At 42.8% G+C, this 60,948-nt stretch overlaps 3 protein-coding genes across 11 annotated transcripts; 2 read left to right on the top strand and 1 right to left on the bottom strand.

Moving 5' to 3' along the window:
• The first annotated feature begins 11,760 nt into the window (after nucleotides 1-11,760).
• Nucleotides 11,761-17,742, top strand: HINT2 (histidine triad nucleotide binding protein 2). Of its 3 annotated transcripts, none has more exons than XM_020977058.2 (5): nucleotides 12,045-12,175; nucleotides 16,811-16,951; nucleotides 17,109-17,213; nucleotides 17,341-17,413; nucleotides 17,590-17,742. In XM_020977058.2, the coding sequence occupies exons 1-5, from the start codon at nucleotides 12,086-12,088 to the stop codon at nucleotides 17,679-17,681; spliced, it is 501 nt and encodes a 166-aa protein (XP_020832717.1). In that variant the 5' UTR covers nucleotides 12,045-12,085; the 3' UTR covers nucleotides 17,682-17,742. The 3 variants fall into 3 exon arrangements, with proteins under 3 accessions (XP_020832719.1, XP_020832717.1, XP_020832718.1); XM_020977059.2 differs by having other exon boundaries at nucleotides 12,049-12,157; XM_020977060.2 differs by lacking the exon at nucleotides 17,109-17,213 and having other exon boundaries at nucleotides 11,761-12,175.
• Nucleotides 17,743-17,838: 96 nt separating this feature from the next.
• On the top strand, nucleotides 17,839-21,418 carry SPAG8 (sperm associated antigen 8). 5 transcript variants are annotated; one of them, XM_078152723.1, is made up of 6 exons: nucleotides 17,839-20,161; nucleotides 20,268-20,439; nucleotides 20,598-20,643; nucleotides 20,826-20,862; nucleotides 21,045-21,104; nucleotides 21,237-21,418. In XM_078152723.1, the coding sequence occupies exons 1-6, from the start codon at nucleotides 19,751-19,753 to the stop codon at nucleotides 21,357-21,359; spliced, it is 849 nt and encodes a 282-aa protein (XP_078008849.1). In that variant the 5' UTR covers nucleotides 17,839-19,750; the 3' UTR covers nucleotides 21,360-21,418. The 5 variants fall into 5 exon arrangements, with proteins under 5 accessions (XP_078008849.1, XP_020832716.1, XP_078008847.1 ...); XM_020977057.2 differs by having other exon boundaries at nucleotides 20,751-20,862; XM_078152721.1 differs by having other exon boundaries at nucleotides 20,751-20,862; nucleotides 21,045-21,126.
• A 103-nt stretch (nucleotides 21,419-21,521) lies between these two features.
• On the bottom strand, nucleotides 21,522-40,363 carry NPR2 (natriuretic peptide receptor 2). Of its 3 annotated transcripts, none has more exons than XM_020977054.2 (23): nucleotides 40,132-40,363; nucleotides 38,792-39,509; nucleotides 37,616-37,821; nucleotides 31,464-31,577; nucleotides 31,002-31,137; nucleotides 30,189-30,283; nucleotides 29,827-29,959; nucleotides 29,505-29,589; nucleotides 28,824-28,944; nucleotides 28,390-28,464; nucleotides 28,113-28,190; nucleotides 27,817-27,921; nucleotides 27,638-27,709; nucleotides 25,479-25,638; nucleotides 25,116-25,271; nucleotides 24,675-24,843; nucleotides 24,348-24,494; nucleotides 23,921-24,044; nucleotides 23,616-23,684; nucleotides 22,490-22,664; nucleotides 22,317-22,415; nucleotides 22,001-22,092; nucleotides 21,522-21,814 (listed from the first exon to the last, which is right to left on the bottom strand). In XM_020977054.2, the coding sequence occupies exons 2-23, from the start codon at nucleotides 39,456-39,458 to the stop codon at nucleotides 21,749-21,751; spliced, it is 3,144 nt and encodes a 1,047-aa protein (XP_020832713.1). In that variant the 5' UTR covers nucleotides 39,459-39,509; nucleotides 40,132-40,363; the 3' UTR covers nucleotides 21,522-21,748. The 3 variants fall into 3 exon arrangements, with proteins under 3 accessions (XP_020832713.1, XP_020832714.1, XP_020832715.1); XM_020977055.2 differs by having other exon boundaries at nucleotides 40,222-40,363; XM_020977056.2 differs by lacking the exon at nucleotides 28,390-28,464.
• Between the last annotated feature and the right edge of the window lie 20,585 nt (nucleotides 40,364-60,948).

Here is a 60,948-nt window from a genome sequence, read left to right as displayed (position 1 = left end):
GTTAATAATAGCACCTACTGACCTACATGTACCAAAATATTTATAGCAGCTCTTTTTGTGGTGGCAAAGAATTGGAATTTGAGAGGCTGCCCATCAACTGGGGAATGACTGAACAAGCTGTGGCATATGAATATAATGGAATACTATTGTGCTATAAGAAATGATGAACAGGTGGATTTCAGAAAAACCTGGAAAGACTTGCATGGACTGATGCTGAGTGAAGTGAGCAGAACCAGGAGAACGCTGTACATAGTAACAACAACATTGTGTGATGATCAGCTATCACTGACTTAGCCCTTCTCAGCAATACAGATTCATAATGGAAAATGCTATCCACATCCAGGGAAAGAACTGATGGAGTCTGAATGCACATAGAAGGATACTATTTTCACTTTCTTTTTTCATAGTTTTTTCCTTTTGTTCTGTTTCTTCTTTCACAACATGACTAATATGGAAATGTTTTACATGATGACATATACATATATATATATATTTATATATATATATATATTGTGTATATATGTATATATATGTGTATATATATGTATATATATATGTATATATATGTGTGTGTATATATATATGTATATATATGTGTGTGTATATATATATATATGTGTGTGTGTATATGTATATATATATATATATATATATATATCCTACATCAATTTGCTTGCCACCTTAGGGAAGAGGGAATGGAGGAAGGAAGGGAGAAAATTTGGAACTCAAAATTTTATTTAAAAAAAAGAATGTTAAAAGTTGCCTTTACATATAATTGGGAAAAAAATAAAATACCACTTAAAAGAAAAACTATATAAGAAGTACTGCTATACATCAAAATATAATAATAGCACCTACCTCCCTGGGTTGTTGTGAGAATCAAATGAGATCATTTTAAAACCCTTAGCACAGTACTTGGCACAAAGTAAGCATTATATAAATGTCAGCTATTTTATGGTTGTGGGGGGCAAGTTGCTTAGCTGGGCTTCCAGGGTCTGCCCTTCTCCAAAGCTTGGCTCTCAAATGTTAGGGCTAGCTCTCTTGGGTCCATAGTCAGCTCTCTTTTCTGCTGTCAGGATACCCACTCCTCAAAGTGCTTCTTCCCTTGAGTCTTTATCTGTGTCTTTCTGGAGTGTCTGTCTCTGCCTCTGACCTGCCTTGAACTCTCAAACCATTGATCTCTCAAACTGTTATGTCTCTCTGAACTGAGTGTCTTCCTCTAGTCAAACTGCTGTTAAATATAGCAGCCAAAAGAGTATAGGGAATGAATGGGATGTCCCAGTGAAGACTTCTCAGTATAGTTAAAGTTTGGGGTAAGACTATCCTAAATCTGGTAATAAGTTCAGGAGGTAGGATAGGGTTAAGTATAGATTTCTGTAAGGTTTTTTTTAGTGCCATATATCAATAGTTAAAATTTGTCTAGTTGTTAAGCCTTAGCCTACCTTTCAATCTTATTCAGATGCACCTTTGCCCCTTGCCCTAAAAGAATCTGGCTCCAGAAAGCCCTTAAAAGGTTCCTTATCTACTCCCCTTATCTCCCTTTGAAAGGACCTTATTCAGATGTCTTCCAGTTTCCTCCATTATCTATTCCCATTGTCTATTCCACAGTACAAAGTCTAGTTTGACTACACATTTTTTGCTTCTTTGACATTATCTCAACAAACTAAGAAATATAGAGACAGTTGGTGGGAGGGGGGATTTGCCATTAGGGCTATTTAATCTGGTTCTCTGCTTCTGTGTCTTTGTCTGTCCTCATCCGAGCATACTGGTGGAGGGACACCAAATCGTGAGATTTGAAATAATAATAATAAATTAACTTTCCATTTCTCCTTGGATACCTCTGTGTCATTTTGTTTTCTTTTAATTTCAGTGGCATCCCACACAGTTTGGTGCATTGGCTGCAAAATAAGCCTCCTGGAGTCGACTCTCTCTCTAAGAGCTGAAAGCAGGTGCCCACCGACCATTTTTCTTGGTGGCTCTCAGACTTGGGGATTGGTCTCCCTCCTGGGCGGCAGATGTCCCGAAGAGAGGAACTCGGAGGAACAGAAACTACCATGGGAGAAAAGAAAAAGGAAAAAAAAAGGGAAAAAAAGGCTCCGGTATTGGTGCATGTGTAAAACTCCGGCTGGTGGAGAGAGCAGTCATGTAACGTATACGCATATAACCAGAGGATTTGCCAGAGCTTGTGGGTCTTGGGGATGAGACAGATTATCCCTGGAGAGACGCCGACAGTGGAGTGCTCAGGTGACTGGTGAAAGGGAGCAATCCCTCCAACAGGGCCTAAGGTGAGGTCCTGAAAAATGTGTAGGTCATTGACCTGGGAGAGTCTGGCAACAGACTTGCAAGTAAATTTTAGGGAGAGGACCTAAGGTGAGGTCCTGAGAGAGTGGGTAAGGAGCAGTCCTAACCTGGCACCATGGAGCAAGAAAAAAAAGGGGAGGTATACCAGGAAATAGTCCCTTAGGTCATAAGCTTCAAATTGGAATGAACCACCAAATATAAAGGGAAAGATAAAGAAAATGGTTAAATATGATTTGAGGATTTGAGGATTTTACAGCAATTTGTTATATGTCTAATTTCTGTGTTTGTGTGTCTGTATATATAATCTGACATCTTTTGCAGTCAGGCAGTGAGAAAAGCATTCCAGAATCTGGATTCCATTTTCTTTCCCCCTCCTTCCTCCCTGATGACAGCAACCTTAGAGGAGTGGGTGGATGAGAGAGAGAAAGAAAGAAAAGTACTTCATAGTGTGAATAGAGGTTTTGAAAGTAACAAGGTTTGGAAACTCTTGAAGAGCTGTTGGAAAATATTCTCTTCCTAAGTTGGAATGCAGGAGAGAGAGATAAGGAGGAAACGAGAGTGAATCTTTCCCCCTCAGATCAAAGAGAGGCAGATTGAGCAGCAACCACAACACAAAGGTAACTTATGGGCAGCTGGGGGCTGCCTTGAGGGGCCCCAGCTTGTTGGGGTGGCTGGGCGGTGGCTGCCGAGGAAATGAAATGAGATGTTCAGAATTTATTATACTGTTTGGCACTAAGTTAAACATAATTGAAAATGTAAGGATGTGAAATTTGTTACTTCAGTTTATTTCATATGATTGGGAGGTGCCTTTTCAAGTTTTAAAACACTTAGTATTGTTTCATATTGGTAACCTTTTGTGCTGTTATGTTAAGTAGCTTTTCATAATTTGAATGTTATTAAAGTAAATTGAAAGAAACTAGAGAACAGTGGGGGGGAAATTGTGTACTGAGTGAACTGTTTAGAATGCATAGTAAAGTTGTAAAAGTGGTCGGGAAAGGAGAGGGGGAGGGAGAGCCCTATTCAGTTATCTCCCTTCAAAAATGCAAAAATAAAGCTGTGTAGTATGGGGATAGCTTTAGAGAAAGTGTGAGTAGAAAGCTGGAAAAATAAAATTCTTTTTTTTAGTCTAACTTAAAAACCAATAGATAAAGTTATGGAGAGATGGAAGGAATTAGGTCCACTCACCTCTCAGGCTAGATCCGTGGGTGGGTTCTATTAAGTTTAATGTGGATACTGGCTATGATAAAGATATTGATTATTGTGAGTTATGATTATTACTGTTCAATTAATTATCAAACTCCAGAGGTGTCTACCTGGAGGGAAAGCTGATCATACTTTGTCAGCATTGATTCAAATTCCTTAAGCTTGCTTTTTCTTCCTGGGCCAAAAAGAAGTAGTTAGAATACTGGCCCAGCACATTTTAAATTGACCTGATTACAATAGGCAATTCTGAACTGTTTGTAAAACTTTTGCAAGAAAATGTGGACATGAATTGGGAACTGAAATACTGAAGAAACATATATGAATTTGTGGATAATATTCCTTTATAAAGAGTCAAGGGTATTGAACTTAGAAATGTATATCTGTATAATTTTAAGAGTACATATTGTTATTTGGCATTAAGAAATTTATTAACTATATGGCCCCAAGAAAGTTTTATCTACTTCAGTTTACTGTTCAGTAAGGAGATGGTGGCGAAATTCATTCCCAGGGATATTACGAAGATCACATGATTGTAAAGGTGCTTGGCACAATGTTTAGCATAAAACAAATGCTATCTGAATGTATACTGTTTTAGGTTAAATATAATTGCTTTATATTCGTTAACTTTATGTGGATTTTCTTTGATATGAAGTGTATGTCAATGGTGATGAGATGAATGATTCTCTGTGTAAGGCAATCTGGGTCTCTGATTAGCATAAAGTCATCAGAGGGGTAATTAATTGGTTTTGGTTTTAAAGTTTAAAGAGATGATAGTTGGTTTACGGTATTGTTGTATTTCTAAAAATTTTTCTTTATTTCATAATTTGGTAAGCAACTGTATCATCTATGTTGTCAGAAAAGCAATTTTTTATATAAGCTAAATGTTGTTAGGTTCTTTCTTAAGGCTAACAACTGGGTTTGTTGGGGGATGGGCAGTATAAGTCAGGCTCTTAAGGAACGGACTAGTGGTCGTGGGGAAGTTTAGGCTTTGAAGTACCTTGATTGGGAATGGCATTGAGGTCTAATCAGGAATCTGAATGTAGTCTGGGGCTATCAGACCAGTAAAAGACAATGGATGGGCTAGCATAGATTTTAAAAAAGAGAGAGAGAGAGAGAGAGAGAGAGAGAGAAAAGCCAATCTGTAGGGGTGGGAGTGGCCCCAGGAGACTGCTGGACCTGGTAAAGGGGTCTAGAAAGAAAGAAAGATTTTTTTTTTATTGGGTCTGTTTTCAATTGTATTAGTCATGTTGCTGGAAGGGCAATTTCTTTTATAATATGGCGTGTTAAATTAATTGTGTCTTCAAAGAAAAGAGGAAAAGGAATGAATCTGGCTGTTGGGGCATCCTATATGATTCTGTTTTGTAACATTTCCTTTTAAGTATTGTAATTTAAGAAAGCATAAAATTTCCAAATGTCTTTATTTAAAGGGAATTTTCAGTTAAAATTGTTTTGTTATAATTTATGAAATTTGTGAGATTGTTAACTAAGTTATTTGGGGTTATTGTTTTATTAAAACCTAGGATTGTTAATTGATTACTTGTGTGTAAAAAGGAGGGGCACATGGTAATTCCCCTTATTTTGTAAACTTGCCAGGATCCCTGGAAACCATGGGGGGGGGGGGCAAGGTCATCTGCCCTGAGAAAAGAACTTGTTTGGAGTTCCTGAATAATGAATTTGGCTTGCTGAGAAGTTGCAAGTTTATGTATAATAGATAGAAATTATTTCTAATGATTGGCTTTCACACCAGGGCAAGTTTAAATTTGAGAAGGAAAGATGTAAAGTGAGATCTCTTATGTGAGTCCTGGTAAAATTTTATTGCTTATTGCAACTCTATGAGAGCAAAATTAACTGTATCTGGCTTTAAGCTGTGATTAGTGAGACTTGCTGTTTGAGGTAAAAGGCTCTTGGGACTAAAACTAATTTTGTTTTGAGTTTAAATTTGGATATAGTTGTCGGCATTAAAATCAGTATCTGAGAGAGATGCCAGGGAATGTGATTCTGTACTGGAACAGGTGGAGGTCTACTTAGAGGAAATGTGACTCATTTGGGAAAAGGCCGAGGGGACAATCTTAGCCTTAGTCTAGGATGGGATCCTCCTGGCTCAGTTTCCCCATTGTGTTCCTTTAGAAAGGAATGTTTCCCACCTGACTATTCCTGAGTCTGGCTATGAGGAAAAACAGATACTGCATGATGGGAGAACTGTGACTCTATCTGAATTTAAACAAAATTAAGGATGTTTTATCCTGTCATATTTGACACGTCAACTGTCCCTGCTCTTTTTCCTTCTATAGTAAGTTTCTGTGATCAGAGCAAGTCAAAATGAAAGAGGTTTTATACAGTTTAGAGTGCCTGTGTTGCAAAAAAAAAAAGTGCAGCCTCCATATGTTTGTTTGGCATATAGCATGGGAAAGGAATTTTCTTAATTGAATGGGTTGTAAATACAATAAAACAGGAGAATGTCAAAGTGTCAATTGAAATTATAGACCAAGATATCTATGTTTCTTTTACCATTAACACGACATAGCATAGTCTATGTCCATAAAATACCAAGATAAGAAAAGTCCCATTGTTCAGGAGAGTGTCTGGTCCCAGACATCCTGGACTTAGTGATAACAAACAGAAAGAATACTGGTCAGTTCCATCTGGTCCTGGAAAAGGGTGTTTTGAGTTCACTTAGAGAGAAAAAGATTAATTCAGGTTTTGGGCCCTTGTTGGGATTCAATTGATCTTAAATGATTAGCATAGTCAGTATAAGCTATGAGGGGTTTTTTTTGTGTTGTCTTACTGGGAAATCTAATGATATTTTTATCTAGAACTAGAACATGTGCAGAAATTTATGCAAACTGCTTAAGACTCACTTTAAGATGTTCCGTTTGTTTAAAAGGATTCTGAGAGTGGTAGTATTTTTCGCTGTAATCAGTCTCTTACTGTTACCAATGTGAGACTTTATTACAACAACTTTTGACCAAAGAATTTTGTGATATTTAGGGATTCTGTGATAACTAGGAATTCAGTTTCTTGATGATACTCTGGAATTTGTGTTATTTAAGAACTTTTGCACCAATTTAGTAAGGTTTTATGAACAAGAGTGGAAATGCATGCAAGCTATTTAGGGCTCATTTTAGAGATGTTCCTTAGGCAATGTGAGATTATGGAACATCTTAGGTTACTATAGAACTGGGCCTAGTGTTCCTGTGTGTGTTCCCATATGAGTTAGGGTCCTTTACAATTAGGTCAGGGGTTTGTGAGAATGTTATTTTGTTATTTGGATAATATCACACTTGTTTAAAGTTTTGTTACAATTAATAATGTTAAAAGGAGAATGGCTTGTGGTTTATTTTCTAAATGCCATCAGAGAAACATGGCATGACTAAAAGTTTAAGATCTTATATGTACTGTGTTAAAATGGATTATTTAATATATCTATGTATGTACTGGATCCTGTTATTAATCCCTTAGTGAAATCTCATCCTCTTTGTGAGGAAATTAATAATGAATTAATGTAAAGTATGAAACACTGGGTTCTGATGTGAATTTCTTGAACATGACAATTGGTCATGATTTCAATTTTGAGTTTGTAAAAAGGATCAGGGTTATAAGGACTAAAAATAGCAATTTAAAATGGTGCTAAGATCACTTTTGTAGGAGAATGGACAGAAAGTTCCTACAAGAAGATAAGAAGAAGATGCTGAGATGCTGTGCTGGAGATGGCTGGAACAAATACCAAGGACCAGAGGACTTTCATTGGTGATGTTCCCTGCCAGATAGCTGCATAAGAAAAGACTTTTTGAATCTTAAAGGGACAATTGCATTATTATTGTTTTCTTTTAAGTCTCTGTATCTGTATTATGAAGGGGCTGCCCCTTTGATTTGTCAATGCCTATATTTACTTAAAGGGGTGATAGAAAGAGAGAAGAAAAAGAGCTGAGAAGAATTTAAATTCAGATTTAATGTGAAAAGTGCTGAGTGTTAAAGCTATCATAAGAATGATAATTTCTATATGTGATTACATGAAAATGCAATGATGTTATCTTAAGTTTATTGTTAGTATTACAAAAGTTATTACTGTTTCTAAATTGTATTGTATTTCTAAAACACTTAGATTGTAAAATTTGAGGAAATTATTATCCTACTCCCAGTGTGTCTCCCCTGCATGCAGGACTCCCTGTCCCATTTTGGTTAAGATAGAAGGGAAAGAAATCAAGCTGATGGTTCTCAAGAGCCAGGGTTGAGTGCCAATTTGAGACCACCCTGATGGTTACTAAGATTTAGGGGGATGTGAGAAGTCTTCAGATAGTATAAAACAAGAGGAGGGATTGAATGGGATGTCCCAGCGAAGACTTCTCAGTGTAATTAAGGTTTGGGGTAAGACTATCCTAAATCTGGTAATAAGTTCAGGAGGTAGGATAGGATTAAGTATAGATTTCTGTAAGGTTTTTTTTAGCACCATATATCAGTAGTTAAAATTTGTCTAGTTGTTAAGCCTTAGCCTACCTTTCAATCTTATTCAGATGCACCTTTGCCCTTTGCCCTAAAAGAATCTGGCTCCAGAAAGCCCTTAAAAGGTTCTTTATCTACTCCCCTTATCTCCCTTTGAAAGGACCTTATTCAGATGCCTTCCAGTTCCCTCCATTATCTATTCCCATTGTCTATTCCACAGTACAAAGTCTAGCTTGACTGCACATTTTTTGCTTCTTTGACGTTATCTCAACAAACTAAGAAATATAGAGACAGTTGGTGGGAGGAGGGATTTGCCCATTAGGGCTATTTAATCTGGTTCTCTGCTTCTGTGTCTTTGTCTCTCCTCATCAGAGCATACTGGTGGAGGGACACTCAAATCTAGAGTTCTGAAATAAGAATAATAAATTAACTTTCCGTTTCTCTTTGGATACCTCTGTGTTTTTTTTTTTAATTTGAGTGGCATCCCACATGGGGAAGAAAGAGAAATTTCCTGTTCCTCTCTACAGCAGGGAATCTCTTCCACAAAGTAGTCCCTGGCTTGTACTCCATCAAACTCCTAAATTCTAGGGATTAGCTGATTAAATTCCTGCAAATGCATATCCAACGTTCTCTTATCCAAAGAAGTTGTTCTGTTTAATTTACCCAAAGGGCCTATTTGCTTATTTGCCTATTTCCTCTGGCATGCTCACAATTTTGGGGCTTTATCATTGGCCCCTTTTCTGTGACCAGGCCTTGAAAGGCTTTTGAAACCAATTTCTCTATTGTTGTTCAGTCATATCCTACTCTTCCTGACCCCATTTGGGATTTTCTTAGCAAAGATACTGGAGTGGTTTGCCATTTCCTTCTCCAGCTTATTTTACAGATGAGGAAACTGAGGCAAACAGGGTGAGGTGACTTGCCCAGGGTCACACAGCCAGTCACATTTGAACTCAGGAAAATGAGTCTTCCTGACTCCAGACCTGGAGCCACCTAGCTGCCCCTAGATTACATAGATACAAAAACACTTTGCTCTAAAACAAAACAAATCCCTGCAATCAAAGAGGAGGAGAGCAGTCATGAACACAGATAATTATGTTCCAAGGGAGATAACTGTAAAGGTTATCCTCAAAATATTATAAGAAATTTGAGGGGGCAGCTAAGTGGCCCAGCAGACAGAGCTCTGGCCTTGAGTTCAAATACAGCCTCAGATACTTGACACTTACTGGCTGTGTGACCCTGGGCAAGTCACTTAACCCCAATTGCCTCAGCAAAAAGGAAAAAAAAGGAAAAAAGAAATTTGAGGAGGAAAAGATCATTTTCACCAGAGGGGAGTTGTTCTCAGGGAAGATTTGATGTGACATCTGAGGTGGATTTTGAAAGAAGGAAAGGATTTTCAAAAAAATGGAGATTAGGAAAGTCATTCCAGGAATGGGGGAGGGGCGTGGATTATGTGAGCAATTATATGGACACAGGAAAAGGCAGAGGAAAAAAAAAACAGAGGGTAAAGAGTAATCCAGTTTGGCTGAAACATAATATGTAAAAGAAAGTAGCCCAAAAAAAGCCTAGAGTAGTTACACAATGCAGGCATTTGTTTTGCTTGACCATGCATATTTGTTACAGGAGGTTTTTCTTCCCTGTTTTATGAGGGGAGGCAAGACAAAGAGAAAATAAATGTTAGTTAATTTTAAAAAATAAAAGTTACATAAAAAAAGAAAGGTGAATCAGACTCAGATTGCATGCAAGGATCATAGATTCATACACTGCCCGGTGATCAATGGAAAGCCACTGGAGGTTTTTGAGTAGACAACATGATCAAAGATTGATACATTCAGAAGATGATTCAGATAACACTGTGAGGAATAGACGGCATAGACTAGAAGCCCAAAATGCAGTTGGGAGACTATTACAATAATCTGGGTAGAAAAAAAGATATGGGAGGGGCAGCTAGGTGAAACAGTGGATAGACCAGCACCCCAGAGTCAGGAGGTCCTGAGTTCAAATGTGATCTCAAACCAGACACTTGACAATTACTAGCTGTGTGACCCTGGGCAAGTCACTTAACCCTAACTGCCTCGCCAAAAAAAAAAAAAAAGATATGGTTGTTTGCAGTAGAAGAGGAAATGAGGTGATTGATGTGTGAGAGATACTGTGGATGTAGCCCCTACAGAGCATGACAATTGCTCGGAAGCATGGGGTAAGGAAGGAGAGAAGAGTCACAGATCACCTTGAAGTTCTGATCCTTGGAGACTTTGCTATCTGTACAAACACAGTCTCAATTTTTGGCTCATGCTGATCCTTGTACTTGACACGTCCTCCCTCTTTGTCTTCATCTGTGGAATTCCTACCATCATTTAAGGCCTATACAAATGCCACTTGTACTATGAAGCCTTCCTTGATCCTCTTGACCGATGATGACCTTCCCCCTCAACCTCATAAAGTATTTTATTTTTGAATGTTTCTAATATACTTATCGTATATTATTCAATTCAATTCATTCAACAAGCATTTATTAAGCCCTTACTATGAATTAGGTTATTAGATTATTATGCTAGGATACAAAGGCAAAAACAGAAACAATTTCTTGGAGTTGTAAAATGATCCATTTTGGAGAGCAATTTGGAACTATGCCCAAAGGGCTATAAAAATTTGCATGCCCAGCTAGGTGATGCAGTGGATAGAGCACCAGCCCTGGAGTCAGGAGGACCTGAGTTCAAATCTGGCCTCAGACACATGACACTTACTAGCTATGTGACCCTGGGCAAGTCACTTAAGCCCAATTGCCACACACACACACACACAAATATGCATACACTTGGACCCAGCAATAGCACTTCTAGGGCTGTATCCCAAAGAGATCATACAAGTGGGAAAAGGACCCACAGGTACAAAAATATTTACAGCAGCTCTTTTTGTTGTGGCAAAGAATTAGAAATTGAGAGGATGCCCATCAGTTAGGGAACGGCTGAACAAGTTGTGGTATATGAATGTAATGGAACACTATTGTGCTATATGAACAGGCTGACTTCAGAAAAACCTGGAAAGACTTATATGGACTGATGCTGAGTGAAGTGAGCAGAACCAGAAGGTTGTACACAGTAACAGCCACCTTGTGCGATGACCAATTTTGATAGACTTAGCTTCTCTCAGCAAAACAATGATCTAAGACATCTCCAAAGGCCTCATGATGGAAAATGCTATCCACATCCAAAGGAATAACTGTGGAGTTTGAATGCAGATCAAAGCATACTATTTGCTATTTTTTTCTTCTGTTGTGTTTTGTTTCCTCTTTCTGGTGGTTCCTCCTATTGGTTCTAATTCTTCCTTACAACATGACTAATGTGAAAATACGTTTAATAGGAATATATATGTAGAGCCTATATCAGATTGCGAGACGTTTTAGGGAGGGAGGTGGGGAGGGAGGGGGGAAAAATTAAAACTCAAAAGCTTATGGAAGTGATTGTCGATAAATTAAAATAAATTAATTTTTAAAAAAAACAATTTCAGTCTCCTTCAGTGTACCTGTCTAAAAAATGGGACATTCACAACCGCCTGGTCTACTCCAAGCGGACATGAAAACAAGCAGAAGGTCCGGGAAGGCACAGCCGGAGCCCCATTCCAAAGATACCGGGTAGAGGGGGTTAACTTAATGAGGATAGGGGAGGAAAGAAACTAGCCAATAAGCAGCGAGTTCTCCTTTCTCTCCGCCTCTCGCTCTCTGTATCTCTTTGTCTTTCTCTCTGTCCGGTCTCTTCGGTCCTCTCGTCCTTCAGGAGAACCAATGGAGTAAAAGATCTCCTCCCAATAGCGGAGCCTTAGGGGGCTGAAAGACCCGCCCCTTCTTAACCTTTCTTACCCTGCCCCTAATAGGCCACTTAAAGGTGTGAAAGGTAACAGACCCTAAGGGGTTTAAAGTTCCGCCCCACCCTGCGAAGGAGCCAATGGAAGGCAAAGTGACTGTACAGCTCCTGGGGGCGGAGTCAACAGAGTGAAACTACAGGCACTGAGGTTCCTAGGGACAGAGCCAATGAGAAGACAGGACCCGCAGACAGGCTAGTAGAGCAGCCAATGGAAGGAAAGGTTTATTTCGCTTCCGGGGCCGGGGCCGGGGGCGCTCCAAATCGACAGTGGCTCCGCCGCTGTCATGGCGGCTGCGCTCGCCTTGGCAGCCCTTCGAGTGACGCGACGTGCGACGGGGGCTGCCGCGCGGCTGCAGGTGAGGAGGGGCTGTGAGGTACGTCACCTGCCTTTGGGCCGGACTCCCCCGGCGCCCCTTCTCTCCCCGGCTTGAGCTGCGCTAGCCTCGGGCTTCTCCGCGCTCCCTCCGCGCCTCTGCCCCACCAGGCCCGGCTCGGGACCTAGGCGCTTTCCGGCTACGCGGCTGGCTCTCGCCGACCTTGGCGGCCTCTTTGTGCCAGCTTAGCTTGTTCGGTGTTGCCCACGCGCGGAGGGCCGTCTCCCATCTCGGTGCTTTTGCGTGGGTCGCCCTCCGTGGCTGGAATAAACTCGCCACCTTATGTAATCCCTGGCCTCTTTGAAAAGGACAGGTGCCACCTGAGAGAACGTGTAAAGCGCTTTGTAGATCTTAAAGCGCCGTATACGAGCCAGCTATTACTGCTGTACTCTTCATGAAGGCCTTTCCTGATTCCCTCCCCTACTTGGTGTTTTCTGCCTCTTAAAATTACTTCGTACTATGTCATCTGTGTTCACGTTGTATCTCCTCTTCCTCGCTACACCCCATAAAAATATAAGAGGGGAGTGGAGAGGGGGCATTATTATCTTTGTGGGATCACAGAACTAAAGCTAGAAGGAATGATTAATAAATGTTCTTTGTACAGCTCAAGGTCACGTGGTAATTAGCAGAAACAAATTTCAAGGCTAGAGCCAGTCCTCTCTTCACAGGTCACAGACTTCATCTTCTAGACAGAAAATAGGAACTTATAAAGAATTTTGTGAATGCAAATGTTCGTCAGTAAACCTTTTCTTTTTTTATTCATAGTCACCAAATTGATATTTTCCTTTAAAAAAAAGGCAACTTAATCCACTAAGCATTCATTAGAGGCCATTATGAGCAGGCGCTGGTGATGAAAAGATTAGTTAGACTGGGCCCCATTAGGATACTTTATTACATTTACATAGCAATTTACACCTACAAAGCTGCTTTACATTTAATTAATTCCTCAATACAATTTTTTGAGAATGATAGAGCAAGAATTATCATTCCCATTTTCCAGGTGTGAAAGCATTCAGAATAGTTAGATTCACCCATGAATACCCAAACTAGTACATTTCCCATGATACTACCCTGCCTATAATAAACCATAACAAATGACAAGTTTCTGAGGGCTGATTTTTCCCGTGTATGCAATTCAAGAAGTATTTATTTGCTGAACATCTACAGTCTTGTTATCTGCAAAAAACTTTAAAGTCAACATTTTTCTAATGTGTGAATTATCCCAAATTTGTAGCCTCTTGCTAGTTTCCTGTTTATACCCAGTAAGGACTCCTGAGGGGTGGGTGCTGAAGGGGATACAAATTAATTTTATTGTTTTTTCTAAGTACAACATTTTAAAAAACTAAGCTGTTAAACTTAATATAAACCACACAAAAGAAAAATGAAGTTTGGATTATCTCAGAAAAGATATCCAATTCTCAGATTTTTGATTCAGAGCTTTCATAGACCTATGGAGAGAGATGAGAGAGGATTGCTCTGCACAGTTCCTTAACTCCTACTTTTTATAGGAGAGGAAGGGAGGGTCACTATATTTCAGAGAGACTGTCCCTGACGATTGCTAGTATACATCCTTCAGAAGTGCTTACATAAGGAATGAATCAGTTCCCTGCTGTCCACAGACAACTTATTTCAATACAATAATTCTTTCTTTTTTGGTTGTGAGCCCAGTGAAAACAGAAACTGAAAAATGGCCACAGGAAAGGATTGCTCCATTCCACCGCTGGGAAATATTTGTTGCCTAGGGCACATGGAAGAACTGAAATGATTTAGATGAACTTTCTCCTCTGTGATGAAAGTGATTAAATATACTACTGAACACAAAGTTTAATAAGTATTTACTAAATACCTACCATAAACTAAGCACAGGGCTCTGGGAAATTCAAAGATAAATAAGACATTCCTCCTCTCAAGGAGCTTATACTCTAATAGGAAGATAGGACAAAATAACTGCAGTATAAAGTGGAATAGAACAATTACATAAACACAAGCTCCTGTCAGCATTCAGCCAAGGGAAGAAAGAAATACTTTTGGCTTAGGGGAAGAGGCTTAACATTGGAGCTGAACCTTGAAGGATGGTTGGGATTTCAGTAAGCAGAAATGGAAAGTTCATTCTTGGCATAGAGAATTGTGTAAGCATAGATGCAGAGGTGGTATGCACAGGATATATTTGTTGAGTAGTCTGATTTGAAGCATAGAATATGGTATGGGAGTCTCAGTGGCAGATAAGGCTGGAAAGTTAGCTTGTTCCCACATTATGTGTGTATAGCAGCCTAAGAACTTTGGGCTGTGTTCAGTAGTTGAGGAAGCCATTAAGACTTTTGAGCAACTTGGCAGTGGATTTGAGGAGGTCATGACTTGAAATTGAAAGACTGATTAGGGGACTCATACAAGTGTAGGTAATGAGGCCTTAACATAGTTTCAGTGGGAATAAAAAGAAGGGGATAGTTTTAAAAGATGCTACTGAAGATAAATCCAGAGTATTTAGTAGCCATGTGACAACTGATTTAGTATGTTAGCGAAGGAAAGGGAAAATTCTGAGAGGGTGAGGTTTTGAGCCTTGGATGAAGTTGAAGAAGATGACAGGAAACAGGTTTGGGAGCAAAGATAATCATTTGGATTGGAATACATTGAATCTAAAATACTGGTAGGACAGAGGGGTAGAGAAGTCTATTAGGCAGGCAGAAATGCTGGTCTGAAGCTAAGGGAGAAGCCAGCGGACAAAACAGTTATCTCTCATTCAGAATGGTGATAGAACAAACAGAATGATGTTTTAATGTTTTATAACAAAGTGCCATATCAGTGCTCAAGAACTATAAAATCAGGCTTATTAAAAATATCAGTGGGGTCATTTTAGGTATGACAGACAGCTTGGAATTCAAGATCTATCACAATCTAGACATATCTTCCCTTAACCAGCCTTATCAACCTTATTGCCTTCCTACATGCACCACCTCCCCTCAGTGCTAGCCAGGCTAATCTATTTATTGTTCGCCAAATACACATGGATTCTTTTTTTCTGGGAGAGGCCATCGGGGTCACATGGCTAGTAAGTATCAAGTGTCAGAGGCCAGATTTGAACTCAATACCTCCTGATTCCAAGCCAGTGTTCTATCCACTGCACCACCTATTTGCCCCTACACAAATTTTTGAAAGAATGAAAACCCTTAACATTTTATATTAGAATGATTCTGAACTGCTTAGACTTTCCCCTGACATTGGCTAAGACAGGCCTATACAACCTGCTTGCTTCATGCCAAAAGATTTTGGGTAGCCCGAGAAAACTATAGAGGAAAACATCCTTTGGCATTCTGTAGGCCGAAGGTTGTACAGGCCTGGTCTAAGATTTGAGTTGAGATGATTTGTCCGTTAGTCTGTTGTTAGAAATAAATGAGTGGTGAGCTGGCTGGCTAGACAAAGCAGTCTGATTCACTAACTCTCACATGTATATAATGCTTTACAAAGTGCTTTTGAATTCATTTTCTATGAGGTAAGTAGTTTGAGTATCATCCCTATCTGGGGACTCAACTTTCTCCTCCCCTCGACAGTCTCCTACCAACCTTTCTGCCAATAAAACTTCCCCTTTCTTTTCCAGAAACCCCATCCTTCCCAGTGGAACTCAGCATCTCCTCTCCACTCTAACCTATAGGCCCACTCCCCACTTCCTGAGGGTGGGATAGAAACCTCAGGTATCCGAAAGAAAGACTCCTTGGCCTTGCCATCTGCCCTGAAACCAAGCTGTCCTACATATGTCGTCTTTCCCCATTAGAATGTGAATTCCTTAAGACCAGGGGTGGTCTTCTTTTTCTATTTGTAACCTCAGTCCTTGGCCCTTAAATGCTTATTTATTTCATTTATCCCCATTTATAGATGAGAAAACAAGGTCAAAGAATCTAGGTGACTTGTTCACCTAGCTAGTTAGGCACAGATATCATGCCGATGTCAATGGATATTAAATCACTTTTCAGAAAAAGCCCTTCTGATATGTATTAAATATTTGGATATTTAGCCCCTTTTGTCTTAACCTTTCCAGGTGTGTTTATCTGCAGTATCTTAGTGAATGCAATCAAACCCTATGGATAGCCTGGTCAGTCAGTCAGAACCTGCAAAGGATGGAGTTAAGCCTAGATAGGAGATATGATTGGTCCTCTGGGGAGTACAGTAACTTTTAGATGGAGCCTTTAACAAATTACTACTCAAGTTCATAATTCTCAAGGGCTAAAGGTATTTCAACCATCTATCAAGATGCCTGGTGCCTAGGGATTTGCCTAAAGTGGGTTAGAGGGGCTTTGCCTAAGCTTCCTGGCTCGAATTTGACCAAATTTATAGCAATGATGGAAATAATGTAACTGGTGCCTTCTCCCCCCCCCAATCCCTCTCTACTTAAGTCCACTTTCACCGCCCAACTCCCTAGTAAGCCTTTCATTCACTACCCTGGCCCATGTGATTCTCCAGAATTCTACAATATTTTATAATTTGCACCATTAATTGTACTGAATCATAACTACACAGTTTTTCCTCTTCTTAACAGTACTGCCGACATAGGACTACACGCAGGGGAGTTGGGGTTAGAAATGGAGTCAGTACGTGTTTGTGAATGATTAATTGACCCAGGGTCAATCTGTGACCCTCTCTCAGGTCCGAGAAGCTTCAGGGGTCCCTGGTGGGGAAGAGGTATTCAAAGCCCAGCAAGCAGCCCCTGGAGGAGCGGCCCCTACCATCTTCTCCCGGATCATTGACAAAAGCATTCCTGCTGACATCCTTTATGAGGACCAACAGGTAGGATGCCACTTAGCCCTGTAGCCACCTTCACAGAATCTCCATCACCTCGTTACTCCACATACACACACCACACACACACACACACACACACACACACACAATACTTCATTTTGCAATTACAGTCTATTTCATATATCCTTCCTCTACTCCCCAGTGTCTTGTCTTCCGAGATGTGGCCCCTCAGGCCCCAGTACATCTTCTAGTCATTCCCAAGAAGCCTATTCCTCGGATCAGCCAGGCTGAAGAGCAGGACAAACAGGTGTTGGAGAGTGTGGGGTCAGGAGGAAAAACTAGGAGGGTTTGGGCCAAGGGCTGCTTGATTATTAACTACAGACCAGGGAGTGCTGGCCCTAACTCTTTCTTCCATTTTGATTATCCTGTCCCAGCTCCTGGGCCACCTACTACTTGTGGCTGCACAGACAGCAAAAGCCGAGGGTCTAGGAGATGGATACCGATTAGGTGAGTGATCCAATTCCTGACCTCCAAACCTTTAAGATGTCTAATCACTAGCCTACACCTACCCTACTCCTGTCACTTCTCCTAACCCTTACATTGCTCCCCCTGACACAGACTCTCTAACCTGTGGCCCCCCCAGTACCTATGTACCTAATGTCCCTAACCCTACCCAATTTTAGTGATCAACGATGGGAAGCTGGGAGCCCAAACTGTGTATCACCTGCATCTGCACATACTCGGGGGCCGGCAACTTCAGTGGCCACCAGGCTGACCCTGAACAGGATGAGGGGTTGTGGGAATCTGTGATTGTTAATAAACCTGTTGAACTTTGACTTCTGATTCCACGTCTACTTCAGCCATTTGAACAAAGTTCCTCTAACCCACACTTTGGAGATGGGGAAAGTAGAGCACAGGAAGGCAGATCATTTTTATCCCAATTTCTATCAGTGACTATCTCACCAAATGCCTGAGGGATACCTGGGATCTGTGGTGGAGTATGTTTGGGTTGAAGGGAAGAATCGTAGAGTTACAGCTAGAAGGAACATTAGAGGTAATCTAGGTTCAACCCTTCATTTTATAAATGAGGAAACTGAGGCCCAGAGTTCAGAATCACACATGTAGTGGTAATAATAGGCTCACATTTATGTCATGCTTTAAAGCTTACAAAGCATCTTAACATTATTTCATTTGATCCTCACAATAACCCTGTAAAGTGGGTGCTGTAATATCTCCATTTTACAGATAAGGAAACTGAGACTGAGAAAGATTAACCAAGGGTTACACAGAAAGTAAGTCTGAAATGGATTTTGAACTCAGGTCCTCTGATACCCATTCTACTCTGTTGCCTCTGACCTAGTTGGGGAAATATTCTTTGTTTACATTCCTTGACTAAAGGAACAGAATCACTGAGAGAAGCCAGCATACCAGACTTTTTTATATTAAGATGATAATTCACTTCTCTGTAGTACTTCATGGTTTATAAAAGATTTTCTTCACAAACAAGTGCCCGGTGAGATTGTCAAAAGGCATATCTCACTTGTTAGAAATAATAGAAAAGAGGAAGGTTTACTCTTCTTTCTGGGGAGAAAGGGCGTGAAGGGCTAAGGTGGGGCTGGAACACAGAGTTACGTGACAAATGGCATTTTTCAATCCACTGAAAAGCTATTCTGTAAGACTTGGCACTGAGTATGTACTTTTGGATTTCTCTCCATCTGTATCCTATTTCCCAGTAGATATTAGCTATTAAAAAAAAAAACTGGAGAACACAAAGGATATCTTAAGAAGCAACAGAGAAAGAGATTCACAACCATAATAGCACTTTACATCTCAGTTGCCTAGGGAAGACTATATTCCCTTGTGGAGCTATCTAATGTCAGTGTCAGCAGTGAAGTGAGGGGGCTGAGCTGTCCCTGGAGTGGCCCAGGCACCTGGCATACGGGTGCTTAACAAATGTTTAGTCTTGGAATTAGTCCCAGACAAAGATCAAATACTGAGCCAGTCAGAAGATATTGTCCTGACAGCATAAGGGTAGCAAAAAAAAAAAAAAGAGTCTACCTAGGCCATAGATTTGAAACCAAAGCATGAAGAAGAAGAAAAAAAAACACCTCCAAGAGTTAGTGGAGTTTTACAGTTTTGTGGAGGGCAGTTGCTGGGACACAGCTAAGATGGGAGCCTGCTGGGTGACCTCAGCATTTCCAGGACTTTAGTATGCTATGCCTAAAACCAGAAGAGCAAGATGCTAGTGAGGGCCCACGGTACTGGAGACTGAACTGGTCAACATTTTATATCCATCCCCCTTCCCACCACCCTAATCCAGGCCATTGTCACCACCCTCCTGGACCAGAGCAGCAGTTTCAGACCTGTACTCTCTGTCCTCTAATTCTATGCTCCTACCAGAATAATCATTCTTATGTATAGCTCTGAGCATCACTGATCTTCAGGGACTCCCAGAAGTTCCTATTTTGACGTTAAACAATATCAGGATCCCACATGTAGTGTTTGCTGCCCGGTTCTGCAAACTGTCTGGCACACCCTAGCCCGGTACCGAAGGCAAGTTCAGCCCGCCGAACCGGGCAGCATTGATGGCACACGCGATGAGAGATGAGGGGCTGGGGGCTGGGCTCTGGGAAGGAGGCCCCTGCTGCAATAGGGTAGAGAAGACGTGCCCCGGCCCCAACGGGTCTTGCTTCCCTCCGCATCCCGGCTGCAGCATGCTGTCCAGCCGGAGCCGCGCCCGTGAGCGCCCCCGAGGCCCAGGGTCTGGGACAGACCCGGGTGTTCCGAGCCTCGGCCGGCCGAGTCTCGCGAGGTCACCGGCCGTCTCCATGGCGACCCGCTAACATGCCGGAGAAGACGGAGGGCTGTGAGGTTGCCGAGGCGGTTGAAGGCAAGGGCCCCTCGCTAACGACCTCGGCGGCCCAGGGCACCGCCCCCGCGGAGGCCCCGGCGTTCACGGCAGAAGAGCCAACGGTCTCGTCCCAGCGGAGCTCCAGGACGGCCCGGCAGGGCCCGGAGGGCAGCGCCGACTCCAGCTTCGCACTGGAGCCGGCGCGGGTTTGCTGCGGCTTCCTGGCGCAGCCCCGCCTGCCCCCCATGCACTGCTGCTTCTGGGAGCCTAACGCCCAGCGCTCCTGGGAGGCGCTACAAGTCCCCGAACCCGGCGCCCCGGGGCTGCCCTGGTCCCCGGAGTCCCGGGCGCCCCGGGAGCTGCTGCCGCGGGGCCAGTGCTTCATCCATAACTGGGTAGAAGAGGTAGTGCGGCCCCCTTTCTTTTCCCTGGGGGAGGGGCCTGGGGCTCTGCCCACCCACGGGGATCCTCGGGGGGCTTTGGAATCACTCTGAACTTTGGGTCCCACAGAGAGCCACCAACGAGCTGGACCGGGTCCTAAATCACGAGGAAAGCGAAGGTTTCCGCTACCGATACGGACACTTGGGACTGCTGACCCTAGAGTTATCCTCACCCCCGGCCTCCAGGACCACCCAAAAGGATTCCTACCAGCACCCAGGGAATCCTCGGAGAGCCCTCCGAGGTACATACGACAGCTAATAAGAGAAAACCTTAGGAAGGGGTAGGAGAGGGCTATAATGAAGTATGCAACTGAAAGGCTAAGTTCTACCTCCCCATCCCTCACGCTTTGGTCTGGTACCCACTGACCCGTGCCTCCCCTCCTGTCCGTCCTTCCCCTAGGGAAGAGAGAAGCCATGCTGGAGCTACTTCTGCACCATCAGATCCGGTGAGGGGTAGATGGGGAGGACAGGGGGAGACTGGGGAGGAATTGGGTGGGGAGAGACAAGGTGGGGATAAGGGGGGGAAATGTCCCTGAACTCAGGGATTATGCAGGAAGGAAGTGGACCAGCAGTTGAGTCCACCAGAGTATTCCAATTACAAGTCTGTAACACACCATGATTATCAAAGGAAGCTGGATCGACCTGGGCCACCACCTCCCACCAAGGTGAGAATTTCACCTTCTAATAAAGAAGACGGTCCTCAATAGATCAGTGGGAGGAGACTTTTGGGCTATTTTCTGAACCCTTTGGGAAGCAAGGGAAGGAAAGGTCACAAGAGAACATTAGAGGAGGTTAAATACTCCGCCCCCCCAACCCCATGGACTCTCAACTCCTCTTCCCCACACAGCCTCACAACCTGCAGGAGCAGCCAGAGACCTACTGGCTACAAAGGGCATCAAAGCTTCCGGTGTGTTACCTTCCTGGGGGAGGTAGGGGCAGGCAGGTCATGTTGCTGAAGTTTGGAGAGAGGTGGTGAACAGAAACATGGTTGGGCAGGCTGGTGGGAAGAGGTCTTATCCTAACTTGGAGAATTTTTCAGGGTGTCAGCAATATTCAGACATATGATACCCCATTTCGAAAAAACTGTAGTTTCTCAACACCTGTTCCTCTGTCCATGGACCAGCCCTTACCCTACAGCCCTGAGAACTACCCTCAACTTTGAAGGGAGAAAAGCAGATTGGATAATGGGATGGGGGAAATAAATCATACAAATGGGTATTATTCCTTGTCCTGAGACTGCCTAATTGGATAAAGGAGGGAGAGGTGCCATGACCTTGCTCACCCCTTTTCTTAGGGGTTTCATTTATGATTGTGAATTCATGGCTGGTTTTATAATTTTGTATTTGACCAAAATATTCTGGTTTAGATACAGATATTTACAAGGGTGGGAGAAGGAGAATATGTACAAGCCCTAGCGTCAGATGCCCCAGGGCAAATAGTAAGTGCACACACAGTGCTCTGTGATAGTGTCCCATATGGCTAGTGAATAATAAGGATCATGGCCACAGATCCTTGGGGGCTGGCAGAAGAGGGGGAGGAAGGCATTTCGGGTCACAGCAGTCCAGATGGTCCTTTTCGCTCTCCCAAGAGCCAGTATGTCCGCATCTTTCCCTTTCCCTGTGATGGTAGAAAATCAAAGCACCACCCCCCCAACTCCACCCACATCAGTGCTTTGTTCTATTAGCTCGAGTCCTCTTCTTCCCCTCTCCCCACTTTACAGGTACCCATTTATCTCCTTTCTCCTCACACCATTACCAACTCCTTCATCCCCTTTCCTCCCAATACCACCCAGCCCCCAATTACCTTCATCTCCACATCTCCTCTAAGCTCCAACTGAAAGCAGCCAAATTCGTCCAGGGCATCCTTGGTTGTAGATGAGACATGGATCTTCAAGGCTAAGAAGCCAAGAAAGGTCAGAGAAGGGCTGACCAAGGTTGGGGATGGGAAATAAGGGGAAGAAATGAAACTGTGGGTCCCTCCCTCATCTTCTCCCACCCATTTGAGACAAAACAGTAGGGGAGGTAAGTGGAAGAAGTCTTACATTGAAGAGCCCAGTAGGGTGATAAGAGTATTTCATAACTGTCTCAAGGGCAAAGAAGATCTGGGGGATAAATCTCACCTTGACCATTGGACTCCATACGTGAGGCAGTGTTCACTGTGTCACCAAACAGGCAATATCGGGGCATTTTTAAGCCAACAACTCCAGCACAGACTGGCCCTATAGGGAAGAGCAAATTGGAGAGATCCTATAGCCATTTAGGGGTAGGGGTCAGGAGCCAGAGCTAATCTTACCAGTATGTACACCGATTCGCAGTCGTAGCTGATCATGAGGCCGATGCCGAATTCGGAAGGAAGCAACAGCATCCAATAGCGCCAGGGCCATACGGGCAATCTCGGGGGCATGGCGCTGACCATTACGCCCAGGGAGACCAGACACCACCATGTAGGCATCACCAATAGTCTCCACCTATAAAGGAAAAAGACAGGGTCAGACGGTCAGTGCCATAGGCATTTCCATTTGTGTGTTTGGCCTAAGATGGCAGGTGGAGGGAGGCAAAGGGGGGGGGCAAGAGGGAAAGAGAGAGAGGAAAGGATAGGAGGAAGAGGGACAGGGGAATGGGGTGACAAAGAGACTAAGGACCAGACATAGTTTTACTCCTCTGGTCTTTAATGTTTGAGACCCAGACTGAGGAACTGAAAAGTTCTCACACAGTAGAAATTAATTGCCTTTCCTTCGACTATAAGTTTGAAGCTACCATCTAACAACAACATAACCATGTCCTATCTGCAGCTAGGAACTGCAAATGGAATGGGGTAAACCAACAAATTACAGAGCAGCAGAATCCTAGAGGTTGTTGTGGACAAGGGCATTATGGCAGACAACAGAAGTGAGGCAGGGACACCCAGGAATTTAAAAAAGTTGATCACAGCCAGAGAGTCTTGGGCTGCAGTAAGGGTCTATGGAACAGAAATTCAATCTCTGCCAACAAAGGGACTTAAATAGAAAATTTTATTTCAAAATACTTTACAATTCAAAAATTCTCATCCAATTCTTTTCCTTAAATTCCTTTCTCAGTCCAAGACCTATACAGTTTCCTATAATTAAAAAGACAGGCTTAGAGCAGCTACTAGTCCCAGTAGTGGTGAGTATCCAAAGAATCAAATTAGGGGCCTGGGAATACATTATATATAGATAGATAGATATAGATATAGATATATATACATATATATCTATGTATGTATAGATATATATGTATATATAGATATTGATATATATGTATGTATGTATGTATGTATGTCCCCAGATCCACATTTGGACATAGGGGCTGGGGTTCAGAAGCCCCAGGTAATCCTGGTTTCAGGGTTTCAGGAAACCAGATCCTGGTTTGGGGGGAGGGGTACTAATCCTGGTTCCCACCTTGTACACATCAAAGTTGTCAATGATGGCATCGAAGCAGGTGTATAGGTCATTCAGGAGTGTCACCACCTGATGTAGGATAGGGAGATTCTGAGATTCAAGTTCCTGACCTCCACAAAGGTTATGACTTTACCCCAAAGCACTCCAATCCCTCCCAAAGATATATAATCCTGACGTCAATGGAACCTAATACTGCTCCCAAACTCCCTTAAGACCAAGTATTCCAAGTCCCCACCAGAGAGACCCCAAGCCTCTCCAGAGACTCAAAAGCCCCTCTTATCCTATGGCTTACAAAAGTCTCTCACCTGCATAGGGGTGCTCTCTGCTGAAAGGGCTGTGAAGCCCACGATGTCACTGAAGTAAATGGTGACATTGTCAAAGGCCTCAGCCTGTACAGTCTCCCCTCGTTTCAGCTGCTCAGCCACTGAGCTGGGAAGGGGGGAAGGGATGAATGTGTCTGTGTGTCTTTGTGTGGCAGTAGAAAGAGGGTGCTACCACTGGAAGCAGGGCTTGAGAGCATGTAGAGAACTTGAAAGAGCTTACTCTCTTAGGAGAAGCACAACTGTAACTGTTGGGGGTGAGGAAGGAGCTCACTGGAGCAAGCAGAAAGGGGAGGGTGAATCCTAGGTAGAAGGCTTCCTTGGGAAGAGGTGCCTGGGGTAGTTGTCTTGGATAAGAGAGAAGAGCCCCTAGGGGTTGGAGGAGAGAGAAAGGGATTCTCAAGGAGCTCACTGTGGCAGAATCTGGTAAAGGAGTGCCTCAGCCTTGCGCTTCTCCTCCAAATATGCCTGTGTCCGCTCCTCTACCAACTTCTCCAGATTGTTTGCATACTGCTCCATTCGAAGCAGGAGGTTATCTAGGATGCTGGTACCACCTTCCCTATAGGAGGGAAGGGAGCTTTATTTGGTGAACCTCCCCCAAAAAAACACATAACACACACACATACAACCTGTACCTCTCTTTGAGCTTCCACTTAAGTCCTTCAACCCCTCCAAAGCAATCAGGACTCAGCTTCACTCACTCTCAGGGAAACCCTATATGCCTCTGATGCCCTCTCACTTGTTGAAACGTCGGATGAAGCCCTTGATCTGTCCAAAGTCTGGTCGCTCAGCTGGATCCTGGGCCCAGCATCTCTCCATCAGCAAGGCTAGCTCCTCACTGAGCTGTGCTCGGTCAATACTTGGCCGAAAGTATGGCCGCTGACCATTGCGGACCTTTTGGATAATCTCTGGGGATGTAGAGAGCAAAAGGAAGTGAAGAGGGGGAACCCAGAAAATTATAGTGCTCACCTTAGGAATCATGGTCTAGCACCTTCCATTTAAAGGGGCAAAGAGCTGGGGCAGCTAGGTGGCACAGTGGATAGAGCACTGGCCCTAGAGTCAGGAGGACCCGAGTTCAAATCTGGCCTCAGACACTGACTAGCTATGTGACCCTGGGCAAGTCACTTAACCCCGATTTCTTCCAAAAAAAAAAAAGGAGTGGGGCAAGGAGAGAACTCACCCTTGGGACTGAGGTCTAGGCCTTCTACATAGAAAGGGCCACTTCGAAGTGCTATCTCCTGCAGAATGATCCCAAAGCTGTAAACATCAGCCTTCTGGAGGCCCACAGTCAGCAAGCGGCTCCCATTCAACAGCTCTGGAGCTGTCCACAACTTCTCTGAAAAGTGTAAATGGGCTGATCTAAGCTATGAAGTGGGACAGCACAGTGACTCAAACCCAGAACATTCCAACTCACCAAGGCCCCAAGATGGGAAAAAGCCCCATATCCCTGCCCCGATTTAGGGCAACCCATTCTTCTCATCCCACCCTAACCCAAATGGAGAGGAGACGAAAAGAAGGTAGCTTTAGGATGGTGGGGCCTCACTGGCATAGAGCGCATGACTGTCATCCGGCTCAGCGGCTGACCGGAAGCTGGCCAGGCCATAGTCAGTGATCTTGAGCACGAACCGGCTATCTACCACACAATTGGAGGACTTGAGGCTCCCGTGGGAAGCAATGATGCTGTTGTGGAGAAAGGCCATGCCCTGCAGGATACAAACCAAGTTACTGGGGCCGAGAAAGAAAGGGGAGGTCTGTGATGAAATGCCGCCCCCTTCCCCTGGTAGGATTAACTTTTATTTCCAATGCATGTTTTAAGGATCTCGTACTATGAAAATTAAATGAGCTGATTTTAGAAGACTACCCCTCCTCCGGAGAAACACCAACAGATTACACCTAAGTGGAAGAATCAATTGTGCTGAAAGTCAAAAGCAGTGCCCAGGCAGTAATTAGCCAGATCAGTTGATGTGTCAAGGGGAGTCTGTGATTTGTGGATTAGAAATTAGTCATCTTTCCGGTGATTAAAAGAACAGAAGCCAAGTGGGAGAACTCCAGGTAAAGTATATGAAAGTGACAGGACAATGTGATATAGGACTCTATTGTTTGTCCTTTGTTTTGAAGAGAACCAGGAACATCATGGGGTGATATCTTGACTCAAGCATGAACTGGATTTAAGTGAGACAGTTGCACTCCTTCTTATAGAGTCATCAAAGTCCAGTGTGGCAGGACAAAAGTCAGGATGACCAGGATTCAGTGGATGACCTTGGTGTCTTCGATGTCTGACTCTAAGCTCTAAGCACTCCACAACGCCTGCTTCAGCCACCTTCATGACCTTTGGAACAAACTGTTCTCACCTACCCATTCTGCTGGGGGAAGTCTTCACGTGGTTGGGGTATTCACCCACCTAACTCACCAACAGGTTTGAGGACTGTTGGTTACCCTCAACCTGGTTTAGCCTGTCTGCTTAGAAGGTTTTACCAGGGTGTGGCTGGTGCACGTGCCACAGCTTCTTGGAGCCACAAGTGAAAGTTAGGTGAAGGTGGACACCAAAGCTAGGTGAGCAGCCCCAAAAAGGGCTTGGCAAGCCTCACTATATGACTATTGGGCAAGCAGTGTCTGAGTGCCAGATAAAAGAGATGATGCAGCTAGGAACTAGTACCAGCTGTAAATACTGACTCGTGAACATGCTAATTATAATTACTAATGACTCACATTTATACAACACTTTAAGGTTAAAATGTAGTAAAAGTATGATTATCGCCATTTTTACAGATGAGGAAACGAAAAGTTAAGTAACACCTTATCCACGCTGGAATTTGAACCCAGATCTCAACTTAAAATTTAATGCTTTTCCCATGGCCTTCCTAGCCTGGCTGGTCATTGTTAAAAGACTTAGATGTATTAGGAAAGATATTGGATCTACACTCAAGCCAAGGAGGAACCAAACCATGGAAAGAACAGCTCCTGAAACCAGAAGCAAGAGAAAACTAGCAAATAGTAAAGGAAGGAAGCAACCAGAAGTTGGTTGTGGCAGCCTTAAGCCACAGGAAAGGCCCAAGTAGCTAGAGTCAAAGAGAGCTGGAGCCCCATCTAGACAAGTTAGGGCAAAAAGAGAGCCTTGGTATGAACTGAAAATCCACCAAAAAAATTTCCAGGAGTCAGGCCAGCCGCAACACCACAATTTTAAAGTATACCTAGACAATTCAGAACCTCATGCTCTATAAACTCTTCCTTTTGTGCTTTTTCCAGAAAAGGTGGAAAGCTTCGGGATTCTGCTTGTGAAATAACAGAAAGGATGTTACACTTACAGGTCAAAAAGAAGGGATTCAAGTGCCCCTCTGGGATAAGGGTAGTGGTGTGGCAGCAGCTCACTTGCCATTTGCAGAGCTAGAGAAAATTGGGAAGCAGATGCAGGCCCAAGCAAGCATTAAACTGTTCCAGTCAATTGTGAGCAATGCCCAGTTCTCCCCTAATCACCATCCTGACAATTCCATCTCAGGCTGTCTCTGGTGAAGAGGGACAAGGAAGGCTGTGATGGCAAGGCAAGAAGAGTGAAAAGTAACCTCCTTAGGATCACTACTGTACCATCCCTCCATTCATTTTCCTTTACCTACAAAAACTGCTCCACCTCGTCCCTGTCCATTCCCAAGAGAAAAAGGACCAGAGATTAATTTTATTTATCCCCTAAGCAGAGGGAATACTCACCTTCACAAGGTCATTAATGAGTGAATAACGGAACATCCAATCCAAGTTGATGCTATCATTCTCTAGAATATCCTAGGAGTGACAAAGATAATGGGTATGCCTGCCCTGATTCTGACACAGTATCACCCCAATCATTCACTGCCTACCCCACAATCCCAAGCTCCCCTTAACTCTCTCACCTGCAGGCTCCCTCGAGGACAGTACTCTGTGACAATGCAGATGTTGGGAGGGTCTATGCAGGCACCAATGAATCGGGTCAGGTGGTTGAACTGAACATCCCTCATCTGGAGGGATTGGGAGGAAAGGGAACAATTAAGAGGACAGAGGTATCTAAAGTTGTACCCTAAGCCTTTCTCCAATTCTGAATCTTCCATAAATCCCTAATCCCTTCCTCTTATCTCTTTCTTCCCTCTCTTCAATTCTCCTCCCTCTACCCCTTTGTCCAACCCAGGTCCATCCCAGGACCAGGACCTACATGTTTGAGCTCAAACAGGACCTGCCGTGTCAGCTCTATGCGTTTCTTATTTACATGTTTGATAGCAACAACATTTCCCTGGAGTAGAATGGAGAGAAGGGATTAAGGCCCTAGCAAGAGGAAGGAATTTGTGGGGCTTGGGGTGCTGGAGGAGGGAAAGGGTCAGGAGCCCAGTGGAGTATATTGCTGAGCAAGAGGAGGGGATGAAGAACAGGGTCACTAGAGGGTAAGGGAACGTGGGGAATAGGGCAAGGGCTGAGAGCAGAAGTTTGTTCACCTTGAAGTGACCGGTGTTGGCAAAGATCTGGTATTTCCCATGGGCTGTCATGAGCGAGCCGTAACTGGATCCCCGCTGGGGCCAAGGGCGACATGGGGGGAAGGAGGGAAGGGAAGGTTGGACAGTAGCTGCAGTACATGGGGCTATCATTACAGGCCAGGACGCTGAGGCTGGTAGAAAGAGCTCAGAGCCAGGGAAGAACCAGGAAAAGTAAAGTAATGGGGGTGGGGGAGGAGGAATATCTATTAGAGGGGAGCCTGAGAGAAAGTTATCAAGTGAGGGTAAAGAGCTGGGGAATGGACTTGGAGTTCTCCTTGGGGGAAGAGTGAGGAAGATAACAGAAGGAAATATGGTAGGGGAGGAGGATGCAAATGAGGACAGATAAGATTTCAGAGTAGGAGGGAGAGGAAGCCCCAAACCTGCAGCAGTCTCACCAAGGACAATGTGAGTCTGCTGCCCGCGCCCTTGTGATAACGCTCTGAATTGCCAAACTGCAGTTCCTCCCATCTAATTCGCCACAGCATGCTGGCCAGCTCCTTCTCCAGCATTAGCTTCCTAAAAGGACAGCACACTTCAAGCAGCCCAGCCCAGGTCCACACCATAGATCAGCACTGGGGCAAGGGAAAAAGGGAGGGACCCTGACCTGGGCAGATCATAGATTTTAATAATGCAACCACCACATCTGGCTGTAATCAAAAAAAACTCAAAAATTTTAAAAGGTATGTGTTCTACATGATTTTATTCACAGCCAAATGCAATATTCTTTAAACCCAGAGGCAGGAAATCAGCCCAAAGACTAGGCAAGAGCCTATACTGATGCCAATCCCAAGAGATTCTGAATACATTCTTGATTCTTGGGTTGGTAGATAGGCCAAGATGTTCAAGAGATGCCTACCAGGGATACCACTCCCAAACAGGCCATATTATGGGAAAGAAGAGATGGGGAGGAGGCAGGAAAAGGAAGTCAATTTTATTGTACTGGGTTAGCCCCTGGGATGCTTTCCTGGGCTCAGTCTAAGAATTAGGATTTGCTCCTAAGGCTTTTAAGGACAGTGATGATGGGCTGGGGACAATGTAGTGAAGGAGAAGAGGGCAGTGTAAGGCCAAGAACTCACCGGAAAATGAGGAAGCTGGAAACACCGAACATTATGAAAGTGATCCCTGTGCCCAAAGCCACAATGGCCAGAGTCGAAAGAGGGGCTGTTTAGGGGGGAGGAGGATGTGGTCACTTGAGGAGAAGGGAGAAAAGGGCCCAAGGTATGCAGGGAGATGCCTTAAGAAGGGTAAGGATAGTTCAAAGGGAGGTATGAAGCTAGGAAAGAAGGCAGCTGGAAGGAGGCAGTCCCCAAATCAAGGATTTGGCAGTTACTTGGGGAAGAGCGGGCTGTTTGGGAGAAGAGGAAGGAGGCTGTGCCCCCAGCCCCTGCACACACCCACTTTTATCACAGGACGGGTCATCCAAGTCGAAGGCACAAGGGGGATTATCAGAAGGAGGGGCCCCCTTCACCCAGGGGATAGGCTGCCCAGTCCACCAAATCTGCTTCTCAGCTCCAGAGTAATGGGCTGCAGGCTATATGGAAAAGAGAGAGCAGGGATTACAGACAGCAGCTTCCCATCTGCTATCATACACAAAACACTTCCTTTCCTTGTGACCTCCCCAACACAACCACCATCCCTATCAAGTTATACCTATGCAGAAAGAAAAAGGCTCTATCATTAGTCACTCCAATGCTGCCTCCTGGTCAGATTCAAGAACACCAGACTTAACACACACAGCAAATCTGCATACCCCCCCTCACCTGAAAGTCCCCGGAGTCCAAGTCCCCCATGGCCCAAAGGACAAAGTCTGTTTCACGGTCATTGTTCTTGTCCATTACAACCAGCCCTGTCACACCTGAGATGGGACAGAAAGATGGATGCCCTGATAGCCTTCTTTTTGTGGGTCCTCCTGCCTTCACCTTACTTCTGTGTCTACATACTCCTCTCTCATCAATTCTCTCCTTACCATGCTTATGCTTCCCATCAACCCCTCCCACTCTATTTGCCCCCTGCTCACCCATCTTGACGTCTACCCTCTCCCCACAATCATCAGAGGGAACTTGCAGGAGTGGATAGAGAGACAGCCTCACAGTTAAGAAAGCCTGAGTTCAAATCTCATCTCTGAACACATACTTGCTGAGGGACCCTAGGCAAGTCACTTAACCTCTCTATCCCAGCCAGCTCTTTAAGAGCCTTTCTGGATCTGCATTGTCACGAGTTTCCTTACTGGGAGTTCCCTATAACAATGAAATAATTCCAGTACTAATAAAAAAAAAAAGCCATCAGAAATTTAGAAGAGAAGGGAAAAGGACCTTAGAGGCTACCTTCTCCAACCCCTTCATTTTAGAGATACAGAAACTGAATGGATCCTAGAGAAGGTAAGTGGTTTGCCCAACATCATACAGGTAATTAAGTGACAACCACCATCTTCTAACTTCATACTCAGGCCTAGTTGTTTCCACTGCACCACTACTTGCTCCCTGCTCTCCGATACCCTAGAATCTACTCTCATAGGGAAAAAAGCACTTTGTAAACTTTACAATGCTACATCAATGTGAGTTATTTCTTATTACCCTGGTATCTTCGCCCTTGCATCTTCTTCACTATGCGGAGTCCATCATCCCGGGTACCCCCCTCTTGCAGTGTTTCATTCAAGACCTCGGCGTATAGCAGGATCCCATCGTAGAAGCAGCCAGCAATGAGGTTCATCTGGGAATGGCAACCTCAGCCCTACTCACCCCCATACTTCCAAAGACCACCTCTTCTCCTCTCCTCCCCTCCCTAGTCTTTCCCCCACTTCCTTTCATCCTTTGTCTCTTTTATCAGGAGCCACTTCCAACATGCAATACCTCCTAGTGGAAGGGAGAGCAGGCTGGCAAGAATTCATAGTCTGGCTCCATGGATAAGATGGCTTCTTATTTAGGATTAGGTGAATAGAGATGGAGGGTAGGGAGAGTGAGCTGAGTCAGGAAGGGCCTTCTCTATACCTCTATACCTCTACAGATGAATCCTCAGAGAAGGAAAGGGCTTCTTACCAAGGAGGGGGCCAGTTCCACACCAAAGTCAGTCCGGGCCCTCAGCAGCAAACGATGCTGGAATTCCTGATATTCAGGGTTTGGAGGCTCTCGATATGTAATCACCAACACTGTCTACAAACAGGAGCCAGTGGGAGAAATGAATAGGTATAAGGATAAGGAAATATCCAGTCAGTCTCAAGACAAGGCAATGTGTTCGTCAAAATCACTAATAATAAGAGAAATACAAATTAAAACAATTCTGAGGTTTTACTTCACATCCTGCAAATGAGTAAAGGTGACCAAAAAAAATGTAAAACAGTAAATGCTGGCGGTGTCGATGAAAGACAGAATCCGTAATATTTTGTTGGTGGAGCTATTCAATTGGTCCGGTTGTTCTGGAAAATAATCTGTGATTATGAACTGATGCTGAGTGAAGTGAGCAGAACCAGGAGAACATGGTTCACAGCAACAGCAACGGTCAATCAATTATGATTGACTTAGCTTTTCTCAGCAATACAATATCCAAGGCAATTCCAAAAGACTCATGACAGAAGATGCTCTCCATGTCCACAGAAAGAACCGTGGAATCTGAATGCTGATCGAAGTGTACTATTTTAACTGGTTTTGGTTTCTCCCTTTTGTTCTGTTTCTTCTTTCACAATAAGACTAATGTGGAAATATGTTTAACATGATTGCACATGTATAACCTACATCAGATTGTTTGCATCTTAGGGAGAGGGGAAGGGGAGGAAGGTAGAGAGAAAAATTTGGAACTCAAAATATAAAAAATGAATGTTGAAAACTATCTTTACATGTAACTGGAAAAATTAAAATACTCTTTGCTAAAAAGAAGAAGAAGAAGAAGAAAATAATCTGTAATTATGCAAACAAAAGTGACTAAAGTATTCATGCCCACCAGTCCCACTACTGGGTATATATTCCAAAGTGGTCAAAAACAGAAAGGTCTATTATACACCAAAATATTCATAGCAGCACTTTTGTGGTAGCAAAGAAATGGAAACAAAGTGGGTACCCACTGACTAGGGAATAACTGAACAAATTGTGGTATATGAATATAATGGAATGTAATTGTGCAGCAAGAAATGACAAATGAATAATTCAAAGAAAAAAATGAAAAAGTTGTATGAACTGCTACAGTCAAATAAGCAGAAACAGAATAATACACATAATAATTACAATGTAAATGAAAATATAACAAAGCACACAAAAATATGAATAAATTAAAAATGAGTAATGATCCCAGAGAACAGATAATGAAACAAACCTCTCCCCTCTCCCTTCCCTCAAGGAGCTTATATATTCTATCAGGGGAGACAACAAGTACATATACAGGTAGACCCTGAAAGGAACTAGAACTTCCCTTGTAACATAGATAGATAAGCAAACATCTGACAATGTGCACAATGTTCTGCCCTCATCACCCATGCTGTCTCCCAAGAGTTTTATGTATAGGTTGTTTTTGCTTAATTGTTTTTCTCTGTTACAAGGGAAGATCCAATTTCCCTGCATACCTCACCACTAATAGAATAAACAGGGGCTGTTTAGTTTTTGTTTCTATCGCTAGCATAGTGCCTGACACATAGTTGTGCTTAACAAATGTTTGTTGATTAAAAGATTGGTAAATAGGGAAGGAAAGAGGTTATATCTAGAAATAACTGATATAAAAACAAAAGGTATTACTAAAATCTATTTAATTTTTTTTTTCAAAAAAGAAGATCCATGTGTGAGTAATTCTAGACATAAGGAAGAAATCCTGCTAGGTAATACTGGTGAGAGGGAAGGAAAGGGATGTAATGGTAATGGTTGAAATAATTTGGGGTGTTGGGGGCAAGGACCAAACTCTTATAGCTATCCAGAGGATCCAACCATAAACCTCTCCACCCATGCCTAACCCAAAACATTTTTTATGAGGTGTGCCTATTATCTTCTGCCATGCTGGCTCAAGTCTGCCCACATTCTAAGGCCAGATCTAGACCTGGAAAGGAGTTACCATACACAGGGAATCTCTGCCTTATGAAGATTAGCTCAATGTGAAGCTCTATTCTTAAAACTAGTACCCTGTACCTGTTACTCAGACTCACTGTCTAGATCCCGACCTCTTACTACCCAGAGTCTTAGGCTCATGCTCCTTGATTCCATGTTGCCCAGACACTGAGCCCCTGATCCTTTTGTTTCTCAGTCTCTGAGCCATGGCTATCTGATCCATGCTGCTTGATGTCAAAGGACTCTGACCCTTTGCCTACTTTAGACCCATAGTACCTGCCTGCCTCTCCCTTATGTGACCTGATTGCTTGGCTCCTCTCTAAGCAAATTCCCAATCCCCTTCCCCCCTATCCTCCCTTCTTTCTTCATCCTAGGGCTGTCCTGTCCAGTTGCTGCCCAAGTAAATGTATAACTATCAGTCACATGTACACATAAGTCAAATAGGATGTGCATAATTTTGTCACATAAAACCTTACAACCCAGAGAAGAATGGCTACCAATTCAACCCTTAGAAATAACCAATTCTGGGGCAGCTAGGTGGCTCAGTGGATAGAGCACCAGCCCTGAAGTCAGCAGGACCTGAGTTGAGTTCAAATCTGACCTCAGACAAATAACACTCACTAGCTGTGTGATTCTGAGCAAGTCACTTAACCCAAGTTGCCTCACCAAGAAAAAAAAAAAAGGTGATTTCTTGGGGCAGCTAGGTGGTGAAAATTTGGCCTCAGACACTAGCTGTGTGACCCTGGGCAAGTCACTTAACCCTGATTGCCTCACCAAAAAAAAAGAAGCCAAAAAAAAAAAAAAGGGAAGAAATAACCAATTACAAATTCATGACTAAATAGATGTGACCTGGGCAGTCACACCAACTGCAGAGCCATATAAAACCATGGGGGTATCTCTGATGTTGCCCAAAGTTCCCCTTACCCTCCTCCCACATCTTCCCAGAGATGGAACCTTTGAAACACTATAAATTTTATGCTAGGTGCATACCTTTCTCTTCTATCAGATCCAATTTCTACCTTGAAACTCTTTTAGCTAGCTCCCAACAATCTACTGTGCCTAGATCCCTCTTTAAATACCCATCAGGTCACTAGTCGAAATCAGAGAAAACAGTTCCATAGGGACAGAGGAAAGAAGGAAAGAAATAACCTCAAGGATATGGCTGAATAATCAACTCAAGGCTTAAACTCAGCAAGAGAAGAAACATAATTGTTTCCAAGTAGGGAGTGGAGAAAACAAGGCAATATCATCCCTGTGTGGACAAGCATTATGGAGGATTCGAAGTGTATATATGTTGAGGGGATAAGACTGAGGGTAGGACATGGATCCTGGTGGCCGGGAGAACATGTCTCCAATATTACAGTGGAAACTTGGTGGGAAATAGAATTTTATATACTTTAAACTCAAGTCACTGAAGTGTTGTATTCTGTATATGTAGTTTATGAGAGACAAGCCTCAATTTCAGGCTTATTAACAGCAACTGCTTAATTACTTGTTCTAACCATATATCACCATTTACTTTGTCCTAAGCCAATGGCAACATCAGAGATACACCCACGGTTTTATATGGCTCTGCAGTTGGTGTGACTGCCCAGGTCATATCTATTTAGTCATGAATTTGTCATTAGTTATTTCTTCCCTTTTTTTTTGCCTTTTTTTTTTTTGGTGAGGCAATCAGGGTTAAGTGACTTGCCCAGGGTCACACAGCTAGTTACCTAATCAGTTCCTCACAACAGCAGAGAGGTCAAGTATTTTATTCTCATTTCAGATGAGGTAACTGAGGCTGAGGTATATTAAATATCTTGACCAAGATCACAAATTGGAAGAAATAGGACTAGAACCCAGGTATTCTAGTTCCTCATCCAGTGCTTTATTTTTCCCTCCACAATACCACAATGACTACTGTCTCTAACTCCTACCATTTACCCACCTTCCCTGGTCCAGAGGGCAATACTATTTATGTGGGTGCTCCCAGAGACAATCTTTTCTATGCATGTGTCTGATGGGAGGAAGGGGCAGATTCAGGACAGTTTCCCAATTCCTTCTATTCCAAGGCATCTCTGTGGCTTCAATATTGCATTTAAAATTAATTCCCAAAATAGACACACCAATTTTCAAGTCCAGGCAAAAGCTATTTACAAATGTAAATAACTTTTAAGTTGCCTGTACTTCTCCATTAATAGCTAACAGTACAGAGATCTTTAAGGTTATAGAAATTGTTTTGCATATACTATCTCATTTGATCCTCACACTGATCGATAAGGAAACTGAGGCTGAGAGAGCATAAGTAAATTATCCAAAGTCACAAAGCTAGGAAGTGTTTGAAGCAGGAAGAGAATGTAGGTCTTTCTGGCTTCCAGCCTAGGACTCCATTCACTATGCCACATAGCTACTGCAGATAACCTAAAGGTATCTGGATAGAAATTCATTTTATAGGCATTTTGCCATTCTGTGAAAAGCACACATCTATATATTAGTGTTCTAAGTCTTGCTTCTAGGTCTTCTTCTATTCTTCTCACTTCTGTTCCATCCAGTTCTATGTTCTCTCATATCCTATTTCCTGGCTTGATTTCTTCCTTCTCATGCCCAATTACCACCCACATTGCCATCATTCCTACTTCCCCCTACCCTCCAGATCTATTTTTTCCTGCTTCCATGAGCTTTCTCAGGTCCTCTTAGGATGGATAGAATAGACCTCATACCTCAGCCTCAGGTTGTTACCTCTTTTCCAAAAATGTGCCTCTCCTTTCCTTCCAGCTTTTGTCCAATTCCTTTAGAATATAAGCCCTCAAAGGCAGAACAGGCTTACAAAAGCTTTCATCAAAGCCACACTTGAAAAGTACCAATGCTTTACAGAGCAATGCAGAGCAGTGGTAAAGAAATGTTGCCAACAGGGAGAAAAGGGATGGGGTGGGCTGGGAAAAACAAGAGGGCAGGTAACTCTCACTTCTGAGTGTGATCCCCAGATTTCCAACTCTAGTCCCCACCTCCCTCCCCTTCTCACCTGAGCTCTGGTCATAGAGCTGCCTATTAGGCATCTTTAATTTGGTGTCTTGCTTTTGTCTTAAAATCTGTATTTCCACAATCAAACTTGACCTCTTCCCTTCCAAAACTAGTTCTCCCTAAAGACTTTTCTATTTCTATTAATGGTACTCCAATTCTCATACTCAAATCCTCAGTGTTGTGGCTGATTTTCCATCTCTCCAATATCCAACCAATGACCAAGCACTAGAGACTCATCAAGCAAAATATTATCTTGCATTCATCTCTTCCTTTCCATAAACACTATCCTTACCCTTATCACCTGAGGTTTCAAGGACTGCAGTAGCCTTTCCTAACTGGTGTCTCTAACTCAGAGGTGCTTCACTCTCAACTTTACCCCCAATGCCACTGATAAGAATAATTCTCCTAAAGATAACTCTGATCATGTACTCATCTCCTCAAAAACTTCCCCTCAGTCTGCACTAACTACTTTAAATAAAGTCCAGACTCCTTAGCCTGGCATTCAAAGCCTTCCATAATCTGACCTTACTTATGTAACCTTATTTCCCACCACTCACCACAATAAGCCCTCCTTGATCAAGGCTGTCTCTTCACTTTTCCCCACAAATGCTATACTGTCTCACCTCTGTGTGTTTGCTCATGCTGTCCACACCTTCCCCAGCTTCCAAACCTGAACCCATTGTATTTTTATGACCCACCTTTAAAGCCCAACTTAAGAATCATTTCATCTACAAGGCCTTTGCTGAGACCTCTGCCCATACAGAATTCCACTTCATTTCAACTCCCATACCACTTGTTGTCTATACCACATGTTCTGACACAGTATCTTAAACTGCCTCATCATTAGCTAACTGTCCTATGTAATACTTTGTTTCCCAACTAGGAAATAAGATCTCCAAGGGCAGGGAATGTGCTTTTTTTTCCCCTTCATCTCCTCCACAGAAGCCTAACACATGACTGGGCACATAGTAGGTATTCAGTAAGAATCTTGCCATACACAGTAATAAAAAGCCACAGGAAAATGACTTAAAGGAAATGGATGGAGCATTTTCATTTTAGAATCCATACTCTGGCCCTGGAAATGCCCTACCAGGAAACTCTTCTCTCCTTCTTCCTCTTTCCCATGGCCGACCTAGCCCACCTCCAGCTCCCATCCACGTTACCTGAAAGGCCTCCCTGAGGGCCTGGGCCTGCTCCCCTGTGCGATTGTCTTGCCAGGGCCGACCTCGGAGGCGGGTGGGGCTGGCACGGAGACTCTCCCCAAAGACATCCAAGTAGAAGAAGACGTAGTCTCCATTGGTTAGGTTTTCTCTCTGGGCCTGAAGCAGGATCTCATGCAGCATCTCCAGGGGGCCACAAATGTACACAACTGAGGGCAGGTATTTAAAAATGGAGTACCCTTAGGAAGGGCATCCAGCATCTTCAAATTAGCCCTTTCTCCTGGGGCTTGCAGGCTTTCTATTTTCTGTATTCCCCCTCAGCAGAAAAGTGAGAGCCTTGATCCATTTAAGTACCCAGATGACACATCCCTTTTCCCAGGAGTGTGCTGCAAGTACCCTGGGCCATAAGGAACATCTGGAATAAGTCATAGCTTGACCCCCAGAGGAAGGGATGTACTACCCTCAAGTTTCTCCCCATCCCCAGCTCCTCTCTCACATACTCCCACTTCCCCCCACTTTCTCCTATTCTTCACCCCCTCAGCCCCCATTCTGCTTTTGATGGGAGGAAGATTGGGAAGGAGGAGAGGGGTGGGAGGAAAAGTGCAATTCAGGAGTCATGAGCTTAGAAACCTTCTCTAAGTTTAAATCCTGGCTATCTTTCCCAACCAAACACACTCAACCTTGACCCAACTTATTGCACCCTAAGCAAAGGATATTAGTTTGAAAAGGATATTACATAAGGCATAAGGCATCTGGAAATAAGGGAAGAGTGCCCTTTAGAGTTTAGACCATCATATCCACAACTATAGCACAATTTCATTTCAAACATTTGATGCCTCCTGCAATGCCACAAAACCTCATGGAGCCCAATAACCCCCCATTCCTCCCTACAACTAAATCTCTCTCACTACAACATACTATTCCCACATGCTCCTGTTACTTACATCTTCACAATTTCCCTTAGTCTTCCAACCACAATACCCAGATGCTTCCCCTCATAATCACTTCTCCCCCTCACAAAGCCCATTTCTGTCCATATCCATCTTAAAGCTGTTTACATGACTCTCCAATATCAATCTTTACTCACAAGTTCCTGAAATCCCCACTGTGCCCCCACGCACCCCTATGATGCCTATCTCTAGCTATACAACCCCAAGTGGAGACCCAAGCTACACTCACTGCGCCCATTGGCCCGGATGAAGTGTGTAGCCTGCTCCGGACCACCTGGCTCCCGGGTATACACCTGATGCTGCACACTGAGATTGTTGCCTTGTAGGGCCTCAAAGACCCCTTCAATTGTGAAGTAATGGGGTCGGTCATCAGTGCGGGCATCCAGATACAGCAAGGCAGCACGTGCACTCCAGTTGAAGTGCCCGTGCAATGTCACCACAAACTCGCCCAGTTTAGGGGCAGAGGGTCCAGTGCGGACCAATGTTCTGTAGTGCTCACTCTTGGCTGCAAAGCCTGAGGCCACAGCACCTGCAGTTAGTAGGGGCAGCCGCCAATGTGAGGCAAAACGTGCCACAGAAGCAGCAGGGTACACACAACCAGGACCCAGAAGAAGGTCAGGGTCATTGTATAGCTTCAAATCCACAGCATTCAATGGTGCCAGGTACTCAGAGCAGGCACCATCCATTTCAGAGCTGACAAAGTGCAGGTCCACTGGCAATGCTCTCCCCAGTGCTTCCATGGCCAGTGTCACAGCAGGGCCCACCCGTGGCCAAGCCCAGGCGTAGCTTAAGTTGTGTTCAGGCAGCACCACTGCCAGTGTTAGATTCCGGGGCTCAGGGGGGCGTGCCCCACCCACCAAGGCTGCCAGCATCAACAGGATTGGGGGCAGCGCCATGAGGAGAAGGCAATTGCCCCACAGCCTCTGAACTCTGAAGTCCCTTTTGGCCTATAAGGGAAAGACACAAACCCCAGCCTAAGACCTCAAGGCACAAGGCTAGGGCAGGGGGAACTAGGAGATAGTTGGGGAGACTGAAGCTGGGACAGCTTAGGCCTAGAAAAGGAAGATAAATAGTAAGCTAGAGAAAAGGACCATGAAGGAAAGTAAGGATGGAGTTGGGGATGAGAGGACCTGAAGCTATAGTAGGATAGAGGGCCTGGGGCTGGAAGGGGGGGAAGGGGGCCTAAGAAAGGAGAAGCTAAGAGGGGCCTTATGCTGAGGAAAAAAAAGAGATCTAAAGCTGAGGGAACCCCAGGCACTTAAAACTAAAAAGTAGAAAGGGGTCTGGGGCTAAGATGAGGCAGGAGTGTAGGGCTCGGGGGGTGCTGGGCCTGGGGGACTGAAGCTGAGGCAGAGTGGTTCAGAGAAGCGGCCTGGGGGACTGGGGGGATCGTACTCACAGTTGAAGGGGATAAGGGGGAGAGGGAGGTAGAAAGGGACCAGGAGGAGGCACAAGGGGTTGTCAGTGTTGGGAAGGGGCTTAGGCCAGGGAGCAGGAGGGAAGGGAGGAAAGAAGGAGAGGGTAAATGTCCCTGGAAAGGCTTCTCCCGAAGCTCCCGCTGGAGCTGACCTAGCGGACCAGGGCGCTGGTCCGGTCTGAGGCTGCGGCCCCACCCGTGTCCCGGTTCCGCTCCGTGGCGCTCGGCTTCGGTGTCCTGACCTGCGCTCGCTGCCGCTTCCTCCCGTCCGGGCCCCCAGTGTGCTCGGCCAGGTCCGCCCGGCCCGGCCCGGGCCCGTCTCTGCTCGCTGCGCCGGTGGCGGCCGAGTGCGACTCCCGGGGCAGGCCGCCCGCCCCCTCCCGGCGCCTCCCTCCCGAGGCCCCTGCCCCCGCCCCCACCCCAACAGCCCCTCCTCCTCCCCCTGCCGGCCCCACCCTCCCGAAGCGGCGCCTCCTGCCTCCCACCAGTGCCGCCCTCCGGGACAGGGCTCGGCCCCCTCGGGAGACCCGCCGAAGGCGGCCCCCTCACCCAAAATGGCCTGCAGTGACTCTTTATCCTAAAGGCCCTGAATACCCCCAGCGCCGGACCAGCTTTCCCAGAAAGCTACACATCTCTCCCGGAGTCTTAATACACACCCATCCTTACAAGCATCTCTCCCCTGAGACCCTCTTGGCATCTTCACCCCTACACTTTCCCAGGGCCTCTCGGAATAGTCTGTCTGTTCCACAGTCCCCAATTTCTCCAAAAGGTGACCTAGAACCCCAAGGTTAACCTATTTTCGCCCACTAAACCCTGCATCTTTTTAACTTTCTTCAGGACACCCTTTTCTGAGGGGCTGGCTGGAAACATGCATTCCTAGAAGGCTTTCAGGTGATATTTTCTATTTCGCTTTATATGCCTTCCCTTTCACTCCTTTTTGTATCTCCAGGTCACTGAAGGCCCCTCAGCTTCCCAACAAACATGGGATTCTTATCTCCCTACTAGTGCTACAAAGGCTTGTAAGCCTCATCTCTCCTCTCTTGTCTTTGCAACTTCCAAGCCCATGTCTTATAACCCCTTATGGTTTATATTGCTGCATCTAGGGAAGAGAAGAAGTACAGAGGCAGGGTGGGCCAGTGGGAAAAGCCCTGACTTTGGAGTCATACCCCTCTTACTACCTGTCTAGCCTCCAGTCACTTAACCACCCTGTGCCTCAGTTTCTTCATCTGCCAAATGACCAATTGTACCAGATGGTCCCTGAGCTCCTCTCCATATGCTATGATACTATCTGTTCCTTTGTCTTGCTGATTGGTTTGTACATTGCCCCACTGTGCTCAGCTGCAGAGGTGCTTAATCAATCTTTGCCACTAAGCAGACTTTCTTACTATGAAAATTCATTCCAACTCAAGGCCAGAAGGACATTTCTTTTGGTTCAACAGGAACAAAGTGAAAGACAGAATATAATTTACCCCAAGTCCTCAACAAGTCACCTGAACTGGGCCCCAAAGTCTTCACTTCCAGTTTTATGCTCTCGCTTTGAACCATGGCTCCTTTCTTTCCTCCCTGTAAGTCTAATTCCCTTCTAAGGGTACTGCTCTATTCCTAAAGAATGACTTATCATATTACAAATCATGCCATGATTCCTTGATTCCATGATTCATGAGACCTTGAGGAATTCCTTCTTCAAAGAGAAAAAATGCAGCTTAAAAACTCACTTTCTTCCCCCTGAAAGTGAATCCTGGCCAAACAACACGGCCCCTCAGCTAGCTCTAGATGCATGTCTTATGATTCTTTGCCTCTGATATTTCTACCCATTCCAGCCACAGTTAACATAAGTCACTGCCCTAGGAGAGCTCCTAGGCAGACAGCATGCAGTTTCTCTGAAATTAAGGCGACATCTGGTGGTTACAATGTGGAAATTCAGTATAAATTCAATTCAATAAATTCTTATTTACTGACGATCGACTGGGCTTCCCGAACTTTGGGGGATATAAGAAAGGTACATAACAAATCTGGTGTACAGTTATCTAAGCCAAAACCATATACGTTGTGTAAGCACTCAATCAGTGAGGCGAAAAACAAATCTGTCTTATCTTGGATAACAATGAAAAGGAGGAGGAAGAGGCAGCCCAGAAAGAAACAACTGAGATAAACGTAGCTGTAGTCAGAGATTAAGCAAATAACATTTATTAAGCACTCATAAACAACATTTTGTAGCAGGTATTGTACTTGCCCAAAAATAACAGTCTCTTCTACCCAGAAGAGTACAATCTAATACAAGAATGATGGGTTTTGGACACTCAAGAGTCACACGACTGCCTACAAACCTACCAGAAGCTAGCTAATTTTCTGAATGTGACAAAAAGCAATTCATTTTATGTCAAAGAACCTGAGTCAGAATCTGTACCTGTTTGGAGCCCACTGCATCTGGGGCCATCTCAGTCACCCTGATCTATATCTTGCCACTGGACCCAGATGGCTCCAGAGGAGAAAGTGAGACTAGTGACTTTGCACAGCCCTCTCTCACTTAATACCAATTCACTTGCAAGTCACAACATCACCATCCTGATGCTACGGTCCTCTTTGAGAATTAAGGCCAAACAACAACAACAACCTGTATGGACAAGTCATTAACCTCTCCTCTGGAATCATTTCTTCATCTGTAAAATGAGGGAATTAGACTGGATTATCTCTAAGGTCCCTTACAACTTTAAATCTGATGAACAAATTCTATTTTGTGCTTCTGGCATAAATCTTGTCTATACTTCTGATTATTATCACTGAAGTTTATTCTTATCATCTGGGGGCTGAAATTCCAGTTTCAGGTAATACAATTTTAGTTATATGGTAACCTCACTGTAATCCTTACAAGCCTGAGTAGTTTCAGGACTCTTACAAGTCCAAGTGGCTTCTGTTGTCCCACATATATACTCCTCAACTTTCTACTCCCCTGGGAAGGGCCAGCCTAAACAGAGGCTGGATTCCTAGCTCTGGATCCAAGTATGTGGAATGTCTCATATTGAGACACATTGAGGGAAAGACAGGGTCCTAAAGGTTAATGTGGTTTGGGGCCACTCCTAACTCCACAAGAATAACACACAGGCCAGAGGAACTGAATTCTAGGAAAACCAGCAGGGTTCAAGTTCATGATAATATAAAGTGAACCCCAAACCCATACCTCCAAAGTCTGAACCCCAGTACTCTCCAGAAACATCTTAAAACTAACCTGATGTCCCAGACAGAGATGAATTGTGAATTCTCAGGTTTGCTTTGGACAAGAGGAACAAAACCTCAAAACATAACCTCCTCTGTGGTCTCCAGGATTCCAGGGCAATAAGTGCCCCCTGCCCACATTAGTCACCTGTCGACTGCGTGCTGCTGGGTCTACACCAAATCAGAATATTTGCGATCTTCTTTCTTCACATCAGATGGGACAGAACACCAAGAGAATCTGCCACAAAAACACAGAAGAGGTTTGAGAAATAAAAGAAACCAATAAGGTATATTTCAAAGTAATGCTTTTCAATATGGAAAAAACAGATGGGGAAGAGAGGTAGGGAATAGAAAGGGTTCATGAAAAAAAAGTTGGAGTTTATTTAAATTTTTTTATAGATCACTTTCTCTTTTTGCCCCAGCCAGGGTAATAGGCAAAGAAGATTCCCATAATCCCAGCCATGAGGCCACTACTGTGCCCTAAACCCACATACACACATCCCCAAAGGGCACGGTTACCCTGTAGGCAATAGGGTATATTGTAGGATAGACCCCCTATGACCAGACCAACTTCATTTAAACCTTAGGACTGAGGGCCTGCCAACAGAGCTGCCATAAATGTCCAAAAGGAAAATGGCTACTAAGCCCTGAACCAGGAACACAGACATGGACTGGAGTATTCAGTATAAGTCATTTCCTTTGTTTTAAACAGCCTCCCCTCAACAATCTATGAATTATCAAATCTGTAAAATCTAATCCATATGCTAAGGAATTTTAGCTTGCATTAACACATACTTTTTTTAAGCTAACAAATTTCTACAATGGTCTAAACATTTAAACTTATTCAAAAACATTTTAAAAGCAGACTCTGGCTCCCAAAATACTTGCCTGGATCAGAAAGGCCTGCTTCAAAGAAGGATATTCCAAGGAAGTAGGGCCTCCAATCTTAGCTCCTAATGTTGGAATTTGAGAATTGTCAACAGAAGTGATCATAAACATCTTCAGTATCCCCAGAAACCAAGTAAACCCAAAGCCGTCTGCCCTGCATCCAGGCCTAAAAAAATACAGTCCAATAAATGTTTACTACATGCCATAGCATTCCTTTTATTGAAGCTGTACAAAATGAAACTATAAACATTCAAGGACAAATGACTTATATAAGCCTGTAAATTATAGATATATGAAAGGTTGTTAATAAAAAAGATATGGATGATTTAAGTAAACATAACCTGAGCCTACTCATGGAGGCAACCAATCTGCCCTTCCATGAAGAATCTCCTAATGTTTTCAACAACAGAACACTGTGCTACATGAACCATGATGGTGTTTCTCCTGTTCTTGTAGGGAGATGAGTAGGGTCTGTTCTTCCTTGAGATCATAAAACACAGGTACACGAGCATTATGTAATGGAAAGAGCCTCTGCCTGTACTTGAAATCAGAGGATCTAGGTCTGAATGCCCATCCTACTATCTAATATGATTTTTATTTAGGCAAGTCACTTTAATTCATCGAGTCTCATATTCCTCATCTATAAAATGAGGGGGTTGGAATATATGATTTCTAATGTCTTTTCCAGCTCTAAAAACCTAAAATTTATCATCTTCCTACTAAGACAACTAGATGGTATAGTGAACAGAGCGCTAATCTTGGAGCCTTCCTGACTCCAGAGTTCAACTCTGACCTCAGACACTTAGGAGCTGTGTGGCCCTAGGAAAGTCAATTAACCTTTGTCTGGCTCAATCATGGGGACAATAATAGCCCCTACCTCCCAAGATTGTTGTGAGGATAAAATGAGATAATATTTGTAAAGTGCTTTGCAAAACTTAAAGTGCTATAAATGCTGTTATTGTTTGTCATTGTTGTTGCTAAAAGTGTCATATGAACACTACTTGCTTCTTCATACATCAGAGGAAAAGCTGGAATGGAACTGTGACTCCATTCCTATCACCTACAGCTGAAAATATCCCATAATCAATTTACTGAAAGTAACTAAATCCTTTGCAGTGGAAGAAATTTGATGAGGACATCCCAGTAGATTGATTCCCCTCTCCCCATTTGCCAAAATTATAGAAGATAAGGAACAGGTGATAGAAATAACAAGCTATTAAGGAGTTAAATGAATTGTAAAGAAGTGTTAACCCTTCTACAAGGTGTGAAGAAGTTATTGGGTCAACCAAGATGAAATGAAACAATACTTTAAAAAACAACATAGCTGCCAAGGACATAGTCAAAACATCAGGTTGGAGGAGCTGCATGTCCAAAAGTTATCCCTACTGTGAGGAGTCAAGATGCAGAGAAGCTCAGGTCCAGAGAACCCAACTGAGCTTATCTATAGAGAGGGGACACTGTGCCCAGGGGGAAGAGCATGAAGACACCATGAGAAGGTTGTTGAGCCCGAGATCTGGAGGTATAAGTTTCCTGTGCCATATGACTTCTCCATATGTGTGCTGCTCTACAAAGTAACTTTCTGTGAGTCCCCATTCTATGGGAGAATATGCTCTAGGTTTATGGAGACAATGTTTTATATCTCCTATTCTTAGAATATCATCTCAATAAATGCCTTTGCTTCAAGCTAATTACATTCTCTGGTTGGATATTAAAGGCAGTAAATGGTTAGAGTTCCTATAGAGTATTTGGAATCTGGGTTAGTCATCCAGCCAATTTGTGAGTGCACCACCAGAGGTGGGTGATACATTTTAACAAGAGGAACTAAGAAATGTGTCCTTGGTGTGAGGCTCAAAAGAGGACAACAACAATATAATCAACACTTATATTTAAATTTTAGATTTTAAGCTATTTTGATAAAGTCCAAAAAGAAAATTTTGAATCTTCATGTTAAGGCCCATTTATAACACACAAAGCCATAACCCTTAGACCCAGTAATACTACATACTAGGCCTATTACCCAAAAGAGATCAAAGAAGAGGAAAAGGACACATACATACAAAAATATTTATGGTAGCTTTTTTGTTGTTGCAGCAAAGAAATGGAAACCATGAGGGTGCTCAAAAGTTGGAGTATGACTAAACAAATTATGGTATATGAATGTAACAGAATACTATTAAGCTTTAAGACAGTGGTGTCAAACTCGAACAGAAACAAATTCCTATAGGCACATATTAACTTAGAAAACCACATCTTGACATTATGTTGTATTGTATTCTTACCTATTTTGTTAAACGTTTTCCAATTTCATTTTTATATGGTTCTCACCACGCTCCCTCAGGCTGCCAGTTTGACACCTCTGCAGTAAGAAATGATGAAATAATGGTTTCAGAGAAACTTGGGAAGACTTGTATGGAATGATACAGAGTGAAGTCAACAGAAACAGGAAAACAATTTCTACAGTAACCACATTATAAAAACAAATCATTTTGGATGACAAAAAATTCCGATCAACACAATGATCAGACACAATTCCATGGAACCCATGATTTAGAGTCCTGACAGAGGCAATGAACTAATATGCAAAGTAAGATATACATTTGTGGACATTGGCCAATATGGGAAATTTTTTTTTGCTTCACTATGCATATTTGTTACAAGGGTTTTGCTTTTCTTTTTTTAAATGGAAAGGGGTTGGAAGGGAGAAAAAAATACATTCTTGACCACTGAAAAAAATAAAATTTAATTAAAAAAAAGAAAAGCCATACTTACCCAAATGCAAAATGGGCCATAATAGTACACATTTTATCAACCAATCTCTGGTTGGAAAAAAAATCATAGAAATAAAAAACAACTGAAAGGTTACAGAGTCCAACACATTCATTTTACAGATGAGGAAACTGAGGTTCAAAAGAGATATAGTGACTTCCCCAAGGCCACAAAGAAGTAACATCTCTTACACCACACTCCTCTCATGGCTCCCACCCCAGTTCAGGACATCACATTTGTAACACAGATTATCTCCATACCCTCCTAATTGTTCTCTCTGCCTTCCAGTTTCTCTCCACTCCACTGTATACTCTGCAAAACTGCCACAGTGATATTCCTAAGGCACCGTTCTGACCACATCACTCCCCTGCTCAAGAAGTTTCAATGGCTCCCCCTATTGCTTCTAGGAACAATGACAAACTCTTTTTAAAAAACCTGTCACAATCTGGCTCCTACTTCCAGTCTGCCTTTCCAGGTTTACTATACTACAGTTCCCTTCATGCATTCTATATTCCTGTCAAATTGGCCTACATGCTGTCCCTCAAACATGATATCCCCCCTCCCATGCACCCCCTGACTCTGTACTGGCTATCTTCCATGCCTGAAGTGCATTCCCTCTTCCTCTACACCTCCTAGAATCCCTAGCCTTATTCCAAGCTCAGCCCCAGTGCTACCTTCTCCCGGAAACTCTTCCTGACACCAGCTGCCAGAGCTACCCCTGAAATTAACTTGTACTTACTTTGTATATATTTGTATTTATCTGTATATCAACATATAGATGTTAGTTCCTGGAGAACAGGGACTGTTTCGTTTTTGTTTGTACACCCAGTGCCTGCCACATTGTAGTTGCTTAATAATTAATTGAATTACTATATTAATCATTCACCCAGATTAATCTTCCTTATGCACAAAACTGATCACTCCCTTTCTCAAAAATGTTCAGTGGATTCTTAGTATAGTAGAAATAATGATGGTTTGAGTTATAGCTCTGCTATCTTCACTACCTTTGTAATCATGAATTTCCTGTTGCCGGTTAAAGTCAAGACTCCTTAATTTGGCATTAGAGGTGCTCCACAGATTGACACCCAGAGGAAGCCACTGCATGCCAATACATTTATGAAGGCCGCTTGAGAATCCCCATATTTAGTCCCCAAATTCTTCCATCAGCTCTGAGGGATGTAAGCATCCTTAGGAAAGAATTCAGGAATGGCTAGAACTAGTTCTTCAATGTTGAAGATATTTGATAGTGCTTGCTATATGATCTTCAGCAAATCCCTCTGTTTCTCTGAATCTGTTTCCCACTCTGTAAAATGAATGAGTTAGGTGATCTCTGGGTTCCTTCCAGTTCCAATATTCCCTGATTCTAGGAATGGTTCAGGGACCTTAAATGGGTCTAGAGATAGCTCAGAAGACAAAATTGGCCCTTCCAGGGAGAACAGGGTGTCCACACAGTGAGAAGAAGTGACCTAACAGGGTTAGTGGCCAACTACTCCTAAAGAAGTAACTGTTCCTCAGTTACTGTAACTAACCCCTCAGTTATTATACAATAGACTTGGGGGTCTGTGAATTTAAAAAAATATGTTTTGGTAATTATTTCAATATAATTTATTTCCTTTATAATCCTTTTTATTTTATACCTTTTAAAATATTATTTTGCTAAATGGTCACCAGCCAACAAATGGGTTTCATGACAAAAAAATGTTTAAAACTCCTACTGTAGAATAATTACTGACCTCTTTCTCTATCTACTCTTAAGCTTCTTGGCAATTTTTGACCCAATCTTAAGGGAAATCACATCATACATTCCTCATTAACCCATAGGAAAAGCAGCAGACATCTCCTATTGCTGGTCCTTTTTGAGTTTCCTTGGGCTCAGGTGTGCTATTTCCACTGCTGGCCTCCAAATCTGCTGTATGTCTTTGACCCTGACCTCTCTTCTGAGCCTCACTTGCATTTCTGCCTCCTGGATAGCTCTACCTCACCATCCTTCATCTTTCCTTTCTGCTAACTCCCTACAGCTCTCAGTGCCCCATACTCATAATGCTATAAAGTGGGATCTCTCAAGATATTTCCAACTAAGAGAGGGCTTCAGTTAAGAGTTTCTGAGCTTCTCTAGGCTGGATGTGAGGTTTCTAAATACAAATACAACATAGATGTTGTTAATTTGTGGTTTTCTAAGTTGACATGTGCCCACAGGGATCTGTTTCAATTTGAGTTTGACACCACTGGTGTGCATCATATTGTACCAAACCTCCCCATTATGTTACAAGCTTGCTGAGATAAAAACTTTTCAACTTTATATCTCCAGTACCTAGCACAGTGGTTTGCTTTTACATCTCCTAGAGCTGGCTGACAGCCTTGCTGAGACAGAGACTATTTAGCCCTTGAGTACTCCGCTCTATCATATCTTTAGGGATCAGTAAAATAGCCTGATGCTAGATTTTGGGGGTTGACAAGTGAACAGATTTATAGGGTTTGTAGTTTGTCTGGTCCTGGAGATTTGGTGCCTAGCAAGGTCAGTAAGAGCTGGCTTGTGGGAAGTGCAGACTGCTATAGTTTTTTGTGTTTTCCACTGAGCTAAAGTAGGAAGCTCCTCAGTCTCACTCTCTGTTCTGTTCTGTTGTGTCTTGCTCTGTCCTATATCAGCATTCGAATAAACCCTATCCTATGACTAGAATGTACTTTTTCCTCATTTCTGCTTATTGAAGTACTTCTTTGGAGAAGCAGCTTGGCATGATGGAAGGAGTATTTGATTTGGAGTCACAGGGTCTGAGTTTGAGTCTCACTTTTGTTTCTTGTTTGGCAGGTCACTTCACCTCTCTCTTGGCCTCGGTTTCTTATCTGTAAAACGAGGGGGTTGGACTCAGTGACTTCTAAGCACCCTTTTAGCTCTAAACAGGGGATCTTCTGATTTTCCTCTGAGGCCCTGCTCTGGTGCCACCTTTTCTAGTAAGCTTTCCCAGATCTTACCAACTGAAAATGATCTCTTCTTAAAATTTCCTAGAGTACTTTGCAAGAGTATTCTTTTGCGTTTCTATTTTAGCCAGTGTTGTACTTCTTTGTGGACTTCACATTTCCTTCCATTAGATTATAATGTAACACCAAGAGCAGTGTTGGTTTTTCATCATTGTATTCCTAGTACATGGCATAGTTCCTTGAACAGAGTAGGTACTTTATAAATATTTTCTGAATTAGGAAAGCAACAGGTCAGGCCTCCTGGCCCATGGGAAATGGCTGAACGTGGCCCTCTGCGCTCAGAAGAGATGACAGCACCTAAGTCTGGTGGGGTTAGTGATATATATCACAACTATATTCTGGGTTCTGATATAGAAAGAAGGTTCTAGAGCTCTGAGAAGCTCCCTGGAAGCTCTGAGAGTTAAGAATTTGTCAGCCTAGTCCCAAGAGACTTTGGAGATGGAAATAGAATTGAATATTTAGGAGACATGGCCAGGAGAGGTCTCAGTAGTTCACAGAGAATAAATACAGCCTCTGGAGCTTAGGGAAGACAGGAGATGAGTCTAGGCCAAAGTTCAAGCACTCCTTCCGTGGAGATTCTTTAAAGGCTAGTTGAAGCCAAATTATGCAGTAAAGTAGGACATGATTTTAGCCAAAAGGCAAAGAAGTAATATATCTCTTGAACTTGTCAATCATGAAATGCATGTGCATCTGGTCAGAAATGAAGTGTACCAGAACACCTTGTGTAGTATTCTTTGCAGAACTAAGTCTGGGTGAGGAAGCTTAAGGATCTCTCCCCTAATGTATATGAACCCTCATTCAGATATAGCTGATGGGGTAATATGGAACCATGTGGCATTTGAGTCCTAGGACTGAAGGAGAAGCAGCTTCTAATTCCATGCAATAAGCTGCCTGTGCTTCTTGGTCCACTAGTCCAAGGGTAGTGTTGTGATGGAGTAGAAAGGCCTGGTTAGTGAGACTGTTGAGGTATATAGTAAGAAGAAGCTTAAAAACAAGATTTGCTGTTTAAGGTAGTGCTGCCAGAGATCTGTGGCAATCATTAGAGCTGGGGCGGGGGCATGTTTATGGGAGATGACAGAAATTTGATTGGTGGAGCTGTAAATGTGGGGTTGGTAGAATCTAAAAGGATTTAAGTGGGTCTGGAGAAGCTAGTATCTGCTGCTTCAAAATGTAGTTTGGAGCTCCTGAAGGGATTAGATTGGCATTTTGGCAAGAAATGGCTGGTGGTGAGCTGCCCCATGAGCTTTAGGTCCTTGGCAACAGCACCACAATAATAGGGTTTTGGTCCCAGATAGGGAAGCAAAGTACAGTAATGGCTTTTTCCTCCTGTAACCAAGCAGCTATCTCTTCTTTTATAAGGCAGTCAGCCGACAAGGCTAATAGGTCTGGGTATAATGGCTACATACTCTCTTTGTGAGCGTCCAAGCTGTTTTGGAGCTCAGTGTAACATCAGAACCATAGAGTTAGCTGATGACGTGACAGACCAAGCCAAGGATGTCAGAGACTCGAGACAACTTGGACTCTGGGGTGGGGCAGACAATCAGAGAATGCAGTCCTCCTTTCCCATCCCCTTTAAAAGAAAATCTGAGAGTAGAAGTCTCCATAATGTCTTTCTCTATAGAAACTGAGGCAAATAACTTATTCAGTCTTGCTATCTTCTTCCATCCTTTAGTATACTTGTATTAATCAAACTGTCCCATTTATTTTCTCTAACTTTTTTCTTTAGATGCATTTAAAGAATTTCCTATTGATCCTGGAGTACTATGTAAGGTGCTTCTTGAGCCCTTCTTGGTTCACTTAATTTCAAATCAGAGGAGTGAAGATAGAAAATGGATTACACAGCTAGTTGGTGGCAGAACTACAACTCAAACCCTGTTTATTTTTTTACTCCTAGTCTGCTACACCACGCTGTCTCACAGTAAGTGGTTTGTTTTCAAATATTTGAAGGGCTGTCATGTAGAAGAAAGACAAGTGGTATAATAAGAATATTAGAACTGGAATGTGACCTGGGTTCAAATTCCAACTTTGCAACTTATCCGTGTGACCTTCGGCAAGTCATTTCACTTATATAGACTTCAGTTTCTTTCCTTGTACAATAAAAAGGTTGAACTATATGATCATTCTAAATCCTGTGATCCTCAGTATTATTTTCATTTTTTTTTATCTCTAGAAGGCAGAAGTAGGACCAATGGACAGAAGTTACAGAGAGGCAGATTTCAGTTCAGTATGAGGAAGGAGCCTCCTAGCAGAGCTATCCCGAAATAAGTGAGCTGCCCCATGAGGCAGTGAGTCCCCTCCTTTTGGAGGCATATTACCTAAGGCTAGATGATCACTCAATGGGGATTTTGTAGAGAGGATTCATACTTCAGGAAGGGTTGGTAATAGGAACCCTAGTATCACTTCCAACTCTGAGATTTTGTGAAAAAGAGAAAGAATGAGATAGAAGCAGAGAGACAAAAATAGATTAATTAGCCACTATATGTTTGACTTCATTTTAGGTATTAGGGATACAAAACCCAAAAATTAAATGGTACCTGCCCTCAAGAATCTTAATTCCACTAGGCAGCTAATATATTCAGAAATCTACAACTATGAGGTAATAATAAGAAACCATTAACAAATGGGCTATCAGAAAAGGCTTCACAAAGGAGGTGACATTGGAGTGGAGTCTTGAAGACAGATAAGAATTCTGAAGGTGGAGATGAGGAGATAGTATATTCCAGTGGGCCTGGGAGACACACTTGTACAAATCTAGGGAGGCATAAGATGTAATGCTAACTTAGAGAAACAATTACTAGTTCAGTTTGTCTGGAATGTAGAGAGTATGTGATGGCAAATAAGTTGAATTAATGCTGGGAAGGTAGTTTATAACCAAATTTGGGAGAGACTTTTAGCCAGGCTGAGGAATTTGTATTGTCCTCAGGGTAACAGGCAGCCACTGAATGCTTTTGAGTAGAGAAGTCACATGGGTAGGCCTTTGCTAATTGAGGAATATTATTTTGGCAACTGAGTGGAGGTTAAAGGAAGAAGGCACAGGAAACTAGAAGCCAGTAGGCCAATTATGTGAACAGTTTAGTGACTTTCCTTACACAATCCCAAACTGTTTTTCAGAAGAGTAGATTCTTTGATTTTGTTGTCCTCACATAACAAAGTTTTTACTATATGTACTAAGAATCAATTAAATTAAGCCACCAGCTGGATTCTCCATGACCAAAGGTTCCCCTGTGGAGTCAGCTCTTTTTTTATGGTTGAAAGCCTTTCAACCACTTCGAGGATGAATTCTCAGACTTATTGCTGCCTTAGCTGTGGCTGAGACCAGCTGGAGACTATAAAATGCACCCACTTTGGGGATTGAGTTTCAGCTGATGGTATTAGAATAGAATAGATGTGTGATAGATGCTTTTTACACTAAGCCCCATAGGGTGTATCTAGGTTTCATTTGGATGATAAAGGTAGCTGGGACTTAGATTTAATCCATTACTAATGGATTTATTTGTGAGATACCTTCATAAACATATCTCTTATTTCACATGCATTTTGTTGAATTTCACTCCTCCACCATCTGAAAATAGAGTTCTATAAACTAACCTGGGTGAGTTTTGTATGGGTTTAAAAACAGCTCAGTATTAGATTTAAGAACAAAATGAATCTATACGTGAATTTTGATGTTAAAGTGAATGAAGACCATTTAGACCTGTGTGCTTAGTAAAATGCTTGTTGACTGACTGGTTATGGGATATAGAAAGATAGGGAAGCACCAGGTGGTACAGGTGAAAGAACACTAGGCCAGGAGTCAAGGAGAGCCATTAAACAGTTTTGAGAAAAGGAGTATTGTGATCAGTCTTGTGCATCAGGAAGTTTAATCTTGGTGAATGACTAATATAGTAATTCAATTAATCAATTATTAAGCGGCTACTATATGGCAGGCACTGGGTGTACAAACATAAAAATGAAAGTCTCTGTTCTCCAGGAACTAACATCTATATGTAGATACACTGATAAATACAAAATATATACAAAGTAAATACAATTTCAGGGGTATCTCTGGAAGCCTGGGCCAGGAAGAGCTTCCTAGAGAAGGCACTGAGGCTGAGCTTGGAATTAGGCTAGGGATTCTAGGAGGGGTAGAGGAGGAGGAAATGCACTCCAGGCATGAAAGATAGCCTGTACATATCCATTTGGCAGTTTTGTGGTACATGTACTGGAATCGGGAGAAACTGAAAGACAGAGAGAACAATTAGGAGGATATGGAGATCATCTGGGCTAGAAACGGGATATCCTGAACTAGGGTGGTAGCCATGAGAGGAGTGTGATGTAAAAGATGTTGTGGGGTAGGACAGACAAGACTTTCTGATTGGACTGGATATGAGAGATAAGAGAAAGTCAAAGGAAAAGGATGACTCTGAGGCTGTGAACCTGGATGACCGAAAAGATGGTGGGATCCTGGACAGAAATAGGAAAGTCTGGAAGACAGGGAGGTCTAAGAGTTTTGTGTTAGACTAATTGAGCTTCAGATGTCTACAGGACCTCCAGCTGGGAATGTCCAATAAACAATTGGTGGTATGACTCAATTCAATGCAAAGCAAAAAACAAGGTGCTAAGAAAGATACATGGGCCCTTCAAGGAGTTTTAAATCTCACAGACTGAAGGCAAGAAAGCCTGTCTACAAGGTCACTGAAATACAATTGTCTCTTCCACATCACAGGTATTAGGGGCACGGCACCTCTTGCAATCTGGAAAATCTGTGTAAAATTTTTTGGCCCTCCCTTCCTACCAGAAAAGAAGTCTGAATTTTTTCCATTTCTTTTAAGGAGTATTTACAGTACCTTATTGTAAAATTTGGGTTGATTAAATTATGCAATACTATACATATATTTTGTGCATTAAACTTTTTCTATGCTGTCTGCTGGCCTTTGCTTGTCATCCACAGCTTCCATAAAACTCCCCCAAAATTACCATTTAATTTCTTATGCCAACCCAAGACATGTCAAAACTGTGATGGATAACGTCACGATGTGGAAGGGATATATTCGTAGTCCAGGTGAGGGGCAATGGACACCTGAACTGAGATAGAAGCAATAGGACTGAAGATAGGGAAATTAATCATAGGGAAAGGAGCCAAATATCCCTCAGACCTTACAAACAAGGTAAGAGAAATGTGGTGCTGTTAATAGAACTAGGAATGAATCAGACATATATAGTTGGGCTCTGCGTTCAGAAGACCTGGACTCAAGCATTCCCTCTGAGGTTCCCTCCCTGTGTGACTCTGACAAGGGGCTCTTCACCACCCTGGGCCTCATTCTGCTCATCTGTAAAATTAGGGGGTGTAACTAGATAGTCTTCGAGGTCCCTGCCATTCATAAATCTATGCTCCTAAGTCAAAGGAAAAACAATTGTAGAAAAAGATAATAAATTCAATTTAAAAAATGTTGAGTTTGGAGTACCAAAAGACCAACCAGATAGAGATGGTGGTAGGTAGTTAGAAATATAAGTGGGAGACAGGACTAGAAATATATAATAGATTTGGGAGAATGATAGTTGAAACTGGATGAGATATACAAGGAAGAAGGCATAGAAAAAAGGGTGCAGGGGCTGAAAACAACCTTGGGAACATCCATAAAAGGAAATAGAGGACATGTCACAGCAGCAGGAAGAAAACCAAAGGAACGTAGTACCATAGAAGCCTGGGGAGGAGAACATCAAAAAAAGGAAGAATCAACAGAAATATGCTGCAGACTGATCAGGAAGGATAAGGAGTGAGAAAAACATCACGGCCCTAGGTGATAAAGAAGCCATTGCTGAATTCTCAGAAAGGAATTTCAATAAAATGGCAGAGAAGCCAGGTTGCAAGATCAAAAATTATCTCCACAACTACTTTACAAGCTCTTATATTTTTGAGTATCTTCAAAAGGAATCTGTCTCTTTACACACAGAAAAGCACTCAATAACTATCTGCTGGTTGACAGAAATATCAAATTAAATAATAATGATAGCTAACCTTTACATAGCATTTTCAAGTTTGTGAAGTACTTTACAAATATGATCTTGTTTTATTGTCATATATTATACTGTCATATATTATCATATATAGTCACATAATATCATATATTATATTGTCAACCCTGGGAAGTAGGTACTAATATTATCACTTTACAGATAAAGAAACTGAAGCAGAAAGAGAATGACTTGACCAAGGTCACAAAGTTAGTGTCTAACCCCAGATTTGAACTCATCTTCAATATAGATAAGTATAATAAGATAACACATTTAGGGGAAAAAATACAAACTTTGCTTTTAATAGAATAAGCTTGGAGTCACCAGGAAAGTGACATGACTTGTGGGAGTTATTACAGACAGGCCCTGAAGAGAAGCCCAATGGGCTTTTACAGTTAAAATTGCCAACATAAGTGTTAGACATGAAAATGAATAAAAGTTTAAGAAAAAAAACTTTCCCTTGTACAAATCACAGGATACTATAAGCAGTTTTGGTCAATTCATCTCAAGAACCATTGAATCTAAGAATTGGAAGAGCTCTTAGGAGTCAGCTGTTCAACTTCCCACCTAATGCAGGAATTCCTTCTAAATATCTGTCAGGTCCAGCAATCTATCCACTGCACCACTCCATCCATTACCTGAACATAAATCACCTCTACAACAACTCTGACAAGTGATCACCCAATCTCTGTGTAAAAACCTCCAGTGAGAGGGAACCTATCTCCTCTCAAGGTGGCGCTTCCTTTTTGGGTAGCTTTATTTGTAAGAAAGTTGGCTGTGGCTGCTCCTGTTTGATGGAGCTGAAATCTCCCTTTCTAAACATCCAGCCACTGCTCCCAGTTCCATTCTCTGGAGCCAAGCAAAACAAGTACAATTCCTCCTTCATGCAACAGCTCTTCCAATGTCAGAAGGTAGTCACTATATCCCTCTCTTCAAATCTTCTCTGCTTTCAGCTAGACACTCCCAGGTTCTATCTTGATGTTATATGATTCAGAGACACACTCCCACCACCACCATCAGGGTCACTCTCCTCTAGATACATATCAGCTCAACAACATCCTTACAAAAATGTGGTACCAGCACAATGTTCCAGATGTGACCTCATCAGAGCAGAGTACCTCCCTTATTGTAGATACCATGCCTCTCTAACACAGCCTAAAATAGCATTCATTTTGTCACATGTCACATGTCACACTGCTACTCTATTGACTTCCAGGACATTCTCCTTCCTTCCTTAATGAATTCAATGCCTAGCTCACAGTCATTTTCTCCACACCAACTCTTGCTTTCATAGAAAAAGGCTTTCACATATAGATTGATTTTGTTGTTTTTTAGTCATTTCAGTCATGTCTGTGTCCAACTCTTTGTGACCCCATTTGGGGTTTTCTTGGCAAAGATACTAGAGAGGTTTGCCATTGCCTTCTCTAGTTCATTTTACAGATAAGGAACTGAGGCAAATTTTAACTCAGGAAGATGAGTCTTTCTGACTTCAGGCCCACTGCCACCCACCTGCCTATACTGATACTCCCTCAAATACCCTAACTTCTCAGTTCCTCAATCTATTCGGAGCTCAGCTCCACAGAGATGATCATACCATTGGTCTTGCTAACATCCATATGCTTTCCACCTCCATGTTCATGAACGCCCAAAGTCCTTTATCCGATCATATTTTATCATTCTATCTTTCTCTGATGCCTAAACCTGTCAGTTGTCCTCACTGTGACCTCCAATCCCTTCATTACTCAATTCTTTCCCAGGCTACCATGCTTGCCCTGACTATACTTCCCTTCCCAAAGCAGCTAGGTGGTGCAATAGATAAAGAACTGGGCCTGGAGTCAGGAAGAGTTCAAACTCAGCCTCAGGCACTTAGCCATGTAACCCTGGACAAATCACTTAATTTCTGCTTGCCTCAGCATCCTCATCTGGAAAATGGGAATAATAATAGCACCTGCCTTCCCAGGGTTGAAGATCCAGCAATATAACTAATGAAGTACTTAGCCCATGTCTAGCACATAGTAAACATTATATAAATGTTAGTTATTATTATCTTGAACTTTCGATGAATCAATTCAATTCTTTGCTATCCTTCATATGTAAATCCTTTGGTGTCTTGTCCCATCAATGAAAAGCCCAATTTTGAATTAATTCCACCTTCTACATTTTTTATTCCTATTCACATACTTATGAATAAAACGAGAGGAAACAACAAAAACCGTGTTTCCTGGGCCCATTAAAATTTATGTTAATAACAACAACAATAATGATAGCTAGCATTATATGGCACTTTAAAGTTCACAAAGTGTTTTAAATGTATTGTGTCATTTGATCCTCACAATAACCCTGTAAGGAAGGTTTTATTATTTTACAGATTAGGAAATTGAGGCTGAGAGGTCAAGTCACTTACCCATGGTCACACAGCTACTAAGTATCTGAGGATTTGGACTCAGGTGTTACTGACTCCAAGTACAGCTTTCTCAACTTGGCCCTCTCTTCAGCAAGACAATTCTCCCTAATCAATTCAACATCCTACTCACTACAGAAGCTGCTGCAAACCTCAAGTCTCCCACAGAACTCCTCCATCCCCTCAGCTCAGAACCTCACCTCATACTTTACTGAAAAAATTGACGTGATTTGTCAAAAACTCCCTCTTCTCCCCTCCTCCTCATCTCACATCACTCAATCCTCTTCCCCTACTATCTTCTTCACCCATCTCACATGATGAAATCATCTATCTCCCTTCCAAAGTCTATCCCTTCTTTGCCAGCTGACTGCCCCCACTAACATCCCTACCTTCTCTAATCTTTATTCTCTATCCACTGGCTCCTACTCTGCTACCTACAAACATACCTGTCTCCCCTACCCTTAAAAAAATTCTCACTCGATCTGACTATACCTACTACCTACTGTCATATTTTTTGCTTCTCTTTCAGTTTAAACTACTTGAGAAAGTTGTCTATAATCAGTGACTCCCTCTACTTTCCTTCTTCCCACTCTCCTATTAATCCCTCTGCATCCTGATCTTGTCATTCAACTGAAACTTGATCTTGCCAGAGTTGCCAAATATTTTAATTGCCATATATAACAGCCTTTGCTTAATCTTCATCTTTTCTTGATGTCTCTTCAGTCTCTGACACAATCAACCACCCCCTTTTCCTGAATACTCTCTCCTCTCTAGGTTTCCATGATATTGTTCTTTCCTGATTCTCTCCCTACCTGTGTGACATCTTCTTCTTAGTCTCCTTTGCTAAATCTTCATCCAAGTCATGCCTACTAACCATTAAGTTTCTAACCCTCAAGGCTCTGTCTTGGGCCCTCTTCTTCTCCTTCAATATTATCTCATTTGTGATCTTAGCAGTTCCCATGGGTTCAATTATTATCATCTCTAAGCAAATTATTTTCAGAGCCCTATATACAGCCCTAATGGCTGTCTTGAATTCTAATCACACATCACCAACTGACTTTATGATATCTTGAACTGGATGTCCCATAGGCAACCCAAAATCAACATGTTCAAAACAGAACTTTCTTTTCCCCAAAATCCTTTCCCTTCTTCCTACCTTCCCTATTACTGTTGAAAGCACTACCATTTTCCCAATCATCCAAGTTCACAATCTTGGTGTCAATCAACTGCTCACTCATATTCTCTCCAAATATCTATCCAATCTGCAGGTTTTTTTGTCATTTCCATTTTCACAATATCTCAAGTACTCCCCTTTTGTCAACTCACAGTTCCCACTCTGTTGCAGACCCTCATCACCTTGTGCCTGCACTGTTGCAATAACCTTCTGGTTGTTCTCCCTACCTTAAGTCTCTCCCTACTCCAATTCATCTACTCAGCTGCCAAAGTGATTTTCCTAAAGCATAGGTATAACCATGTTACCTCCCTACTCAATGCATTTCAGTGGCTCCCTGATACCTTCAGGATCAGCTACCCTGTTTGGCTTTCAAAGTCTTCACAACCTGACCCCTTCATATCATGTCCCCTACGCCTGAATCTTCTCCCTTCTCAGCTCTATCTATTGGTTTCTTGGACTTCCTTCAAGACTTAGTTCAGTGCAGATGTTTCCTAATCTCCAACAACACAATCCCACTCTCAACTGCTAATCCTTGCCTCTGAGATTATCTTCCATTTACATTCTATATATCTTGTATATACATTATTATTTGTATGTGAGCTTCTTGAGAACAAGAACCATATTTTTTGCCTTTCTTTGTATCCCCAGTGCTTGACACGGTTCCATACACAGAGTAGGTACATAATAAATGCTTGTTGACTGAGTGACCCTGGACAAGTCATTTAACCTCCTAGTGCTCCAAGCAACTCTCTAAGACAACAAAGTGCAAAGAAGTTGTTGATCCCTATTGGTAAAGAGAGTTTCCTTGCTGGGAGCTCAAATCACAGTACTAGATTTATCCCATTGTTCTAGCCTGCTGAGATATTTCTGGATCTTGATTTTGATCAGTTTTGGCTATCCTTCCCAGCTTCATGAAATCTGCAAATTCAATAAGCATGACATCTGTGGCCTCATTTAAGTGATGAATAAGAATGTTAAACAGCACGAAGCCAAAGGCAAATCCCTGGTGTATTCCACTGGAAACCTCTAGGTTGAAATTGGCCTGTGAATGACTATTTTTTCAATCTAACCACTTAACTAGTACAATCACTACCTAATCATTCTAATATCTAGCCTACATCTCTGCATCTTGTCAATAAGGATGGCACATGAAATCTGAAATCTAACTACCCTATTATGTCTACAGCATTCCCCTGGTCTACAATCTAGTAACCCTATCAGGAAAGAACACGAAGTTAGTCTGGCATGGCCTGTTCAGTAAGAACCATGCTGGCTCTTAATGATCATATTCTCCCTCTCCAAATACTCATTAATTTTCCCTTTAATATTATTTTCTATAATTTTACCAGGAATTAAGATCAAGCACACCAATCTGTAGTTTACAGATCCCATTTGCCCTTCTCCACTTGCACTGCTCCCATTTTTCATAACCTTTTAAAGATTACTAACAACAACAATTACACCCACCAGTTATTTCTGTTCACCAGAGCCTAGTGACTTGAACTGAGAGCAGTTAGGGGCTCTCTTAGTATGTTCACATTTATCTTGGGTTGTAAT

This window comes from Phascolarctos cinereus, unplaced genomic scaffold (assembly GCF_003287225.1).
Source record: "Phascolarctos cinereus isolate Bilbo 61053 unplaced genomic scaffold, phaCin_HiC Scaffold_4;HRSCAF=312, whole genome shotgun sequence".
In the NCBI taxonomy this organism is placed as follows: Eukaryota; Metazoa; Chordata; class Mammalia; order Diprotodontia; family Phascolarctidae; genus Phascolarctos; species Phascolarctos cinereus.
This window is presented reverse-complemented; position numbering and strand designations above follow the sequence as displayed.

What these genes read in the sequence shown, in the direction of transcription:
- HINT2 (XM_020977058.2), top strand. Translation starts at nt 12,086, where the DNA reads ATGGCGGCTGCGCTCGCCTTGGCAGCCCTTCGAGTGACGCGACGTGCG. An exon ending in AGGTGAGGAGGGGCTGTGAG is followed by an intron (nt 12,176 to 16,810) that starts GTACGTCACCTG and finishes ACCCTCTCTCAG; the next exon opens with GTCCGAGAAGCTTCAGGGGT. An exon ending in AGGAGATGGATACCGATTAG is followed by an intron (nt 17,414 to 17,589) that starts GTGAGTGATCCA and finishes ACCCAATTTTAG; the next exon opens with TGATCAACGATGGGAAGCTG.
- SPAG8 (XM_020977057.2), top strand. Translation starts at nt 19,751, where the DNA reads ATGCCGGAGAAGACGGAGGGCTGTGAGGTTGCCGAGGCGGTTGAAGGC. An exon ending in TCCTCGGAGAGCCCTCCGAG is followed by an intron (nt 20,440 to 20,597) that starts GTACATACGACA and finishes TCCTTCCCCTAG; the next exon opens with GGAAGAGAGAAGCCATGCTG. An exon ending in CTTCTGCACCATCAGATCCG is followed by an intron (nt 20,644 to 20,750) that starts GTGAGGGGTAGA and finishes GGGATTATGCAG; the next exon opens with GAAGGAAGTGGACCAGCAGT.
- NPR2 (XM_020977054.2), bottom strand. Translation starts at nt 39,458, where the DNA reads ATGGCGCTGCCCCCAATCCTGTTGATGCTGGCAGCCTTGGTGGGTGGG. An exon ending in GCAAGGGCGAAGATACCAGG is followed by an intron (nt 30,284 to 31,001) that starts GTAATAAGAAAT and finishes GTCCCATCTCAG; the next exon opens with GTGTGACAGGGCTGGTTGTA. An exon ending in GAGGAGATGTGGAGATGAAG is followed by an intron (nt 21,815 to 22,000) that starts GTAATTGGGGGC and finishes CTACCATCACAG; the next exon opens with GGAAAGGGAAAGATGCGGAC.